The sequence below is a fragment of the Triturus cristatus genome, chromosome 3_1 (assembly GCF_964204655.1).
Source record: "Triturus cristatus chromosome 3_1, aTriCri1.1, whole genome shotgun sequence".
NCBI classification, from domain to species: Eukaryota; Metazoa; Chordata; class Amphibia; order Caudata; family Salamandridae; genus Triturus; species Triturus cristatus.
The window spans coordinates 416217063-416289151 of NC_140583.1; the positions used below are offsets into that span (position 1 = coordinate 416217063).

The 72089-nt window shown below is 43.5% G+C and overlaps 1 protein-coding gene across 1 annotated transcript; it reads left to right on the plus strand.

The window, feature by feature from the left end:
• Positions 1-25002: 25002 nt before the first annotated feature.
• On the plus strand, positions 25003-38256 carry LOC146860343 (endogenous retrovirus group 3 member 1 Env polyprotein-like). The gene is made up of 2 exons (XM_085646337.1): positions 25003-25138; positions 35118-38256. Exon 2 carries the CDS (start codon positions 36265-36267, stop codon positions 37180-37182), a length of 918 nt encoding a protein of 305 aa, XP_085502463.1. The 5' UTR covers positions 25003-25138; positions 35118-36264; the 3' UTR covers positions 37183-38256.
• The last annotated feature ends 33833 nt before the right edge of the window (positions 38257-72089 follow it).

The window sequence follows — 72089 nt, forward strand, 5'->3', positions numbered from 1 at the left end:
TTTTAATTGAGATACTGCACTGTTGCTAACATTTGCTTTTAAATTGCGATACTTGCACTGTTGCTTAAATCCGTTTTAACTGAGATACTTGCACTGTTTGCCACTTTGCACTTGCCTCTCCCCGGTCCACCACGGGTGTTGTCCCGATTGCGTGGAGGGAGGAAAAGGCACCTTCCGGGCCCGGGGGCTAGCGCTCTTGCCTTCACGCTTCCCCCTCCATTTAACCGGATGCTCTGGACTTCGCGCAGCGGACGCGCGCAGCGGACGCGCAGCGGGCGCGCCGGTGGCGCGCGTCCGTGCCCGATCGGGTCCAGGGGCCACAACCCCTGTTTGCCCTGGGGTCAGATTTATCACTTGCAGCCCTCATTCTCTCTATGCACTTCGAACAGCCATCACAGAAGCCTGCTATCACTCCATGAATGCACTAAATGAAGTCGTGCAATGCCCTCACTGTGACTTTGCCTTCACGCCTCCTATTAAGTTGTCCGATTGCCCTGATTCCCCTCTCTTGTTAAAAATGTTTCTACTGAATTGTAGATCCCTCCCTAAATACTCTACGGAACTGGCTATGCTACTAGACGCTGTTAAACCTGATATTCTTTTTTTAACTGAAACATGGCTCCATGATGAGTCTGACCCTGTTCTGGTACAAACCATCCCCCCTGACTATGCTATAAACCAGATTGATCGGAAAACTGGTAGAGGAAGGGGTATAGCCATCATAAAAATACCTTTCTATGCCGTACCACTGCAGACCCGTTATTAAACTGCGAGTGTCTGGCATTCTCCTTAGTGATTTCTCCTACTAGCACCTTTTCTGGTATTTTATTGTACCGCCCTCCTGGGAACGCTAGACAGTTTCTTGATGCACTACCATCTGCAGTAGCACTTAGCCCTGGGACCAGCTAATTTTACCATATTAGGTGATTTTAAGTACACTTAGATATTTTATCTGATAAAAGGCTATGGAGTTGATTGAGAGTCTGTCAGCCCTCCAGCTCACGGAGAAAGTATCGAACTCCACTCATTCCAAAGGTCATCTTCTGGACCCAGTCTTCAGTAATTGTAGGGAACTTACTAGTGGGCTTCCCATCCCTCTTCCCTGGACTGACCATTTCTTAATTCTGCTAAACTGGGAAATCCCCGGCCCTGCTCGCCCCCCCAATGTGATCCCGGTGTGTGAGCGAAACTGGTCTAAACTCCCTACTGACCAGTGGAGATCTGTCCTGGAAATCAACAGGCCATCCCTGGATGAAAATGTTAACCTGGAAAATGCAAATAAGAGATTTTATTCCTGGATACAAGGCTCCTTAGATACAGTTCTCCCCAAAAAGCCATCGCATATAATTAACAGGACAGAAACTGCGCCTTGGTTCACTCATAATCTGAGAGAACTTAAACAGCGCTGCAGACGGTTGGAAAGGAAGTGGAGGCTGGATTACTCTGATATTAGTAAAACGGAATACAGGGAATCCATTAGATGCTATAAATTGGAAATTAAAAATACTCAAGCAATTTTCTATGGACAGAAAATTGAATTAGCCGCTAACTCTCACAAATAAATTTTTTAAATTTCCAGAACCCTCACTAAACTGCCTTAAAATCAGCCTAGGCTACAGGATCCTTTGACACACTGTAACACTTTGGCAAAATTCTTCCATAAGAAAATCCAAAATATCTATCAGGCCTTTGTGCCCCCTCAGCCTACTATTCCCACTACCACCTCTGCTGAGCTGTCTGTAGGGCCCCTTTTCTCACTAGCACAATTTTCTCTCCTCAATTTTGCCATGCTGGGTTTAATCATGGCACATATAACATCAGGCTCCCCTGTGGACCCTGCCCCCACCCAGGTTCTCACCTTAGTTGCCGACACTGTTCGCCCTTTAATTTTGGATATGGTGAATTCTTCCAGCTCCTCAGGAACAGTCCCGGTAGCATGGAAATGTGCTATGGTCAAAGCCCTTTTAAAAAACAAACAATCTGGATCTGGATAATTTTTCCAATTATCGCCCCATTTCTCTCCTTCCTTGGGTGAGCAAGATTCTAGAGAAACACGTAAATAACACTATGGTAGCCTTCTTGGAAACCCATAACTTGCTCCACCCGTCTCAGACGGGGTTTCGTCCCAAATTGGGCACGGAAATCGCTCTCCTTGCTGTGATAGAAGAAACAAAAAGGATTTTGGATCAGGGTGGCACGGCGGCCATTATCCTTCTTGACCTCAGCGCCACCTTCGACACTGTTAACCATGCTACCCTGCTCCTCAGACTTAAGAATGTGGGAGTATCAGGTATGGCAATACAGTGGTTTCAATCATTCCTCAGTGACCTCTCTTTTAGGGTCTTTGAGGGAGATGTGGTCTCTAATGAGTTTCCCTTTAATTGTGGAGTCCCTCAGGGCTCGGCCCTTAGTCCCACGCTTTTCAATATATACTTGAGACCTCTGGCAGAGATCGTCCAACGGTTTGGCATAACAATTGTTTCCTACACGGATGACACCCAACTTGTGGTGGCACTTAACCACTGTAAAGGGCCTTCTGGCACTCTAAGCAGTTGTTTAGAGGAGGTCTCCAAATGGATGGAACATTCGTGCCTCAAACTTAACGGGGACAAAACAGAGTTGATGCTCCTGGGTAATTCTCCTGTTTTCAACCCGGCATCTCTCTGGCCGGACTGCCTAGGCCCTGCTCCGGCCCCCAAAGAGCAAATTAAGAGCCTAGGCATCTGGATTGACCACTCACTCACCTTTAGTCACCAGGCAGCGAAACTCTCTGCAACTTGCTTTGGGATACTAAGGATGCTTCATAAGATTCTGCCCCTTCTTCCCTTTAATGCCAGAAGGATCATGGTTCTAGCTCTGATACTTTCCCGCCTGGATTACGGGAATGTATTATACCTAGGAGCTCCGCAGTACACCATTGATAAGCTCCAAGTCATTCAGAACTCTGCCGCTCGTAAATTGCTTCAAATCCCCGTTGACACTCAGCCAAACTAGCACAAAAGACCTTGCATTGGCTGCCTATCAGGGAAAGGATCCAGTTCAAAGCTATGTGTCTGGTCCATAAAGTTTTCTGGAAGAATAGACCTACTATTCTTCAGCCCCTGATCACCCCCTATCACCCGAAAAGAGACCTCCGGTCGTCTGTATCCCTCCTTGCTTGTCAACCTAGAATAAGGAGGGCCAGATGTGGGAGCCGGTCCTTTGCGTATAACGGCGCCATTTGCTGGAATGCCCTCCCGCTCCATTTACGGAAGGTATCTAACCTTCTATCTTTCCGCAAGCTCCTAAAAACTTGGTTGTTCTAGCTCTTTCCTTTGCCTTGCTCTCTGCTGTTCTCTGTCCGCAGCGCTGGGAGGCCTTCGGGTAGCCATTGTGCTTTATAAATTCTACTTCATTCATTCATTCATTCATATTTTCTTTCACATTCCTTAATCTTATTTAATTTACAAAGTAGATGCAGGAAGGTTGGGATATCATTAGATCACCATCTTTGAAGGATCAATGACCGAGCTACCAGTACCAGGAATACATATATTTTCCAGCCTCGGTCGTGGAGTTTGCACCGCCACATATATATGGACTGTAGCAATATACTTGCATTTCGCAAAATACAGAGGAGACGAAGTTGTGCTTTAAATTTAAACCGTAATTCATTTCATACCTACTGGAGGTTTAATACTTTGGTTTTGTGGCAGGAACGTTCAATCCTACAAGTCCCAGGATACCTTCAGACTGAATACAGATCCAACCCACCTGGGGGCAGTCAACTACTGGTTAACAAGGGGCTTGCTGAGATGACGTTATCACTGCCACTGACCAGCCGGTCCGTGAACAAGAAGCAGGAGCTTTGAAACGCGTTGGACCTTTCTGAACATTGAACATTGAAATGAAATTCGGTTTGCGATGCAATAAAGGACCTTCTTGAAAGCTAAGGGGGCCCGCTTCTGTCTCTTGAGTGCATCTCCGAGCCAGTGGCAATCCTTTTTGAAAATATATATATATATATGTATATATATATATATATTACCTACTGGCGGTCGCCAGTAGGTAGTTATAGTTAGGACCCCGTTTCCATAGGAAAACCGCAACATTCTATTTTGGATAACTTCGGCGCCGGTCGACGAATCCTCGCGAAATTTTCAAAACTAATGGGGCGCTACGCTCCGCTACTACCCTAAAAGTCTCGGGGGGATTCGTCAAGCAGGGGCTGAGATAAAAGGGGGGTCCCAAAACGCGTTTTTCCCATGCATTTTTCCATAGGACCTTTAGACACAGCTACAGCCCGAACGGCTGAACAGAGTTCCTTGAAATTTGGCAGAGAGGTAGTCTACAGGTCAAGGAAGTGCCTTTTGTAGGTTTGGTGTAAATCTGTTCAGTAGATTCTGAGAAAATAGCCTTTAAATCAATATATATATCTGAGCCAACTTACGGTGCGCTTACGGTGCGCTTACCGTACGCGTACGGTGACGTGCGCGAGCGCGATTATGATTGGCCGTTAGATCCTAATAAACATTCTAATCGGTCGAAACCAGGAAGCGGCGGCCGCCATTTTCTCTCTCGCACTCTGACAGGAGGTTAGAAAAACAAAGGGCAAAAACATGTAAAGGGGCTGTTTAGACAGCTCCCAAGCACCTAGCCATATTGAGGGAGTCCCCAATGATCCCCCAAGGTAAAAAAGGCAATTTTAATTTTTTCGAAAATTTCGCCGATTACGCTTACCGTACGCGTACGGTAATAAATAATAAAAAAAATAAAAAATTATCCACACTCTCCCCACCCCATGTGCAAATGGTGCCCGAAGTGCACCATTTGTGCATGGCATATCAAATTAAAGAAAAACATATATTTTACCTGTCACAACGATGCTCATCATATGTCCTCCATGTGCGCACGGTGCGCGAAGCGCATCGTGCGTTCATGGCCCATCTAGCGTAATGTGGGCACGCGGTGCGCGAAGCGCACCGCGTGCTCACTGTGCGCGCACGGTGCGTGCACGGAACGAACTGCGTTAAGTGGGCGCGCACGCCACGAATGGCGTAAAGTAACTTAGCATTTAAAAAAACGTACAAATTCACTGAAAAAACCATAGGTTTCACACACGTTATAGTTAGGAATTAGCATTTAAAAAATCTTGCAAATTCACTGAAAAAACCATAGGTTTCACACATGTTATAGTTAGCTGGACATTTTATTGATAAAAAACCAATGAAATTCCCCCGTTATAGTTAGTGCAGGCAACTATAATTCACGCGACCGCAATCCTCTACTGATGACATATGTGTCTTTATGAAAAAAAAATATTTGTAATATATGTATAGCTAAAATTTAATGGACTAAGACATGGGCAAATAAGTGTCTAAATACAGTATTAGCATCAGCAGAGGATTGCGGTCGCGTGAGTTATAGTTGCCTGCACTAACTATAACGGGGGAATTTCATTGGTTTTTTATCAATAAAATGTCCAGCTAACTATAACATGTGTGAAACCTATGGTTTTTTCAGTGAATTTGCAAGGTTTTTTAAATGCTAATTCCTAACTATAACGTGTGTGAAACCTATGGTTTTTTCAGTGAATATATATATATATATATATATATATATGTATATATATATTCACTGAAAAAACCATAGGTTTCACACATGTTATAGTTAGCGGAAATTTTACTGATAAAAAACCAGTGAAATTGCCCCGTTATAGTTAGTGCTGGCAACTATAACTCACGCGACCGCAATCCTCTGCTGATGCTAATACTGTATTTAGACACTTATTTGCCCATGTCTTCTTCCATACATTTTTAGCTATACATATATTACAAATATTTTTTTTTCATAAAGACACATATGTCATCAGCAGAAGATTGCGGTCGCGTGAGTTATAGTTGCCAGCACTAACTATAACGGGGCAATTTCACTGGTTTTTTATCAGTAAAATTTCCGCTAACTATAACATGTGTGAAACCTATGGTTTTTTCAGTGAATTTGCAAGGTTTTTTAAATGCTAATTCCTAACTATAACGTGTGTGAAACCTATGGTTTTTTCAGTGAATTTGTACGTTTTTTAAAATGCTAAGTTACTTTACGCCATTCGAGGCGTGCGCGCCCACTTAACGCAGTTCGTTCCGTGCACGGTTTTTATCAACTTTAATAAGCCCTGTACATTTGGTGGCCTTCGGCCACCAAAAGCACAGGGGGTGGGGTCAATGTGGATAGTGTTTTTTTTATTTCGATTTTATAATTTCATGTTGCCAAAATTTAGTTTTTTGTACCTATTAATAAGCCCTGTACATTTGGTGGCCTCCGGCCACCAAAAGCACAGGGGGTGGGGTAAGTGTGGATAGTGTTTTTTTTATTTTATTTTTTTTACCGTACGCTTACGGTAAGCGTACGGTAAGCGTACTCGGCGAAATTGCCGAAAAAAAAATAAAACCGTTTTTGCTCTTGGGGGATGTTTGGGGACTCCCTCAACATGACTGTGTGGGAGGGAGTTGTCAAAAATGCCCCGTAACATGTTTTTGGGCATCAAGTTTGAGAAATAACTCTCAATGCGAGAGACAAAATGGCGGACGCCGCTTCCTGGTTTCGGCCGATTCGAATGTTTACTAAGATCTAAGAGCCAATCAAAATCGCGCTCGCGCACGCCACCGTACGCTTACGGTAAGCGTACGGTAAGCGTACCGTAAGCGGGCTCAGATATATATATTGATTTAAAGGCTATTTTCTCAGAATCTACTGAACAGATTTACACCAAACCTACAAAAGGCACTTCCTTGACCTAGGGACTACCTCTCTGCCAAATTTCTAGTAATTCTGTTCAGCCGTTCGGGCTGTAGCTCGTTCTAAAGGTCCTATGGAAAAATGCATGGGAAAAACGCGTTTTGGGACCCCCCTTTTATCTCAGCCCCCGCTTGACGAATCCCCCCGAGACTTTCAGGGTAGGAGCGGAGCGTAGCGCCCCACCTATTTTGAGAAATTCGCGAGGATTCATCGACCGGCGCCAAAGTTATTCAAAATAGAATGTTGAGGTTTTCCTATGGAAAAGGGGTCCTGACTATAACTACCTACTGGCGACCGCCAGTAGGTAATATATATATATATATATATATATATATATATATATATATATATATATATATATATATATATATATATATATATATTGTTTAATAATTGGCCAGGCAGCTGTAATTTGTATGATGATTTTACCCTTATGTAATTTTCAGTTTTTTTTTTTTAAAGAAGTGCAAGGCTTGTTTTCTATGTTTATTTGGGCAAATAAGGTTTCACGACTCACTATGGATGTGCTATATGGACCTGCTGAAGAAGGGAGTTTAGCCCTTACCTGATTTGAGAGAATACTACTTTGTGAATTTTGCACATACCATGCACAGAACAATGAAGATTTAAAATATTAATATACATGACGACTTCTTTTTAGTCCTAATCCACCAAGAATATGAAATCAAGGATTTTATGCGTCTAACAAAAATCCCCTCAAATGTTAGATATAAAACACTACAATGGAGTATTGAGAGGAAAAAAACTATTCTTTAGCCATTATGACATCGCCCAAAATTATAATGGAGAAACTTTGCTTTCTGATCTACATATAGGCCAAGATCCATTACTATATCCGGCTGGTATAGCCAAATAGAGAAGTCAGGGCTTTGGCTTTTTTAATGGGAATTGGAAAAGCCGGCCCGAAATAGAGCCATGTGTTGAACATAGTAAAATAGCTCTTCAATGGTCCTACAATGGTCCTTCACCTGACTCGTGCCACCGCCGCGTTTCATTTATTTCCTTCTTCATGGGCGTTTTAGAGTCAGAAAGGTGCATTGTGGTACTTTGCATTCCATAATATGGCAATATCATTTGCCCAAATGGGCTGCTTATACTTATTCGCACGTAGCCTCAGGAATCAAAGTTCATTATAAAGTACCACAAAGCACCTTTCTGACTCTAAAACGCCCATGAAGAAGGAAATAAACAAAACGCGGCGGCGGCGGCACGAGTCAGGTGCCTGTAATTGACCTTTGCTCTCATGTGCCCGTCCCAATAAAGGCTAATGGGGGAAAAGCAACTTGCTCTTGAGTGCAGCTCGTGTTTTGGACATTTCCCCACAGAGCGCGAGATATATATATACATATATATATATATATATATATATCACAAGAGGAGTTCCCAGACTCCAGTAGATAGCTGGAACAGGTACAGACCACAGCACGCTGAAAATTGTCGTAGAAAAGGTTTATTCCTTGGAGTCAGTAGGCATTATATATATATAAACGTTTCACCAAGTGTATAACATACACGGATGCACTCCTCCCCAAAGAAGACACAGCATTTCAGAATTCCATCACGAAGATTTAATGTGCTTTTAAGCCAAAGAATACCCAACGCGTTTCGACGAACATATCGTCTTGGTCACGGGTAAGTATCTGTTCAAATTCAACAGTTAAATACATTCAAAGAAAGGGGCACCGGAACCACGCACATGTTTTGCGGAAATAAACATAAAAAGAGGACAATAGTTTGCATGTACTCCTGGCCGGCGGCATGGCGGCCATCTTGAAACGGTAAAGGCATCATGTTATATTCAACAACAAAAAAGTACCTCAATAAAGTTTTACAATCAAAAGGACAGAGGTGACTACGTAAATAATGTTAATTCCTATTCCTGCATAAATTGCAATCTGCCAATAATGTTGGATGTATGCTGGTTTGCATACTATATATTTACTAATTAAATCGGTACTTTTTAAAATAATTGTATCTGCATATTAATCGAACATTTTTTTCGAACATTTTTTTAGCTATCCGTTTTTATATATATATTTTCAGATCTGTACTTCAGCCAAATGCCCCCAATTGCATAAAGAAATTATTGTAGGTATAGGTCCATAGAATTCACAGCATATCCACATCATACCCAAGTGGGTAAACGTTAACATGATTACTGAAAAGAGGAATATCCATATAATTTTAACATTGCATAGTATCTTATGCTTATGTATCATATATCATAAGGGTCAACTTAAATAATTCAACTTACTTTCCAGACAAGAGTATAAGGAATATGAAATAATTATACCGAAATTCAAAATTGTGAATTATGCAAAATATATGCAAAATATATATACACACATACACACATTTAGCCCAAGTGGGCCAGCAATTATTCTTATACTTCTTTTTCTGACTCTTATTCTTATACTTCTTTCTCTGACTCTTAATCTTGATAGTAGCCTCTTTCATCCTTTATTCTACTTCTTGGATCACCTAAACATGACAAAGTGGAGATAGCAAACAAAACAAAACTGTCAATCAAACTAGTGCTCTCATATCAAAATGTAGCACCGATGCTAAAAAACTAGAAAGGATCAATTCAGACTCAGAAAGGAGGAAAACATTAAAGCCAACTCACCATTACACATTTCTTAACTCCCATCATCTCCTAAAACATTGTAACGGCATAACAGAAAAGCAAAGAGAATCAGAATGGAGATGGGACAATGAGGTTCAGAACATTCACAGAGAAGCTAGGAAACTGGAGACCTAGTCTTTAAAGAAGCAAAGCGTAGTAATCTATATGTAAAAATTCTTACTGTAACTACTGAAATTGAGGGAGGATAGGGAATAATAAGGAGCAAGAAATCAACCTAAGCTCTAAGTTTTATCCCCCAAATGCCAAGATAATTCTTCCTCCGAATTTAAACCTACTGGAATCTTAGTATCGAGCTCCATAATGTACCTGGATTCAAGTTGGCGTAATTTACGAATTCTATCACCACCCCTCTTGGAGGGTAGAATTCTGTCTAAGACAAAAAATCTTAACAGGTTACGGTTGCTTTTATGGAACTCTTCAAAGTGCCTGGCAATAGGGGACAACTTATCTTTATTTTGAATTGCCCTCATATGTTCCAAGATACGTTTCTTGGCAGCAAACATAGTGCTGCCAACATACTTCTTAGAACAAGGACACATCAACACATAGACACAATAATCTGACAAACATGTTAGATGTTTCTCAATGCGTCTATTGGTGTCAGAGACTGGGAAATGTACTATTTTCACATTGGAGCTAGTTTTGCATGCCTTGCATGACATGCATGTGAAAAAGCCTTGTATATCCATGTTAGATCCTTTAGTGCCAGGTACTTCATTACTACATAATCTATCCTTTAGAGAATTCGCTTTTCTGTAGGTGATGTTAACAGCATCTCCTACTATATCCTCTAATGTAGATTCAGTCTTCAGGATCTCCCAATGTCTGTTTAGACATTTTCTAACTTCATAAGAGCTAGAGTTGAAAGTAGTAATAAATCTCACAACCTGATCATCCTTCTCCTGCACTATATCTTTTGGTTTCAACAATTCAGATTGTGTGAACTGCATTGCCTTTGAGAGTGCTTCTTGTATCACATTCAGTTTATAGCCTCTCTCTACAAATCTTTTCATCATGCGATCACTTTCATCTTTAAAATCAGCATCCGTACTGCAATTTCTCCGAGCCCGAAGAAATTCCCCATACGGAATGCTGCGAATCAGGGTTTTTGGATGACTGCTTTCTGCGTGTAACAAAGTGTTACCTGCAGTGATCTTACGGTAGAATCGAGAACATAGCCTTTTATCCACTGCTTCAATTTCCAAATCCAAAAACTGAATTTTCTGACTACTAATAGTTCCCTCAAATCTCAGATTCTTGGTATTCATATTCAAAATGGAGATGAAATTCTCAGCTAGTTCACGAGAACCATCCCAAATGATGAACAAATCATCGATATACCGCAGCCACACTTTCACATGGCTGCGGTATAACTCATCCGTTCTGGACACCTGCTGCTCCCAGCAGCCCATAAAAAGGTTGGCAAAGCTGGGAGCAAAACAGGTGCTCATGGCTGTACCTTGTTTTTGTCTGTAAAAGTTATCATTAAAGATAAAAAAATTATTCTCGAGACAAAATTTTATCATGTGTAAAACCATTTCATTATGTTCCAAAAATGAAACGGACCTGGTACCCAAAAATTGTTTGCACGCCTCTAGACCATCCACATGTAAGATAGATGTATATAGGCTGCAAACATCCAAGGAAATTAGCAGAAAACTATCCTGCCAGATGACATCTTTGATTTTGTTCAGAAAGTCTTTGCTGTCTTTTAGATAAGAAGGCATAGTCTGCACATATGGACGCAAGAAAAAATCAATATATTTGGAAGTATTCTCTGTTAGACAACCTATTGAAGAGACAATCGGTCTCCCGGGAGGGTAGATAGAATTTTTATGCAATTTGGGTAATAAATAGAGAATGGGTATTTTAGGATTACGATTCATGAGAAAAGAATATTCATCCCATTCTAAAATACCCCTAGAATGCCATTCTTTAAGCAAATTATGAAAGATGACATTTGACTCATCTATGGCACTGATAGATACTTGCTCATAGCAATCCTGATCATTCACCTGTCGTAACCCTTCTTGTATGTAATCCTGCACATTCAGAATAACAACATTCCCGCCTTTATCTGACTGACGGATCACAATACTCCTGTCTGATTGTAGAGACTTAATTGCCAGTCTATGTCCTTTGGTTAGATTGTCAACAAACCATTTTTTCTTTTTCGCCAGTTTTTTGAGGTCGTTGATTACCAATGTTTCAAAAATGTCAATGCCACAAGGTGGCAGTGTCGGATTAAAAATAGGTTTTGGTTTAAAATGGTTGGGACAGTTAAGATCAGTTTTGTAACCCAATGTTTGTGCATTGATCGATCCTAATTCCACATCGTCATAATCCAATTCCTTAAGAGCAATTAGAGTATTCACTTCATTAATGGTTTCACTCACCGGCAAACATGTGGAAAGTGTACTGGGGACCACAACATTTTTTACTTTCAATTTGTGCCATTTATGTAAACGCAATTTGCGTGTAAAGTAAAATAAATCAATTCTTTCTTGGGGGTAGGAAAAGTTAGAGGAAGGGCAGAAAGAAAGACCATATTGCAAAACCTCCAGTTCAGCAGAGCTTAGTGAACGTAGGGAAAGATTTACCACATTCCTGCAGTCACTCATTTTCCTCGTCTCTTTTGGCCCCGTGTTTCAACTCCCATTGGGGTTGCTGTTGCTTTTCCGCCATCCACCCCTCCTGGTTTGCTTGTGGATGGTAAAGTTTCTCTTGAGGTTTTGCCTCTTCCTCTGCCGCGTCCTGTGAAGCTTCGTCCACGTCCTCTTCCTCGGCCTCTGTCGATTTGCCAATTCTGTTGATTTGATGTCAGGTTCATTAGACGAAACTCCTCCCAAAAACTTGCCGGTTTGATTGGAATATTCGTTGGTTGTGGGGTGCCCTCATCCGAAACATCACTTTCAACGACGTCACTTTCAACTCCACCACCTGTTGGAATAGTGTCTATACTTCCTTGAAGTCCTTTGCGATTCATATGGTCATATTTATGACTAAACGTAAATACTCTGCCTGATTGATAATCAATCTTGTCCCGCAGAAATTTCCTTTCTTTCTTTGCGATGATCTCCTCCTCATGTTTGTCTGTTCTTTTATTTATCTCCTCCAACTTATTAGTAAAGTTCTCAATCGTATCTTCCTTCTGAATCTCTTCTTTCAGTTCTGAAATGGTTTTGAGCAAAATAGCTCTCTCCCTCCAAGCATACTTAATTAAAATAGACAGCATGCGATTAGAGCAATCCATAAGGTTTTCCGCCAATTCCTCAGCAAGTTCGGAATCCGGGTCTTCATATGATGGGGCAATCAGAATACGAAGTCCTCTTGGGACTCTTTTTTCTTCTTGATACTTTTCCAACGTGATTGCCTCCCACCATTTCGAGATTTCTTTTCTTATTAGTTTTTCAAGTTTTTGATATTTGTGCTGTAAGGACAAGGGCGCTGCCACCTGTTCACCGGCTTGTGATTGCTCAGCCGTTTTGACAAACATAGTCTTAGCTCTGAGTCTCCTCCGTGACTCTGTATCTTGATCCATATTAATCGTTATTGGCTTATACCACTACAAATGGCTGAGCTTTTTATTCCGCTACCATTATGTAGAACGCACTCATCTGAATGTTCTTCCAATGTTAGGAAAAGACAACCAGCCGGTCGTAAAATGCTGTTGAATGGGGAGCCCCACAGATCTCAATGTACAATGCGTGCAGAGATAAGGCAGGGAACGCAGCGGTACAAATCACTTTAAGCTGGAGGTGATATCCACACTGAATATCTTGAAACACAGACAGGCTGTAGCTGGGGGAGACCGAGAATCAAAATCTACATCGAAATCGAAAATCAAAGTCACTTACTGGGGGCTTGGGTGCAATATCCCAAGTCCAAGGCACCTCCGACAGTTGTAACGGGATCTCGCCCAGTAATCCACGAAGATCGTCGTGCTGGATTCACATTGATTGCGGTGTCCACCCAGCAGTCTGTTTCAAATTTCTCCTCACCATAAGTACCGCGGTCAACCGGATATCAAATTAACAAAATGTCAGGTGCCTGTAATTGACCTTTGCTCTCATGTGCCCGTCCCAATAAAGGCTAATGGGGGAAAAGCAACTTGCTCTTGAGTGCAGCTCGTGATTTGGACATTTCCCCACAGAGCGCGAGATATATATATATATATATATATATATATATATATATATATATATATATATATATATATATATTATCTACTGGCGGTCGCCAGTAGATAGTTATAGTTAGGACCGTGTTTCCATAGGAAATCCGCAACATTCTATTTTGAATAACTTTGGCGCTGATTGATGAATCTTCGCAAAATTTTCAAAATAGGTGGGGCGCTCCGCTCCGCTCCTACCCTGAAAGTCTCGGGGGGATTCGTCAAGCGGGGGCTGAGAAAAAGGGGGGGTCCCAAAACATGTTTTTCCCATGCATTTTTCCATAGGACCTTTAGTCCAAGCTACAGCCCGAACGGCTGAACAGAATTACTTGAAATTTGGCAGAGAGGTAGTCCTCAGGTCAGGGATGTGCCTTTTGCAGGTCTGGTGTAAATCTGGTCAGTATTTCCTGAGAAAATAGCATTTAAATCAATATATATATCTATAAGCGCGCTCCGAGCGCGTACGGTAAGCTTACCGTACGCGCACGCTGCCGTGCGCGAGCTTAATTCTGATTGGTGGTTACATGACTGTAAACATTCGAATCGGTCGAAATCAGGAAGTGTCGGCAGCCATTTTGTGTGTCTCACACTGATAAACAAAGGTGGAGAACGTGAAAAGGGGGCAACGAAGTTGCAGACCCCCTAGCGTTTGTCAGGGGGACCAAGAAGGTCCCAAAAGTATGAAAAATACATTTTAAATTTTTTTTTTTAAATCGCGGGGTGCGCGTACGGTAAGCTTACCGTACGCTTACGCCAGAAAAAAAAACAATAAAAAAAATAGAAGTAAAAATCAAATTTAAGTGTTTAGATATTAGGGGGCTCTAAAAAGAGCCGTTGTGTTTATGAAGTGTTTTTTTTTGTGGTACCTACAAGTAAGTACCGATGCAGAGTCTAAAGTTCAAGAGGAAGACTCTGTTGCCTTCATCAGTGAAATGTACACCGTCTCCTCTATAAATGCCTTGCATGTTGTAACGCAAGTTGTTGTGGTATATAGAACCCATACCATAGTCTCTGAGGAAAGCAGAAATAGATTTGTTGATGTGCTTTCTTGCTTTGTCAATCTTTGGACAAAATTGGTTGGACCAGTTCCACTTTTGCCTTTGGCATATATTAGAATAAACAAAGGCAGATTGAGGAAAAAGCTACATTAATTGCACAAAGGTGTCCTTAACAAGCATTTCCAGACCTACCCCAGTTAAAGTGCCTAGGTCATTTCCACCACAGTGCACAATAATAAGGTTAGGCTGTGGGAGATGTAGAAAGGTTTTCACCAAAGGCATTAATTGGTGCAACTTTAGCCCTCTCTGACCAATCCATTTAATGTCTACATTTGGCAAAGCAAGGTCTCTCACCATACCTCTTTTTTCTGCATACTTTTCACTCCAGAAGACATAGCTGTGACCTACAATCCACACTGTGAACATCTTTCAAGGAGATCTGGATGCACTCAGGAGGTGTCTTTCAGTAGAATGGCAATATGAAATGAAAGACAGTTGTAAAATGGAGGCATACATATTTTTTTTAATTAAAAGAACTCATTGGCTGATTCAAACCATTTTACAGTTAAAACTTGGCTGTATGTGTACATTTTTAGAAGCATGTTTTGTATTGGTTCAGAAAATTGTGTTCCCACTGAAGATTAATTTGGATTTGCAGTTAGGTTTGACAGGTGAAGCACTCTTGCTCTTTGGAATAGAAACATTGTGTGCTGAACTTCTGACCTCTCTGCTCACACCAGTGTTCCATGAGCTGTTGCTATGGTAGCAGGCAGAAGTCAAGTTGGGGGAAGGGTTCATTTGGAAAAGGGGTGAAGTTTTCAACCAATAGAAATGTGTGATTTCATTTGAAAAAATGTGGGAAGCACTGAGATTTGTAATTAACATGTATATGTGTGAAAAAAGAGAGGAAACATTGCCATTTACTGGTTCTGGTGAGAGGAGAGAGGTGTAGAGCTCTGAGATTCTGACTCTGATAATCTGCTGTTTGAGTGCCACATTTCTTTCTCAACTAACTAATTTTAAAGGTGAGATATGAGTTTGAGAGGGGATGTATGTGGTGATTTTTGATATAAATATTAGAATTATGATTCTTCTTTTGTACTCTAAAATGTATTATTAAATATTAATACTTTTTTCTTTTTTTTCAGATTGAGAAAGAAAATTTAGGAAAAAATAAACCTTTTTTCTAGCAATTTAAATAAACCATTTATTAATAAATAAGTAATTTTGTTGGTCAGGTAAAGTGTGAAATTTCTGTATTTAACACACATTCAGTTTCATGCTCCCTTTTTTTCACTTCTCCTCTCTCTGCTTTTCTCATTTCCGTTGTACTCCCTCAAGGACCTTGTAGGGTGAATACAACTTTTTTTTGTTTAAAAAAAAAAAAAAAAAATGCGCGCACGGTAAAAAAAAAAAAAATTACAAATTAATTAAAAAAATTTAAAAAAAGTTGTGAGGTAAGGTTGGCTCTTAAAAGAGCCATTGTGTTAATACAGGGACAGAGGAAAGAAAGAATAGGAATATTAACAAGGACCACAGATGTGCTGGTCTATCTTATTGTTTATTAGGGAAATACTGATCTCCTCATGAACAATTAGACCATAACATCTGGAGAACCTCATTTGTACCCTCTGAAATCGAGGGTTCGTTTCCAGAGGAGCAGAAGAGGGTGATGCTCCCACCGCAGAGGAAGTGCTCGGCTGAGCTGCCGAAGATGTACTCGGTTGAGCTTCTGCGGGTGTGCTCGGGTGACTTACTGAAGGGTTTGCTTCAGTATGTCGAGCAAAAGTCCTGGGATGTACATCCCTAATGTGTCTCACCATAGTGTGATTACCAAAGGAATACTTCTTCCTTGGATTACCTCTAGATAAGACACGCTCACAAAGTGAGCAGGTGACTAATGGAGCATTTACCTTTTTCTGCCCCTCTGGAAAAGTGAAATACTCCCAAACAAAAGAATTCTTTTGTTTCCTCCTTCTCTGTCTGATGATGCTGCTGCCCTGCTCACTCTCAGAAGAGGACTGCTGCTCTGCCATTGTATCCCAAAGACAATTCAGCTCCTTCTCCTAGGGAATCACAAGCAGTACTGAGGGGAATGGGTGTGGTGTAGGAAGATTCTAGAACTGAAAGTAGTTTAAACCAATCAAAAGTGTTGTTTTTTTGATCACATGACCAACCGTATGCGCACGTTAAGCTTACCGAGCGCGTACGGTAAAAGTACGCATGCGCGTACGAAAGACACGCGCACGCGCGCATGCGCATTACAGGCACGCTCGTACACTTCCGCGTAACGTGCGCGCGCGTGTGCGCGTATAAAGCATGCGCTTACGCGTCGCGTAAGAAGTATGGACATGTCCGCAAATTGCGTAAGCATGCGGACACGGAGTATAAATATTACGTACGCTCACTGTACATAAAGCGAAGCGTGCGCTTACGGTAAGCTTACGGTAAAAAAAAAAAAAAAAAAAAAAAAGATAAAGGTTTGTTGAAGATATTAACTATGTTATGCAACTATATATAACCATTTATTTAAAAACTGTGTGTCTTTCTATTTTGAAGAATGCATTAAAACAATGAATATATACATAGGTAGCATAGTGTTTAAAGGAAAAAAGAAAAAGAAAAAAATGATGTAAAAAACCAAGCAAGTCAATGAAAAAACCATAGGTTTCACACACATTATAGTTAGGAATTAGAATTCAAAAAACCATGCAAAAACACAGAAAAAAACGTAGGTTTCACACACGTTATATTTAGGAATTAGCTTTTAAAAAACCTTGCAAATTCACTGAAAAAACCATAGGTTTCACACACGTTATAGTTAGGAATTAGCATTTAAAAAACCTTGCAAATTCACTGACAAAACCATAGGTTTCACACACGTTATAGTTAGCTGGACATTTCTTTCGTAAAAAAACATTGAAATTCCCCCGTTATAGTTAGTTCAGCTAACTATAACTCGCGCACCCGCAATCCACTGCTGATGACGTCACATATTACATCACTCATGACATGGTCAGTGACATCAATCATGACGACATCACTGATGACATCTCCAATGACATCACTGATGACATCACTGATGACGTCATCAATGTGAAAAATTACCACATCTTCTCACACCCTTATAAAACCTTTGATATACCAACTCCAAATTACAGAGTTCCATTCTCATATCCATAAATAATGCAATACCAATAACTGCATACCCACATATTAACTTTTAGGTCTTCATACACCTCCACACACTCACCTGTAAAGTCACTCATAGTTACAGTCACTCCATAAAAAAGTATCATATGAATTTATACACACACCTATATAGACACTCACACACTACCAATCATCCATAGAGGTACTCTCACACCTAGTCATTCATACAAATAATCACACTGCCATTTACTCACCTATGCAGTTATACACACTCAAGTTCACTTGCTCACAAAAATAGTATCACATGTTTATGCTCTATTAGAATCATTGACAAAAGCACACACTCATCCATACAGTCACTGTCACAATCACACAATCTCACATCTAGCCAGTTATATACTCTTACACACATATATACTGCCTTTCACATATGTAGTTAGTCACAAATGTACCACTGAGATATACATTCAATCCCTAACACACTCATACATACACTCGCTCAACCATACAGTCCATCACAGATGCACTCTTAAAACCATGCACCCATAGAATCACCCACTCACATATCTATGCACAGAGTCACACACAGCCTACCCACACTAACACTCAGGCACCCATACAGAGACTCAAACAAGCAATCGATAACCCATATGGACACTCATATAGCTATTCACAAAACCATGCAGACACTTATACACCAACAGACAGAAACATACAGACATTCACACAGTTTAGTCACTAGTCTGCAGTAAGATACATTTAATGACTCACTTATAGAGTCAGTTACGCACCAAAGAAAAACATACATTTACACACTTGTACATCCACTCATTCTTCAACAGGCCTTTCCCTATATATATTAAACATATTAAAATTGTTCAGAAACACATACTCAATGGATGATGACATCAGTGATGTCATTCGAGATGTCATCAGTGATGTCATGAGTGATGTCACTGACCATGTCATGAGTGATGTAATATGTGACGTCATCAGCAGTGGATTGCGGGTGCGCGAGTTATAGTTAGCTGAACTAACTATAACGGGGGAATTTCAATGGTTTTTTACGAGAGAAATGTCCAGCTAACTATAACGTATGTGAAACCTATGGTTTTTTCAGTGAATATATATATATATATATATATATATATATATATATATATATGTCCACTCCGCTATGGGTTTTTCAGTATATATATATATATATATATATATATATATATATATATATGTCCACTCCGCTTTTCCCTAGTGCATCGTCGCACCGAACAGGAACACGGACGCTTCAATCTGCTGTTGCCAGAAATTTATTTAGTTTGGCATGATGTGTACAAACGGTGCTGCCTCAGACGCGTTTTGGACACTGGGCTGTGTCCTTGTTCACTTACGTATATATATATATATATATATATATATATATATATATATATATATATATATATATATATGTCCAAACAAAGCCCTAAAGCAGATTCTGAGGGCACACAACAGCTCGCCAGTCCTCTGACAATCCTCCTCACAACCTGCCCCCAACCCTCGTGTTAACAACTTGCCGACGCGTTTCGAAGCTGTGACGCTTCTTCTTCTGGGCAGGGAAAACATACAGCACTTCGCACTTCTAACTCTCAAGCACTGACTGATTCACTGACATACAGCAAGTCACTCACTCAGGGATAATTTGAACTTCGACACAATCACGCAATCCAGACTACTGGACTACGTTTCCCAGACTGCCATGGAATCAAGTGCTTCTGGGAGCCGCCCACTAGAGGACGACGTAGCAAATAAAGATGCTTGAGAGTTAGAAGTGCGAAGTGCTGTATGTTTTCCCTGCCCAGAAGAAGAAGCGTCACAGCTTCGAAACGCGTCGGCAAGTTGTTAACACGAGGGTTGGGGGCAGGTTGTGAGGAGGATTGTCGGAGGACTGGCGAGCTGTTGTGTGCCCTCAGAATCTGCTTTAGGGCTTTGTTTGGACATATATATATATATATATATATATATATATATATATATATATATATATAAAAAATAGGATTGAGGTACATTAGACGTACAAATTTTCATTTAAAAAACCTTTGAAATTCACTGGAAAAACCATAGGTTTCAGGCACGTTATAGTTAAAAATTAGCATTTAAAAAACCATAGAAATTCACTTAAAAAAACATAGATTTCAGGCACATTATAGTTAGAAATTAGCATTTAAAAAACCATAGAAATTAACTGAAAAAACCATAGGTTTCAGGAACGTTATAATTGATTGGACATTTCACTCGTAAAAAACCATAGAAATTCCGGCGTTATAGTTAGTTCCGCTAACTATAACTCGCACCCCCGCAATGCACTGCTGATGACGTCACATATTACATCATTCATGACATGGTCAGTGACATCACTGATGACATCACTGATGACATCTCAAATGACATCACTGATGACATCATTGATGACATCTTCCACGTGAAAATCTGATGCACTTCCTCACACCTGAATATAACCTTTGATACACCTACTCTAAAATACAGACTACCATTTTCGAAAAAATAGACGCATCAATACCAGTTACTAAATACGCACTGACTGATTGCTAGGTCTACACACACATCCACTCATTCTACCATACAGTCACTCATACATGCAGTCACTCATCAATACAACACTATCATATGCACTCATACACTTATACAGACACTCACACACTGCCACATATCCAGAGTTACTCACACACTTAGTCAGTCATGCAAAGAATCAATCATACTTCCATTTACTCACCTATGCAGTTATACAGACACAACCTCACTTATTCATACAGATACTAACACATAATTACTCTCTTATAGAATTACTGATACTAATACACACTCATCCATGCAGCCAATCTCACAATTACTGACTCTCACATATAGGTATTTATATACACCATCACTCACATATACTGCCTTTTGCATATGTAGTTACTTGCATATGTACGACTGAGACATCCATTCACTCACCAACACACCCATACACACACTCACCCACCCATACAGCTGTATCCACATGCACTCTTGAACCCATACACCCAGTGAATCAACCACTCACCCATCTATGCACAGAGTTACACACCTCCCACCCACCCACACACACACTCAGGCAGCCAAACAAATAATCAGGCAAGCAGTCAATAACCCATACAGACACTCATGCAGCTACTCACCAACCCATGCAGCAGCTTATACAACAGACAGACTGATACAGACTTTCACACAGTTTAGTCACTAACCCATGCATTCAGTAAGAAACATTTAATCACTCACTTATACAGTCAGTCACATACCTACTAAATCCTCCATACAGACACTTATACACCCACTCATTCCTCAATACAGCTTGGCATATATATATAAAACAAAATTAAACTTTACAGCAACACACAGTCACTGGAAGATGTCATCAGTGATGTCATTTGAGATGTCATCAGTGATGTCACTGACAATGTCATGAATGATGTAATATGCGACGTCATCAGCAGTGCATTGCGGGGGAGCGAGTTATAGTTAGCTGAACTAACTATAACGCCGGAATTTCTATGGTTTTGTACAAGTGAAATGTCCAACTAACTATAACGTTCCTGAAACCTATGGTTTTTTCAGTTATTTTCTTTGGTTTTTTAAATGCTAATTTCTAACTATAACATGCCTGAAACCTATGGTTTTTTCAGTGAATATATATATAGATAGATATATAAATATACTCTCTCTAGTTTTTCATCAGAAACCCTAAGCAAAAGGTCTGAATATGTGAAAGAATGGAGATGTCAGGAGATATCAAGGGATGATGATTGTATGAAATTTGGTTCTTGGTTGAGGGGAGTGACGATCCTTCTCAAGCAACTACCATAATCCCTGTAAGGCTAAACTGCAAAGAGTCACTAAATTAACCTGTTCTTAACCCTCTGGTAGCTTGGCACAAGAGCAGTCAGGTTTAACTTAGAGACAATGTATGAAGTATTGATGCGGCACACAAACAGTAATTACGTAAAAACACAACATATGACAAATCACAAACCAATGTGGAAAAATGTAGAACATCTTAAGAAATAGAATTATACCAAAAGGATAAAACTCTCATCAGCAGAACCAAAGATATGCAAATTCATATTTTTCGGTAAGTATTGCACCTCATGCACAAAGTGCTACTCGTGGCCATCTGCAGCAAGACAAGGGGCAAGTCTCAAGTTCAGGCCAGCCACAATGGAGCATGGGCCCAATACAGGAACCAAGTTTGTCCTGCTGAAAGAGTTACCTTTTCAAAGTCCTGTGTAAAGTGTTGTATTTGCAGTGGAGGAGGTTGAGAGGAGCGCATTGCAGTTGTGGCTCAAAGGGCAGTCCTGGTGTCACGGATGGTCCTCACTGTAGCATGAAGATCCAGTTGGGCATCCTGGACATTTGTTGCTAGAGTTTCACATTGGCAGTCACAATGGGCTGAAGTTGCTGTAGTATGAAGTACAGATCTGACGTTGCCAGTCTTAGCTGTAGTGTAAAGAGGTGGGTTTATTCCTTCTTCGTATTGAAGATCATCTCAGGCGGCAGTGTCTCTCGGTGTGAATGGGTCTATTCGCAGTCACGAAGTGCCTTAAAATCAGGATTTCTCTTTTCCTAAGAGTTGACTGTACTCTGATGCCAGTGAAGGGTCCAGGAGCTTGGTATTCACCTCTTGGGGATCAGAGACTTACTCTAGCAGAGGTCAGCAGAGCTCAGGCAGGTCCAGTTGTACCAGATCCGCTGGACAGTTGCAGGTATGCCTCTGGAGCTTGTTGTATTCCTGTAGCTCATAACAGGAGGTAAGCCAACTGACCCTTACAACTCTGGTAGTCCAGGGATCAAGCAACCAGGTAGCCCTCAAGCAGCAGGACAGTCCTCTGAGAGTACAAGGCAGGCCTTAAGCAGCAGAGCAGTCTTCTGATAGCAGCAGGGCAGTTCTCTGAAGTACAAAGCAATCTAAAGTAGCGGGGCAGTTCTCTGAAGTACAAGACAGTCCTTCTGGGGTTGTCCTCCACAGGTCCAGGAGTGAACTGAAGAATTGGTATGAGGGTTGAACTTTTATACCTGGTGCCAGCCTTTGAAGTGTAAGAAACTTCTAGGCTATCTCCCCATTAGGTTCTGGAAATGTACTACTTTCCCCTGCCCAGGCTCCAAGTGATCTAGGGTAGCAATAGACTGGTGTCCAGTTCCTTTCAGAGTGTGCTGGACACACCCTAAAGAATTGTGAGTGGGGCAGGGAACAGATCCACCCACCCCTCTTGGTAGGATTGGCTATCCTTCAAACATCTAGCCCCCCTTTGTCTCACTGTTTGGTAAAAATACACAAAGGCAAACTGCCTCATTTTTACAGTCATGTGACCCAGGACACAATCCTCACAGTAGTGAAAAACGAATTTGGGAGTTTTTCACTACCAGAACATATAAAAGTTAAAAGTACATGTCCAACTTTTGAAATATACTGCACCCTGCTCTATTGGCTGTTTAGAGCCTACCTTAGGGGTGACTTTTATGTATTAAAAAGGATGGTTTAGGTTGGCCAAAGGTTCATTTGGCCAAGTCAAATTGGTAGTGTAAGCTGCAAACAGGCTACAATGACAGGTCTCTGACATGTTTTAAAGAGCTACAAATGTGGTTAGGATAATAAGTGGTGCAGGCCCATTAGTAGCATTCAATTTACAGATCCTTGGGACATGTAGTACCACTTTACTAGAGACTTAGAAATGTGCTGAATGGGTGTAAGCTGATTTGACCATGTATAAAAGAGAGCACAAGCACTTTAGCACTTGTTAGCAGCCATAAAGTGCACACAGTCCGAAAGCCAACAAATATGAAATTTAGAAAACACGAGGGATGAAGGCAAAAAATGTGGGGGTGCCCCTGCGGAGAGGGCCAAGTCCAACAATGCGGGATATTGACCCAATGATAGACTGGAGTAGATGATGGCTAGCAACCTGATTTGAGATTGGTGGGGGTGTGGCAAACTGATTGTTGCCTTTGATGTGGGCAGATGGAAGAGATGTTTCGCATGGAATGTTTAGTATTGTACACTGTGTCTCACTGAACAGTGTTGGAAGGCTGCCAATTTCATAACGTGCAGGTGAAGATCTGCCAACCTGAGTTAATGGGGAGTGGTTTAGGGCCTTAATGTGAGTCTAAGGGTTGCCATGTGACAGCAGTAAACTAACACCATCAACAATGGGAGTCTTGGATTGTTGGTTGCAGGGGTGATGGACCACACATGTTGCCCTGAATGGTGGATTGAGGTGGTGGATTGCAGGGCTGCCTTGAGGGTGAGTGGAACTTAATGATAGCAGGGAAAAGGAACTCTCTGCATCACAGAAGTATCTGGTTAAATGTTACATGATACCAATATTACCTTCTGATTCTCCTGCAATTTAAATGATTATTCTACCGCCAGGTTGTACATTTGCTTGCTACACGAGATCACTGACAGGAAAAAATAATTTTCTTTTTGGCAAATTTTTCAGGACTGGCACTACATCAGTTTGAAGATGTCATCGGTTTAAGTGATGTTTCAAGGATGTGTTGGCTGGTTATGTATAAGTAGGGTAATTTTTCGATGTTATGCAGAAGACAATGTATCCACATAAGTAATCCTGCCTATCCACCACCATCTTTTAATAACAACAGCGAATTAATGTTGCATGCGTGTTTTTTTTCGAATAAATGCAGCATTTATTTCTATTCTGAAGTAAACGTGTAACATGCAGATTGAAGCTCCCTTATCAGTGAACTCATCTTGGCCGAAGGTCAGCTATGGTCAGCGCTAAACCGGGTACTGCAACAAAACATGTAACAATATACCCGTTTATACAGGGAATATTTTCATAAATGTGTTTTATGCAGAGCTCGATATCGGGCCTTTACTTACCAGCCTTACTCAAGTCAACATTCGAACGACGATACAGCAATAAATGTGCCCGCTTTCATCATAGACCGAATATAAACATATCCTGGCAGCATGCGTGGTTAATAAAAATGATAAACCTGCATTAATGCACACACAAACAAGTGCTGGTAGCAATACAGTGCAAAGTTCAAGTTTGTGTTGCGTTCTAATTAGTTCCCTAGTTAATGAGTGGTTAGCGACTACAGATATTAGTTGATCTTTCGGCTTAATGGGCCCAGGCATGTACAGTGAGCGATTAGCATAATAGGACCACTGATGCAGTTAATGCTCGAGCCTGGACCGTGACTTACTGCTTCCTGCAAAGTGGCAATTATCGCGCCGGCACTTCACCTCTCAGAGGCATCTACCGGAAGGGTGATTTACAAGAATCGCAGCAAGGAGATCCAGAGAGAATGACAGGCGTGCATGTTTAGCCTGAGGTATTTATATTTTCCTCCGTAATCAGAATTCGCATGACGATGAGGGTGTTGTAATGAGTTTCTGCATGACTCATAGTTCTGTTTTCACAAACGGAGGGTGACTTGGGTTCCATTCAGGATGATGAAGGGTCAAGCGCCCGAACGAACAGCGGGTTGAGGCACTGTGATTACCTTTTCAGCTAATTGGAAAGGGTGAGCGTTGCTCCCAATTGAATACGTGTTCTACCTGGTGGGATCGGATAAAAACAAGCAAATCCATAACGGCGACGTGTAATCAATGCTCAGCAGCGCAAAGAAGTATTGTTTGCAATGCTGCGATTCACGGACAAGTTAAACCGTTTTTTTCCTGAAATAAAAATGTCCACTCCCTCCCCAAAACCGAAAGAGAAGAAACCTTTGCTGTATAGATGTGTACGTGTATAAATGTAGCAGCCAAGAATATCATATTCTCCCTCATCACAGTGTGAAAATACGCACTGCATTAAGAAAATAGTAATTTTTTTTGCTTTATGTTAAATTTTGGCTTACCGAGGGGTTCAGTAAGAAAAGCATATATTTTAAATGCTCAGCTCCCTCAAAATTAGTTGCATAATTGTCATAGAATAAATGACGAAAAAAATCGAATTGGAAGTGTCTATTCATCTGGCCTCCGGCCAAATAGATAATAATTTATTTTATTTACCCGGTAGCCGCTCAAATATCTGAAAACGTAACCAGTTATTTTGCCTCTGGATAAATAGTATGAGGGAAGTCTTTATTTAGCAAGGCATAAACAAAGAAGGGACTTTGGGCAAAGGAACAATGATGTCCAACGTGTACTACCGTTCCTGGAAAGTGTAAAAAGCATTTGAATAATAAGTGGACATAGAAATGTACAAATGTATGCATCGAAGTAAGTACATGCTTCAAACTAGGTTTTTAAATATTAAGAAAAAAAATGTCAAATCAATTTGGTGTAGGTACATTTATGTTAGGGTTAGACCTGACGTCCTTGGTGTGGTATTCCCCAAACATTTTGGCATCACTCTTTGCCCTGAAAGTCTCATCCTCATGGCCTACTGCAACGCAAACAGAACGCTTCACGGCAGACTTGAAAAGGTAATTTTTCAGTGGGGCTGACCTGGTCCCTAAACCCGGCCTGCGTTCCAATGTGGTCTCCTGAACTTGTGACTTTCCCCTGGTGCAGTGCGACCAGATGATCGCAAGTGGTTCTGTGTGCTACTTTCACACAAGAAAATAAAATTCGATATCTCTGGAATTTTTCGTGTTGTGTTTTCACTTTCTTGCTGTTTGTGCGCTGCATAACTACTTTACACATTGCCTCTAAGTTTTGCCTGACTGCTTTTGTTTCAAGCAACAAGAGGGTTAAGCACAGGTTAATTTAGTAGCTTATGTGGTTCACCCTAACAAGGTTTGTGGTTGTTTCCTGAACAGAGCTTCTACCCACCTCAACCAATAATTCAATTTCTTTCAGTTAGTATAAACCTAAACTAAGAAATTCTGAAATAAAACTTCTGTTTCAGGAGCTTCAAATGATAGCCAATGGATATTTTGTGCTGCAATCAGGAATAATTTGGCTTGCTGCATAGCATCTCTAAATTTATGTCTGTAAATATAATGACAGAATGTTATATCACTGATGATGTTTGAGGGCTGGATGCACTTAGTGCTGCTTATGGAACTAAATGTGCTGGATTTGGGGTTCTTGTCAATGGGATTGTGCTTGCTTAGGCTTTTAGATCTGGCAAAATAGGAGCACCAGATAAGCTGAAGCCCACTGGGAGCACAGCAAGACAGGTTGTATCTGACTGATGCAGTACTTAGAAAAGGCAATCGCTAGAATAGGGCACACTGCTTTGGAAATTGGGTACGTACACAGTAAGTGACAGAAGAAGACAGTTAAGCAAAGTATCTAGGTAATTCCCGAGGGAAGTGTCTATTCACTCACCTTTAGCTGAATAGACGCACCTTTTCAAATTAATCTCCTGACTCAGTGGTTTCCAGGCATAGATTCTGAGTTGTCGTATTTCATGCGTGGTCACCGCAAACATTACTGGCTCCACTCTTGAGTCAGTTTTGACTGCAACATAGTGAGCAGCATGCTATGGGGAATGGGTCTATGCTTTCTGTCCTTGACAGCATTGTCTCAGCATAAAAACGTGGAAGTCAAAAAAATAATAAAAAAGTAACCTAAATAACAGATTGGAGGCTGTATTTGGCTAAAGTCAGAGTGGATGTGACCTCAGGAAGAAAGGAGGAGAACCAGTAGGAGGAGCTGAATGAGCATTAGGAGGAGAAGACCAAGGAGGCCCACTGTGAGGGCGAGGGATACTACAGCCAACACCAAGTGTACAGAGACATATCACTTTAACCAAGGTGACCAAAACCTGAGAATAGGAGGAGCAGGAACAGCACCAAGGAAAGCAGGATCAGAAGTACCAGGACCAGGGTGAGGAGAATCAGGAGACCCAGGACGATCTGTGACAAGGGGACCATTACTAGTAGGACCATGCATTAAGAGGCAGAAGGACCAGGGTCAAGAGGATCGGGAGGGCATGGACCATCAGAACAAGGATAACTAAGAGGGACTGGGAGGACTGACCAGGACTACGAGTAGCAGAAGGGCCAGGAAGACAAGAGTCAAGAATGACAAAGGCCAGTAGGACCAGACCAAGGTGGACCATACACAAAAGAACCAGAACCAGAAGAAAAAAGGACAGGAGGACGAAGAGCCCGGAGATAAAATTAAGTAGAACCAGGTGATGAGAAGCAGAAGGACACATATAGAGGATAAGAGGGTCGGTAAGGGTCATGGCTAAGAGGACAAGGAAGCCCTGGATGAGCTGGACCTGGAGAAATTGTAAGGATCGGCAGGTCCAGGTGAGGTTCTGTAGCGATCCGAACCCGTGAATTCGGTATCATAGTACTGACACGATTTCGGTACCAATGAACCGCAAATGATCCATTATATGCATGACAGTGTTTTCGCTACGCAACTAGCATGAATTCACTGAGAAATAGGGCATTCTGTTGTAAAGTCATGGCATCCATTTTAGTTACGGCATCCATTTTGTTTCTTGCCCTCACATAGTCAATGAACGGACGATGACCCCGGCAGAGTCACCTTGTTAAGGACACGTAAGCTCGAGCCCCGAGAAAGGCTGACGCTGCATGACTAGGCAGAATCAAGCTGCCTCCCTTGCCTGAAGCCAGTCCTGCTATACTGGTTCTCGTGTCCGTTGTCTTTACTGAAAGGCCGAAGACGGTAGCCATGCCCGTTTATGATCCATAAACACCTCTTATCCTACTTTTCAATCCTTTGCACCTGGCTCTGCTCCTCTCCTTCTGGGCTTTTACAATGGGGAGGTTACGATTTTTATGATGGGGAGGATCGGGCAAAGAATGGAAAACTGTCGAGGGGACCTGATCGAATACCGAAAACCTACGACAAATTATTGTTTGATGTCTATTTACTGTTTGTTTGGGATACCGGGTTGGGCATGAGAAATATTCGTGTAATGTTGCCTAAAGACATTTTGCGTGTATTTAAAGAACAACCCACTTAATGCAATTTGAACAGTCTCGTAGATTCTGCCTCTGTGTGGTTCCTATGACTTCTGTGACCCTGCAGTGAATAAATCTTGGTCTCTGACGCCACCATCGAGAAACCCGCGTCTCTGTTTATTTGTGCACCGAGACAGGAAGGAACTCAGGGGTCTTCGGGTGTTGTTTCCCTGACACCTCTGGACTCTTAAAAGTCCAGAACCTCAAATTGGCGCCCAACGTTGGGCGACGTCATCCGGTACCGGTCCAAAGCCTGAAAAGTTCGAGAAGTTTCGTGTGAAGATTCCGGAGGGAGGTACCCCGCTTCATCGATCCCTGCATGTCGTAAAAGTGGCCCGACGATCTCTTCCACGAGGGTTCCCGTTCCCAGACGGCTACAGAGGACCGCTGCCCTGACTGTCGCCCTGTCTTGGACCCGAGGTGCAGACCTTAGTACGGCAAGACGTAGACGGGTTCTCCTTGGTGACGTCTTCCACATTTCAGTTAAGTATTAAGTGGGTTACGCTCAGTTTAGTTGTTCTTTGTTGCTCTGGTTTAATTCGTAGATTATCATTGGTTGCTCTTGTTTAGATAATCTTTGTTTTGGTATTAGTTCATTTTGATAGGCCTAAGTTCTCTGCGCATTTTGGTTGGAATTTGTCTTTGTTTGTGTCATGACTACCAGTAGTAATTGTTTCCTGTCCTGGTTACGTTGCAACGGGGATTCCCGGTTGGAAGATTCGTGTTCGGTTCCTCCGATTGGAACTCCTACATATGAGCTCTATTGTAAACATGGTGTGGGTCCTATTACGTATAATGAAGTATGGGTCCGTTATACCAGGAAAGATGGTGTCCTTAGTTGGCCACCGCATGGTAGCTTCGAAACCGAAATACTAGACAATCTAGAAATGAAGTTGTTTAAGAGAAAAGCCCGGCCGGCAATGTTTGATTCTTTTCGCGTATGGCGCAAAGAAGCCAAACAGAGAGAAATTAGGAAGACGAAGAAAGAACAGAAAGAGAAAGGGTTGACTTTAATGGAGTCTGCTAGGCAGATGCATGTCAACGAGACTGAGAAAGCAATGGAGGTGGCGAATAGAAAATATAATTTGGCAATTGATAAATGTTACCCTGTTTTGCCATCTTGTCCTACTAAGCCGATGGAGGATCATGAAAAGGATCCTCTGTTGTCTTACCTGTTGAATTCACCTCCACCGTATGCATAGGGTATTACAGCACCACAGTTATTACCTGTTGTACAGCCAGCTGCTGGTCAGCCTGGAATAGTTGCTCCACTTCCTTTGATTCCAGCTCCTGTACTTCCCGTGGTTAATGTTCCTTCGGCACCCCCTCTACCTGGGTCGCCTGTTCCGCCTTTGCCTGTCGTTTCGCAAACTGCTTTACCTGCTACTCCCACCTTTACTATTTCATCTGCTTCAGCTGCCCTGCTCCCGAACCCTGTGAACATTCTGACTCCGCTTTCCGTTCGTCGGAAAATAACCGACTCTGTAACTAATATCTTAACTCCTCTCTACAGGTCTTTAATTGGGACCCCCGTTTCTGACTCTATACAGAGACGTAGCCAGCTTCCTGGTCCTCAGGAACGAGAAATGTTAGATTCGACATCTCTTAGGTGGATGTCGAAAGCTGTGAAGTATGATGCACGAAGAGTGTTAGATACCTTTATGCAATGGAATGAACCAACTCAACGTTATGTTTTTGACGTAATGTGTTCTCTTGTGCGTGAAGAATGGGAAGATGATGACTTAGATTCCGTCCCCTCTGATCTGATAAATATTCAGCAGAAATTCGCCGCAGGAATGGTGATAGGTTCAGAAGTAAGAGGAGCGATAGAACTGATTTTAGCTTATAGGGATGATTCCCCCCTTCGAGCGACAAGGGACCCTGATGGTTCACCGATTACTACTAGGAAAAGACGAGGTCAATATCCGATGAGGGAAGTTCCACCGATATGGCGTGATGCAGTTCAAGCTGATGGGGCTAATGGTATTGCAGCTGCCCCGGCACAATTCCAGAGAGTGTGGATACACATCCCTTGGAAGCGGGCCGAAATATTAGCAGTAAAACAGGCGTTGCCGGACCCGCGTAAAAATCCTGCTGGTTATTACAAAGAATTAACGCAGACAGTTCAAGCGTGTGTCATGAATTTGGCAGACATTGAAATGCTATTTGGCAATGTAGTGCCACAGCCTATATGGGTCAAGATTCGGCAAGAGAACCACCCAGTCGCCTTAGGAGGTGATTGGCCAGCTATTGTAGCAGCAGATGGGCAACAAGTTGACGGTGCTAAACCTGAACCTCTGATTGCTGCCTTACCTGGCAGAATAATGAATCTGATGAAAACGCTGATGCCAGCGCTACGAGTTAATTGGGATAAACTATCGGCATGCAAGCAAAAGAAGGACGAAAGCGTCTCTGACTTTTTCACTAGATTTGAAGAGACCTTCGTAGACCACAGTGGGCAAGATATGAGTACTGAGGGAGGCCAGAGGTTGTTTGTCGACAAGTTCGTGTTTAATTTATTACCTGAGCTTAGTAACAAGTTAAAGGATTCTGAAAGTGCATGGGCAGTGTCGACAACAGCACAGATACTTGCAACGGCTCAGTATTACGAGAAAAGAGAAAAAGAAGAGAAGGAAAAGTCAGAAAAGAAAACGAAAGATTTAAAGACTAAAGTTCTATTGCAACAGGCGTATCCGCCTCGTTCGAATCAGTCAGATTCACAGCAGCGACCCCAGTTTCAGCAACAGCCACAATTCCAGCAAGGGACGTCCCAAAGATTTAATTATGGTTTTTCCCGACAACAGTTAGCATGGAATCAGTGTGCCTATTGTAAAAAGGAGGGTCATTATAAGAATGAGTGTCCGGTACTGCACGCACAGACTAGTGGTGTCCCAGCTCAGAGAGGTAATGTTGGGTTTATGCAAACTCCTAGAGGTAGAGGACGTGGTACAATGACACCACAGGCTGACCGCCAATCAAAATATTTCGATCAGCGAAACGCACAATCTGCGCAACCAGGTAGATCTCCACAGTATCATGTTGAAGATTATTATGATCATAGTGAAGAGATTCAGAGAAGCGAGTACTAGGACAGCCACAGGCAAAGAGAGGGAGTAGTATCAGTTCCAGTTGATCAGAGTGGACCTTATGTCGCAGTAGTTACCTCAGGCGTGGTCGAACCGTTTCTGTTGGATACTGGTGCGGCGAAAAGTTCAATTATGCATGCGAAACTCCCTGGCGCACCTTTGTCTGGCTTAACGAACACTTCAGTAGGTTTCTCAGGCGCCCCTGTTCACAATCCTGTTTCTAGTCCTTTGTCAATATCTGTTGGGCCATGCGAACTAGAAGCACCCCTTATTCTAACAACCGGTTGTAATGAGAATCTGCTTGGTTTAGATCTGTTGAAACGCCCACATGCGACACTGTACTGTTCTCCTTCAGGAGTACAGCTCACATTGGGCAAGAGAGTCATCTCTCCAATGTATATGTCGATGAATAAGCTCCCACCGGAGCTGCGTTCTCTCCCTGATACTCTTTGGGCGACTGGTCCTAACGATGTAGGCCTCTTGGAAATTCCCCCTTATGTGGTAAGTCTGAAAGCAAATGTTAAATTCCCACGAATCCCACAGTATCGGATTTCGAATGAAGGTGAACGTGCACTCTAGCTGATTGTGAAAGACTTAATACAGAAAGATGTGATAGAGGAAACTAGAGGAAATGTCTGCAATAGTCCTGTTCTGCCGATTTTGAAACGCACTGACCCGTCCAAACCTCCAATCTACCGATTTGTGATTGACCTCAGAGAAGTTAACAAAATAGTGATTCCGCAGTTTCCTGTGGTACCAGATATCACTGCATTATTGACGTTGATTCCTGCCTCAGCTTCATGGTTCACAGTGATCGATTTGAAGAATGCCTTTATCAGCATTCCGATAGCCGAGGAAAGTAGAGACATTTTTGGTTTTCCTTAGGAGGTCGCAGTTTCAGATTCAAACGCGCTCCGCAAGGTTATTGTGAGAGCCCTTCAATTTACAGCCAAGCATTGAAGAGTCAATTAGATGCTCTTGTACTTCCTCCTGGTGTTGCTCTGATCCAATACGTAGATGATCTTTTACTGGCTGCTGATGACAAGGAAACTTGCAAAACAGCTACAATTTCTTTATTACGTCATTTGTCAGACTTACATCACAAGGTGTCACCTTCTAAACTGCAATATTGTTGCCAAGAAGTGACCTACTTAGGTCATCTTTTGTCAAAGGAGGGAAGAAGGTTGACCCCAGAGAGAATCAAAGCAATTTCGCAGATGACTGTACCAAGCACACAGAGAGAAGTGCATGCGTTTTTGGGTATTACGTCATACTGCAGGCAATGGATCCCAAATTTTTCTCTCATGGCGAAACCATTGGTGGCCCTGACTGGAAAAGGTGTTCCGAGCCCTTTGCCATGGTCTGATGAATGTCAACAGAGCTTCTCCGACTTACGGGATGCGCTGTGTTCAGCTCCTGTGTTGGGTACTCCTGACTACAGTAAGCCGTTTACTTTATATGTCCATGAAAGAGAAGGTTGTGCGTTGAGTGTATTAACGCAACAATTTGGTGACAAACAGCGGCCTTGTGCATATTTCTCATCCACATTAGATCTGGTAGCCAGAGCATTGCCAAGTTGTTTGAGAGCTACAGCAGCAGCTGCAGTGTCTATCCGACAGTCTGCTGGACTAGTCATGAACAACATGTTAGTAGTCATGGTTCCACATGCTGTGGAAACACTCATGAATCGAACGAAAACTCAGCACCTCACCAGTGCTAGACTATCAGGCTATGAGCTGACGCTTTTGGCAAGTCACATTCAGATCAAGCGATGCAACATCTTGAATCCAGCAACGCTGTTGCCGACTACTCAAGAGTCGAGTGATTCAGAGCCCCATGATTGTTGTTTCAAAACTGAGGAAGAGACAAAAGGTCGGATTGATTTAAAAGACACTCCGTTACTAGATCCAGACGGCACTTTATATGTCGATGGGTCGTGTTTCAAACTACAGAATGGTGATGTGACGGCCGCGTATGCAGTTACGACTTTGAGTACGATTGTTGAGACTGCAAGAGTAAGTCAGAATTCTGCCCAAGCTGCAGAATTAATTGCATTAACAAGAGCGTGTGTTTTAGCTGAGGGAAAGAGAGTGAATGTGTTTACTGATAGCCAATACGCCTTCGGCGTAGCACATAGCTTTGGACGTCTCTGGAAAGAAAGAGGTTTTCTCACGTCCCATGGGACTAAGATCCAACATGGACAGTTAGTCAGCGATCTATTGGAATCCCTGACCCTACCGAATGAAGTTGCGATTGTGAAGTGCAGTGCACATCGAAAGATTACGGATGATGTTGGCCGTGGGAATGCATTTGCTGATGAGGTCGCTAAAGAAACGGCCAAGAACATGATGAGCCGAATGTACGTTGCAACGTCTGCAAGATGGATTGCTGAATCAGGGATGTGTGAGAATACGATTGAAAGTGTGAAGGCAATCCAGAATGAAGCAACTGAAAATGAGAAGAATGAATGGAAGGAGAAAACGGGTAAAATGGATTCAAGTGTATGTTGGGTTGATTTGTCTGAGCAGCAACGTTGGATGTTACCTGATGCGTATGTACTTGCGGTAGTCACGATGGCGCATGGAGCGGCACACATTAGTTCGAAAGGGATCTGTAAAATGTTAGCTCCAGTATGGAAGAATGATGGAATTACTAAGTGTGCGGAAAGAGTGGTGAAAAACTGCATGATATGCCTGATGCATAATCCTGGCAAGGGAACCCCAACCCCAACTGGTCATTTTGCTCCCCCTTCTTGTCCCTTTGAAGTGATTCAGTTGGATTTTATCCACATGGACAGGTGTAACAATCTTAAATATGTCCTAGTGGTAGTCTGTGCCTTTTCAAGATGGATTGAGGCATATCCGTTAAAGGATAACACTGCTATGTCCACTGCCAAAATCCTCCTCAAAGAATACTTCCCCAGGTATGGTATGCCACGGATTGTTTGGTCGGACAATGGAAGTGAGTTTGTAGGGAAAGTTATGAAGAGTGTGTGTACGGGTCTGGGTATTACCCAAAAATTCCACAGTGCGAATCACCCACAGTCAGCGGGTTTGGTTGAAGGGTACAATGGCACCCTGAAGCTGAAACTTGCTAAAATTCAAGCTTCCACTGGTCTATCTTGGCCAGATGCACTGCCTTTAGCTCTATTGTCCACCAGAGCGACTGTACACTCTCGAGTAGGGCTTAGCCCATATGAGATTGTGTTCGGTCGTCCTGCTAATGTTTGGGGAGTCCCTAGGCCAAAGGAATTCAAACAGATCGAATACCCAATGTTGATTGATTATCTTTATGACCTGACTGCTAAACTAAGCCTTATTCGTCAACAGGTATTCGAATCCTTGCCTAAACTGCCAGAGAGTCCAGGCCACACGTTGAAACCAGGCGACCAAGTTGTGGTGCGGAATTTTGAACGAACTCGGAACCTCCAGCCAAGATTCGTGGGTCCGTTCCAGGTACTCCTAACAACGAGAACTGCTGTACGCCTAGCTGGAAGGAAGAATTGGGTGCACGCTAGCCATACGAAACGTGTCCCTCTCCCACTCCCCTATGACAACTGGGTTAGACAGGGATTTGGTGTATCCGAGACAGAACCTGTTCCTAGGCACATCCCTTTCAGTGATGCAGAGTACATAACGGACCACCCACGAACTGAAACACAGAACTTTGACACCTCAGCAGGAACCGCTCTTTTGAATCCTGGACCGAGTGTTGTACAAAGTGAACATTTGTCACCTGTGGAGTCGAACATTTCCGCACCTGTAGACCAGCTATTTCAAGATCAGACAAGACCCGGAAAGTACAGATATAATCTACGTTCTCATGTTATGAACTAATGACATTGTATAATTACCTTTCTGTTTGAAAACTGTTTTGATCTTATTGCATTCCATTCAGTCAGGAAGTTTGCTCTAAATTTTTATCTTTCGTTTTTGTTGTTTCTCTCACCTTGCCGTCTGGGTTACCGTAGGGTCGTAACGTGTGCCTTGTTTTAATTTGCAGGGAACCAGACACAAGGTCGGTTTCTTCTGTTTATTTTGGGAACTCCCAGGGTAAACAGAGGCAAGTTTTTAACAGGTACAAACCATCCGTTGCGAACGGTTGTAGAAGATGGAGCTTCCTGAACTACGACGGGTTAACGTCATAAATGTGCACAAGACAAAACTATATGACATATGATATAGCAAATGTTTTCTAATGCAATGTACTCTGACACTTCTAATTGTTTTGATAACTTTGGTAGGCGGAATTATTTTTGGTATTCAGTTGATCTTTACACCTGTTACATCTACAGTATCTCCCCATGTTCCTGTTTCTCCGACTGTTGTTTCTCTTCATTCTTTCCATCCTTTTCCTGCCCACGAGCAAGCTTGACGCTCTGAGTTTATAAATAACACTTTCATTCAGCTCTTGCATCAACATCAACTAGTGGTTAACACAACAAACTGCTGGGTGTGTGGCTTGGTACCACATACCATGGACAAGGGCATCCCTTATCTGGTTCTGCCCTTTAGTTATAATGGATCATTCTGGGCATTTCAGACCATGTTCGCTTATGCCCTAGAGACCTATCCTCCACGACCTCCGCGTTCCACTAGGTATAACTCTGCTAATAGAGCCTTGGTAAAAGGAATCACTGACATGGTTAGAGATGTCAATAACACTCCGTTCATTCCCAAGGATGAATTGCGAGTTTACATGGGTTGGAATGTTACGGAATATGGCATTACTCTGGGTGAGAACAAACGTAAAAGCTCGACTCCGATCTGGGTTGTACCCCACCAAGGTCAGGTCTGTTTGCAAGGAAATGGGAGGAATCCGAAAGCTCGACTAGGGAAAAGTGACTGTATCGAAACATATGTTTTCCCGTCACAGTCTTCCCCTGCATTCTTAGCTGCTAAAGGTACCTATTTTGTTTGCCAAGACAGAGCATACACATGGCTGCCTGCTGACTTCTCAGGCTCATGTTATATCGCTCAACTATTACCTCCGACATACACTGCTGCACCGGACTATCACAAAACTAGAGTTGTAAGAGGTGTTTTCAGTAAAGAAGATACTGCTGGCCAAGAGGCAGGAGACTTCTTCAAAGGTTTCCTTCCATTCTGGGGGCCTATGGCCAACAGTAGAAACTTACGTCAACTAACACGGGTAGTTGAATCCACTATCACCGAAACTGCGGGTGCCCTTAGTAACCTGACAGCTGAGCTTCAAGCGGATCGCCACATGACGTTACAGAACCGTATGGTCCTTGATGTGTTACTTACAGATCGAGGTGGAGTATGTAAGATGATCCAATCGAGCTGCTGTGTTTTTATCCCAGATAATGCGCCAACGGTATATAAGGCCATCTCTAAGTTACACAAAATCTCTGACTCTATTCATGTAGATTAAGGTGACTGGTCATTAATGGGATGGTTCTGGAGCCTGTTATCTGCGTGGGGATGGAAGGTTCTGATAGTCACTGGTGTTGCGTTAGTATTTTTATTTTCGTGCTGTCTCATTGTTCAGTGTGGTCCTGCCTTATGTAATCTCTGCGTTTCATCATGCGTAAGAAGACCACCTGTTTTTAGAGATACGCCACGGGATAGAGTAATGCTTCAACAACATATCAGTGACCTGATGAACATAGAAATGGACTCTGACATAGAGTAAGTTATTGCCTATGTAAGGGCAAAAGGACGGTCTGAGGTTCTGTAGCGATCCGAACCCGTGAATTCGGTATCGTAGTACTGACACGATTTCGGTACCAATGAACCGCAAATGATCCATTATATGCATGACAGTGTTTTCGCTACGCAACTAGCATGAATTCACTGAGAAATAGGGCATTCTGTTGTAAAGTCATGGCATCCATTTTAGTTACGGCATCCATTTTGTTTCTTGCCCTCACATAGTCAATGAACGGACGATGACCCCGGCAGAGTCACCTTGTTAAGGACACGTAAGCTCGAGCCCCGAGAAAGGCTGACGCTGCATGACTAGGCAGAATCAAGCTGCCTCCCTTGCCTGTGGCCAGTCCTGCTATACTGGTTCTCGTGTCCGTTGTCCTTACTGAAAGGCCGAAGACGGTAGCCATGCCCGTTTATGATCCATAAACACCTCTTATCCTACTTTTCAATCCTTTGCACCTGGCTCTGCTCCTCTCCTTCTGGGCTTTTACAATGGGGAGGTTACGATTTTTATGATGGGGAGGATCGGGCAAAGAATGGAAAACTGTCGAGGGGACCTGATCGAATACTGAAAACCTACGACAAATTATTGTTTGATGTCTATTTACTGTTTGTTTGGGATACCGGGTTGGGCATGAGAAATATTCGTGTAATGTTGCCTAAAGACATTTTGCGTGTATTTAAAGAACAACCCACTTAATGCAATTTGAACAGTCTCGTAGATTCTGCCTCTGTGTGGTTCCTATGACTTCTGTGTCCCTGCAGTGAATAAATCTTGGTCTCTGACGCCACCATCGAGAAACCCGCGTCTCTGTTTATTTGTGCACCGAGACAGGAAGGAACTCAGGGGTCTTCGGGTGTTGTTTCCCTGACACCTCTGGACTCTTAAAAGTCCAGAACCTCACAGGGATAGTCTGACCAGAGTCACTAGCCCAGGGGCTCAAGAACCAGTATGACTAGATAAAGAAAGCAAACTGCCAGGACGACCATGATCAGAAGGACAAGAACAAGGTGGACTAGGAACAAAGAGACCAGGTAGGGTATGAGATCTAGGATGGAACATGTGGGACTAGGAGTGTCAGGGAAACCAAGACCAGTGGGACCAGCACTAGTGAGAAACGCACAAGAAGACCAAGTCCAGGAGGAAGAGACATGTCAGTATCAGTACTATTATGACCAGATCCCATGAAGAAAGGGACCATGAGCAGAAGGAAGGTCAAAGAAGCAGGGGGACTAGGAGGACAAAGAATAGGATGATCATTAGGAGCACGATCAGGGTGATGAAGATTAAAATGATTAGAAGTCCTTGGTCCAAGACAACCAGGATCCAGAGGACAAGGGCAGGACTATGTAAGAATACTGCCAGAAGGACCAGGACTAGGATGAGGACAACCAGTATAGACTAAGGTCAGAATGAACATGAGTGTCAGAACCCAATTACAAACTCACCTATGGTCTTCGGGTCCTGGTGAGAGTGATGCATTGCCCTGAACACGGCCAATTCGCTGCAACAACCTCCAAGAAAAAACACACATTTTCACACCACTTAATGGGAGAGTTGAGATTAGGAAGAGAGAGACAGAAGGAAGACAAATCCAAACTTCTGCAACGCATCTGTCATTCCTGCCTTCGGGCCTCTTGCAACCTAAGCAAGCATAGTTCCATGCAAGGTCTGATACCTACTCTCTTTGTCCACATCTCTTCAGAAGAGATCCTTGGTGAGTCTGCCATGTAACTTGCTGGAGCAAGGTGAATTGATGAACGAAGAGCTGGAAACAAGGCCAAGTATGACAGCATTTTGTTTTCACTTAGGATCTAGTTCTGGATGCATGTTATCTCTTACTTTCACCTAGTATTTCCTACACCCTCTTGAGAACACTGTTCGCTTCACAGTGATGGAGTTTGTGGGGAATAATACTGCTGCAGGGAATGAAGATCACAAACCATCCAAATGTGTCTGAAAATCTGCTCAGAATAATTTTTGTAAACATGAAGTCCCATACAGAATGCATCTCTAATTCAAATACTTAAACTAGTATCTCCAATCACAGTAGCAAACGTATTGCAGTTAAAATCACAACATATTATATTTCCTAATGTCTCTCAATGTTGCACCCCTTCACTTGTTTTATTGCTTAGTAGCCATTAATAGCTGTTGTATTTTTGTGAACTCCTAGGATACAGTGACCCTGAATGGTAGATGACTTCCTAGTATCCATGAGTGAGTTCCGCTATGTTAATGAAAAAAGGATAGGGGTTGCACAACATGCTACCTTGTTATTTGTGACCACTTTATTCTTAGTCTTATATTGTTAGAAATTGAAAGGTATGCTCCATGTCCAAGCATTAAATGCAATCCTAGTCAGGGTAAGTCAAAACACACCCTAAATTATCCTGTGCTCACCCTCTGGTAACTTGGAACAGAGCAATCAGGCTAAACTTGAAGGCAATGTGTAAAGTATTTGTGAAACACTTCAAACAGTAACATAGTTAAAACACCACAATAAGACTTCATACCAGGGTAGAATGATAAAGAATAATTATATAAGATCCAAATGACAAAAATCCAACAAGTAGAAGTGCAGATATGAATTTTCAAGGAATAAACTGTCAAATTGCGCTTAGAAGCAATCAGCACTTAAATGGGCAATCTGGTCGCAGCGCATCGGGGCAAAGACAAAAGTTCAGGTTGACCACGATGGAGCATTGGCCACCTACAAGGACCCACTTAGGTCTGCTGAAGAACAGTACCTCATTCTGGGTTTACTTCGAATAAGAGAGATGCCGCTGAAGCAATGCCTCGGTGTCGAGCAACGCAGTGGGCGAGATGCGTTGAGAGTCTCCATGCAATAATGTTGATGCATCAGTTTCAAGAGTGTGGCGCAATGAGTCCTGCAGTTCCACCAGCAGCATTTAATTAAAAGGCCCTGGGTGCATGCAGTGAACTTTACTAGGGACTTATAAGTACATTAAATATGCCAACTAGGGTTAAGCCAATATTGCCATGTTTAGGGAAGAGAGCACAAGCACTTTAGCACTAGTCAGCAGTGGTAAAGTGTGCAAAGTCCCAAAGAAGCAAAAACTTGGTCAGAAAAATTGAAGGAGGCAGGCAAAAAGTTGTTGGAAGACCACCCAAAGGCTGTCAAGTCTAACATATATGTACTAATATCTTCAGGAATGCTGAGTATGAAGACAAGTATACGGCATGTTGGGAAGGCTGAAGATAAAGATATGTACCAGAAGCACCAGAAAGTGCAAGCCAGAACCACAGGAAAAGTGGATGAGGGCTTGTAATTCCTCTCTTGAAAGTGGCCAAGATATTGCTAGGCCTTTGAATGTGATTGCAGCTTATATGCAAAGCTGACCCTCATTACCATGTGATCCTGGTATACCTTGTGAAAGCGAGAACTGTCAGGAACCTTCCAGCCTTTCTCCCTTATACAACCATAATTGGGAAGAAGGAATATGAGAATAGCAGAGATGACGTGATTAGGGATTGGGACAGTTGAATGAGCAGGAGTATTGAATTGATTAGAGATGGAGACATGAGGAACAAGAGTGTGCTATGAAGCAGGGTTTTGAAAAGTATCTCCTAGACCAGGAAGGGCCAGGGGTATCTGGACCAGACTGATAAGTACCAGGAAGATGATTAGCAGGAGGGCTATCAGCAGTAGAACCTGGGAACATGAAAGAAAGTATAGTGTCCAAGTAGATTAGAAGTTTCAGAAGCAGGTAGCCCAAGAAAACAGCTCTGAGGGTCATAAGGACCAGAAGAAAGTAGACCATGAATCCGAGTAGCAAGTGTAGCAGGAGAACCAGGACTAGGGTGAGCACCATAATAAGGAACATGACAACCAGATTCAAGAGAAGAAAGAGGACCAGAGTAGGACGGCCAGGGGGCCCATGCCCAATATACCCAGGTACAAGATGCCACAAGTAAGGAGGACCAGTGAATACAGTACCAGGCAAACCATGACGATAAGGACATGGACGAGGAGATCCAGGATGAACAAACAAGAGGACAGGGACTAGAAGTGGGTGTTCGGTCAAAATATTGAATACGGTAACTATAACTTGTGACCCCCATGCACAGTCGTGTCATGATTTTTATGATTTCAAATGCTGCAGTGATGTTATCAGTGATATCATAGAACATGTCATGAGTGATTTAATATGTAGGATAATTAGCTGTCCATGGCTAGGGCATAAGTTATAGTTACTTTAGGACATAAGTTATAGTTACTAGTCATAACTATAACTGGTGAATTTCAGTGTTTATTTTTTTTACATTGCCATTGAAATGTTCACCTAACTAGAAAGTCACTTTAACATTAGTTTTTTCAGTGAATTTCAAGGGTTTTTCAATGTAAAGTAATGTTTTATTACCATATCTAAAGCTAACCCCCAGCCCCGCGTGGCCTCCAGCTTTGTGTGGCTGGAGGTTAGCAGCAGACCAGGCCCTGGTGCTATCCCATTGCAGGCAGGGAACCCTAGGCCATGCACAGCCTTTGGCTGTGCATGGCATGGGGTTGGCCACAGGGCAGCCAACCCCTTGCCATGCACAGCCTTCTGGCATGAGCAGCATGCAGTTAATCTCGAAAGTCATGGCCACACTCAGGCACACCCTATTCCCTGGGGCTGAATTGTCAATGAGAGGGAAGGGTACATGCGGTGTGCCCTCAGGCCCTGGGAAACCCATCCCCTGTAGCATTTCTACATGCATTAGTTGACTGCATGAATGTAAAATTCCAACTCTACTATGTAGTGCTTTATGACAAGGTTGGAGTATGGAACTTTGCTGTGTGGCAGTTTAATAGCCCTCAGTTGAGAGCAGATAGAGCGTGGACAGTTGTGATGGTTGCTGCCTGGCTGCATCCTCGGTGGCCTGCTGTATCCTGATATACAATAAAGTAAATCATGAGTTAACTCACCGTTTGTCTCTGCGTGAATTTCACCACATCCTTTTTTGGGGACGAGTGAGCGGGCTGCATAAACGGACGCTCCTGCTGATATCGACCAAGATCGCATGTGGACGACAGGTCGCGTATTCCAAAAGAAGATGGATACTGTCGGAAGTGAGCTTCAGGCATGATCAACTTCCAGACGTACTAGGAGCAGTTGCTATGTTTTCGGTTGGCTGAGGAAGTCATTTGGCAGTGGACCGGCTGAGTGAAATGCATTGTGAGTTTCGTTTCAGTGCTCCTGCTGACGTATGACTCATACGTTACATGGAGGCCATTTTGGTGAGTGCCAAAACTGCTTTTCGCATACATTGTGATCAACTTTTACGCACAATGAGATGCCACTGGAGCTGGCACTGTGGAACGCAAAAGATGTGGAATTAAAGGGGCATATTAGCAAGGCCTGGTGATATAATTATCGCCGCTTTAGCGTCCGTTTTTGGGCGAAAAGCGGCGATAATTATATAGCAATATCATCAAGGACACGCTAGCGCGTGTTTCCTTGATGTAGAGCCCGTTTTTTCACAGCCTCGCCTCGCATCGCTAATGAGATGCAAAAGAGGCGTGGCTGTGAAAACAACACATGTTAATATCGTGAAGGCAGCTTGGCAATATTAACAAGGAGGTGCAGCGATAAAAAATCGCGCTACCTCAGCCTTAACTCAGGAATTTAACACCTGTTAAATTCCTGACTAAGGCATACTTTTAATGGGATATGGATTATGCTGATAGGACCACAGGGTCCTATCAGCAATGTTATCACTGTTTTCAATGGAACATCGCTGGAAAACCAGCGATGTTCCATTGAAAACACCGCTATCGCTGAAATATTATCGCCATAGCGTTATGCGTTGTAAATATAGCGTTATCATGGCGATAATATTCAGCGATAGCTGGTGATAATTTTTCTATCACTATGAACGGCCAGCGATAATTATCGCTGGCCGTTGATAATATGCCCCCAAGTTTGCTATTTTAGAGCAATTAATGTTACCTTAGTGTGAAGAAATGTTTTCGGAATATGCCCTATCCTTAGCGATGCAGGTCATTACTCGTCTCATACTAATTTGTTTTCTTAGTCGTAATATTTTCTCTAATATTGAGGTGACTTGTACGACCAAACATATTTAAAGAAGTTACATTTTCATATATACTTTCCATACAATCCTTTTAAAATGCATATTTGTACGTTGTGTACTTCCAATGTGTTTGTGAATACAGAATTGATAACAATAAAATATAAATATTTTTGAAAGTGTTGGTTTCTACTTTTGTATATAATCTGTTAGTGAACTGACAATAACATAGGTGGATTGGTTTCATGTCCCATCATCTATTTTGAATTGTTTACAGTTCTCCCACAACTAGTGAAGTTCATAAAGACGGTATAATACTTGGAGAACAATCATTATTGTATTAATTTTCTTTTTCAGAAATCATTCAGTCTTTCATTACTTAATATTGACCGCTATAATAAGGAAAAGTATAAAGGGTGTTAGAGCACCTGAGTAAATTACTGTGAATTACCCAAGCAATGACATTGATATAGAAATAGGCTACATCCCCATCCATTCTTTGTACTTTGTGAAGTTAATGTAATTTCTATATGCTCTTCATATGGCTACAGTTAGACTCCATTTTTATTACATTTATTCAAACCTCCCACATATGTGGTGTTCTGTCTTTCTCATGAAACCTGTGGAAATGCAGTATTATGAGATTGTGGTCATTGTCTAGTAGGGCCCTAGGTGTCTGTTACACAAATGTGGGGAAATGTGTACTTTCAACTCAAAATTTGGCACATGTACAGCATTCTAAGTCAAGAACATGTGCTGGGATCCGTGAAAGCCACACCATCCTGTGTAACGTCCAAAAGAAGATGGCATGCCAAGGTAAGTTGAGTAAAGGGATTTATAACGACACCTCATCCACCGTCTTTTCCACACCAACTGCTGCCGCCTCACATCTGACTCTCCCAGATACTATGTTCTACATTCCATAGTTTCTATTAAATCAAAACCACCCAAGGCAAGATACCACATCCTGCACCCACCCAGATCGATATATTTTTGAAACTGTCATGGTTCAAAGGATTCCCTACCTGCCGGCAAACCCTGAGCTCAAGTCCTGAAGTGAACATTTGTGGCGAGTGCGAGAAAATTGTGTGTATTTAGACATAGTTTCAAAGTCAACAGGCATTCCGGGTCAGAGGACATGCTGGGATCCATGCAAGCTACTCCACCATGGATTTCCCGGGCTCTCAAACTTTCTGAAAGTCCCAGGGCTGGTAGGGTCGCCTGGCTTCTGGATGAGCCAGGGAAAAAATACTTCATTCTTCTCAGTGGCAAGTGAAAGGAAATTTAGTTTTTTTAAGGGAAGTTTAGAAATATGTGTTGATAAAGAAGAATCTTTTCACTAAAATCCTGAAGCTGTGGTCTTAAAAGGGAGGTTATCTGGGGGGAGTTCCACATGGCTTCTATTACCTTAATGCAAGGGAGTGACATTGACATTCTCTGCACTACAGACGTAGTGAAGAGGACCTGGGAATAACGTCCATTCCACTACATGGGTTGAACACATCGTAGAAGAGTACCACCTTCCCATAAGATTTTAGGGGAAGGTTTAGGAACATGTCTGGAGTTGGCCTATGGACATTTGCTTCGACATTTAAACAATCACAGATTTCATTGGTGGCCATTGGCATCTAGCCCCTTTTTGGCATGGATCAGAGTTGAATTGAGAGCACATCATTCCAATTACTGATATTTTTTGGGGTAGTTGTAAATCTAGAAGATATGAGTGATTACATTGTGCAATCCTATATTTCATATTTATTCCATGGGCAGAAAAAACACATACAGCCATTTGCTGGAAATATTGGGAAAGAGATCCCCAGCTGCCAATGAGGTCAGCAGAAGGTGAAGAAATCTGAATCTCTGGGAACTCCTCTTGGTACCTTGGGGCGGTCAGTGGATGCTAGGCAGCATCCAGTGCTGGTACCTCCATACCCCACTAGTGCCACCGGTCTAGAAGGTCATTTTACTTCAATTGGAAAATGAGGAAACTTCCTTTGGGTACTTGAATCTTTGGTGGTGAAGGAGGAATGTAGCCAGTTTGTACTCTAATATGTGGTAGGGTTACACACACAGATGCATATACCTTGATAACTCAATACGTGGTATAACTTTACGGCTGTATAGGGCTTCTATTTACTGAACACATTCTGATAAACACAGAAAGCAAGGGCTGTATAATGAGCATGTGCTCTTGTGTACTGCCGCACGTCTGTTTTCATGTGATTGCGCTGTCCAAGATCCATACATTTAAATCAGAATTTCTCTGATTTAGTGCATGAGATCCAAAGAGGACAGTTCACAAACAAGGAGAGGCAATAACTGCTTAGTGATTCTGAGCTCTGTTGCCTGTTGCTCATGCACTAACTCAGTTCAGAAATAAACGTATGCATTTCAGGAACTGCAGTTTTGTCAGCTGCATTTCAGCATGTTACTTACACCCACACTTTCCCTCATTTAGTACGTTAAACACTTAAATATTAGCTGTATGGTATTGGCAGTCTACATCTATTTGCAAGTATCTGAACATGTAACATGTAGGTTTGTTGTATATTAACGTACATGGCCATACCAGTACTGCGAATCACCAAAAACATATACCGGTACATACATATTGGCCATGAAATAGTGTGTGTGCACTAGTCTAGGGCCATCCAAGGCATATACCATTTACTGATGTAAAACCAACATTTGGTGCATCCACTGCCATTCTCATGTCATTGTTGGCCCATACAGAGATGTACCTAATGAAGTGTAACACTCCTCATTATGTGGGGTTGTTGTCTGTAGATATAAATAACACAAATGGGCACCTAAAAACTATTTTTTATACATGCAGGACAGCAAGTCAAATTGGTTTTGTGCATTGGGTCAAAGGGAAAGACAAACACAAACAAAAAATTCTCACTATTGTCTAATACTTGTAGCATAACAACTCTCTCCTTGCACTGGTTCACTGTGCAGCCTAGCACCAATACAGGCACAATGCACTCCTTCTAAAGTTACATGGAAAGAAGACATAATGAGGATTAATGAAGATATTTCTCGTTGTAAAACCTGGATCTGATCGAACTGCAATGCTTTGCAATTACCAGACGGACTACTTTCAAGTTTTTTGACAATGAGCCAAACATCATGGTTGTATGGTTGGAAATGGGCATGAACCACACTTGGAATGTGTCCCTGCCTGAAATGTTACATACCAGATTTTAAGCAGCTGTCCTGCTAAACATGTTGTTATGCCCATGCAAAATTATGATCATCCCAATATATGAAGGTTATGTGACAAATTCATAACTGTCATTCTTGGCGCTCCCATACCCAGCTGTCAAGAGTAGGAATACATATACGGAGGATACCTGAATCATGTTTGTAGGAGTCCAACTATCAGCTACACACACACATTTAGGTGTATGGAGCATCATTTGTTATTAGGTAGAGCATGTATTCCTACATTCACATACACGATACTGCTTTTACAGCTGCCACACTTGCGCCATGGACCAAAGCTAGTTGTGTAGTGGCTGTGCAGCACACATGGGTAACACTACAAGACAGAAGAAAAGGCACACTATTTGTCTTATTATGGCTTTTTCATGCATATGGGTATATACCTATATGTGTGAGCAACTTTATGTATAATGAGGCCAGCACTGTCAAGGTTGCATATAGGAATATTCGTTTCATAAAAATGTATGAGCCTACTGTCAGGAAGCCAAACATAATATGGAACTTTCCTTTTGACTTGTGAAATAATAATTTTTGTCAAAGCATGGGATTGCACATGCAGCCAGCCATACAAAAGATCATTATGTGCACTGCGAGTGTTTTTTCAGTTTGAATGAAAGTTAGACAAAATCAGCATCCACAGTGTACTGTGCTGACACAGAACGAGTGTGTGCTTTTGCTCCATATGATGTATTTGACATTGTACAGGTGAATACAGCAGACCAACTGTTAGAAATGGAGGTCTCGGGTAGCAGGTTTGTACCCTGTCCAAGTAGGGACCCTTCCGTCTAGTTAGGGTTAGGGGATTACACTTCTAATAAAACCCCTGCTCACCCGCTTGGTTACTTGGCATGTGCAGTCGTGCTTATCTCAAAGGCAATGTGTAAAGCATTTTTACATAACAAACAGTAATACAGTGAAACACTACAAAAAGACACCACATCAGTATTAGAACATTAGCCAATATTTATTTGTGTAAAACAAGATCAAAACTTTAAAAAAATCCAACATACAATATGAAAGATATGGATTTTGCAAGAATAAACTTGACAGACAGTTCTTTTAAGTTGATATCTCCATCCGGGGCTATCTCAGCATCTTGAACATACAAATCCAACAGTTATGCTGTCGGAAGACCCGCAAACAGTACCTTTGAAATGCAGGACATTGGGTACCTTGCAATGAGCTCCAAAGAGCCAGCGTCGGCAGGCATCGGTTCCGTGGGTCAGTGCAGAAGTCGTCAGGCCCTTGAAGTCAGACGCATTGCAGATCGAACTCCATGAGGTTGAAGTCAGGAACGCAGGTGTTGGTGCTGCGATGCGAAGCGGGATGATGGGATGTGTGATGCCCACAGGTCACGGTGCAGGCAGTGGCTTGGGAACAGCATCCTGCGGCGTCAGTGAGACCAGGGCATGAGGTGTGAAGCGGGCATTGCGATGTGCAGTGTCCACAGATCACGTGCAGGAAGTAGCGTCACTGTTCCTTAAGCGCTGTCGTCGGTAGACCCAAGGTTGCAATGCGAAGCAGGGCAATGCTTTTTGCGGTGCCCAGAGGTCATGGTGCAAGTAGCGGTGTCAGTTGACAATGCTGGAGTTGATGGCGCTGATGTCGGGGGGCCAGGGCTGCGGTGTGAAACGGGGCGATGCTTCGTGTACCGCACAAGTGGTGTCCACAAGCATCTGTGCAGGCAGCGGCTTCAATGTCAGCATGGAGCAGCATCGTCGGTGATACCAAGGTGGTAAAGTAAAGCGAGGTGACGAAGTGCAGTGCGCACCATCCATGGTTCAAGCAGTGGTCGATGTCGACATCAGATGGCAATGTTGGTGAGACCAGGGTTGCAGTGTGAAGCGGGGCAGGATGATGCTCTCTGTGGCGCCTTCAGGTCTCGGAGCCAGAAGTGGCATCAGTGACGGCGTCAAAGTAGTTTTTCTTCTGGTGCAGTACAAAACCATACACTTCCCAGTGCTGAAGGCAGAAGAACTTAAAGTCTTTTATGTTCCAGAGACTTCCAACAAGAGGCAAGTTCTACTTCAAGCCCATGGAGAAACTCAGGCAATAAGCTGCAGAAAGGTCAGTCCAGTCCTTTCACTACCCAAGATAGAAGCAGTAATTGCAGGCCAACCTAACAAAGCAACATACAGCAAAGGAGCAGTACTGCTCCTGACAGCTCTTTCAGCTCTTGGCAGTTCCCTTACTCCAAAAACGTTCTAAAGTTCTGAGGTCAAGTCTCCAATATTTATACTACTTTTCTTCTTTAAATTATTTGGCTCAATAAAAACTAGTTCTGTCCTCCCTGGTCTAGCATCACTATTGGAGGTGGAGACAGCATTGTGGAAAGCAGCCACAGCCTATTCAGGTGCTAGTGCCAACTCATCCTACCACTCTAGCCCAGGATGACTCATCAGCATATGGAGGGCAGACCTCAGCTCCCTTTGTGTGATGGTCTGGAGTAAATGCATAAACGAGACCCTTTCATCCTAAAATCAGATAGTAAATCCACAAACACGCAGAGGCACATAGAATGGGCAAGAAAGAAAATGCCCACTTTCTAAAAGTGGCATTTTCAAACACTCAATTTAAAAACCACCTTTACTAAAAGGTGTGGTATTAAATTCTGAGTTCAGAGAGCTTAAACTCCAAATCTCTAACTGTTCCCAATTGACAGTTACACTTGTTGAATGTTACAAGGCAGCTCCAATGTTGTCCTATTGGAGAGCTAGTCCCTACAATAGTGAAAAAATAAATGCACAGTATTTCACAATCAGGGCATATGAAACACACCACTACATGTCCTACCTTTCACATACACTGCACCTTGCCCATGGGGGTGCCTCAGGCCTACCTTAGGGGTGCCTTCCATGTAAGTAAAGGGAAGGTTGGGGCCTGTCAAATAGGTGCACTTGCCAGGTCAACAGGGCAGTTAAAACTGTGCACAGGCACTGCGGTGGCAGGTCCGAGACACCTTTGAAAGGCTACTTGTGTGGGTGGGTCAATCAGTGCTGCAGGCCTACTAGTAGCATTTGACTTATAGGCAACATGTACTTGAGGAAGTAATAACTTGCCTGCACCAAAAATGTTGGTAAAATAATCCTGGTTTCCTGTACATAAGCATACTTAGTAGCTATGTTTTTTAAGGTCACGGCCACAAACTCATGTAGTGAGATTGATATAGTAGTGGATTACTGAGACATACCTTCAGCGTGAGGGTTGGAAGAAATTGCTATACCAGCATCATTATATGGTTTGTGTCTATCTGAAATATATGATATGAGACAGTTGTTAGATTTTTTCACATGACACATTCAGCACAATTGCTAAGACTAAAGTTCATAAATAGGAATCACAACATGCCAGATGGGGGCTCATTGAAAATGCTCAGAGGGATGGAGCTTCTATCCTACATAACAAACCTTGTTGAAATGCCATCTGCCACTTGTAATTCCATGCACTGCTGGTGAGAGGGGCTGAAGCTTATAGTGCCACTTCCGGGTGTCAGAACTTGGCTGGAGAAATGTGGCCGGAGACAGCAACAATCGGAAATTGCTCGGCTTGTTCTCTACAGAAGGTGCTTGTGATACAGAGATTCTCAAGCAGGCATAGCGGAGACAAGTGGCCTTACTACCTCCCAGTAACACTGTTGACTCGCAGCACACCACCCAGGGGAGCCTAGAATCCTACTGCAGAATCCGCTGGTGCAAGTCACAGACCATAAGCAGGAGCTGATACGATACCAGCAGCCCCACTCTTCATGGGGTCCAGCGTGAGCAGCATACCCCGGCTTAACCAAATGTGCTGCTCTTGGTAAAGAAGGGCTGGGGTACATGAGAAACGGGACCAGAGCACATGAGAGGGTTCACCATAATTTAATAAAGGCAGGCAGATGACTCGAGGTGAGCTAAGCTCCCATTAAGGCTGCAATGAGGTTGCCACCCTTTCAAAATTTATGAAAAATAATCAGGGTCTTCTCCCTCTTGAAACTTTTGTAACACTGACCCCGGGACATTGGGATGCACTTTGGTGCTCATGATAGTGTCTGTGAGACGTAGGATCGCAGTGTCCTGCACCTGTTGATTGGTCGTGAGTAGGTTGGCCTGTTCCTTCAAAGCACCCTGCAGGGCATCCCTATCCCTTTGTGCGGTTTGGACCTGTTGTTCTAACACCAGCTGCTGGTGTCTTTGTCCTTCCGCTAGCTGAGTTATCATACTCACCACAGGCATGGGTTGTGTCATGGTTCGACACCTTGGGATGTAATCCCACTTCTGACACCACTTTGTAGGGGTGTGGGGTGCCCAGAGGGGGAAATGGAGGGACCACAGGACGCAATAGTGCGATAAACATGCTTTTATTATATCCTGGGGGCGCTAGGTGGCGCGCGACCGAGATGGCCGCACACCAGTAAGGCTGCTGCCAGCCGGGCAGAAAAAATATCCTCCACGCCCATCCTGAGATGTCATTACAGTTAAAATTTTATCGAAATCGCCGCTGGAACCTCTGAAGATCCTTCCAGTGGGGTCAGCCCAGTGTTGGTGCCGGGGAGCGAGTGACTGAGAGCCGTGCAGCTTCGCGCCTGATACCGCGATCGGGGCCTGGGACAGCGGAGCGGCAGCGAGAGGCAGGTGAGCCCACGTCTGCCACGAGACTGCACGCCCGGGGTTGGAGGCAGCTGAGGTGCGGGACGCTGCTGGCAGAGCGGCCGAGATCGGGAGGCCCGCAAAGGCACATCGCCACACCCCTGAGGTGAGCTACAATGGAGGGGGACAATAACGGTTGCATGCAGCCAGTACCAGCTTGTGAGAATGCCTCGGAGGGGCTGCTTAGTCGGGCTGGGACTCTTTATATCCAGAGGGCACTCCCTCGTGAGGCCCAGCAGCTTGCCGACGGCGAGTGTGGGAACGGAGTGCCACATACCACTATGGGGGAGGCTGCGGCACTGGAGGCCCGACGTACAGGGACGGAGCCCCACTGACCAGTGAACTAGGAGCACTCAGCCTTGCCTACTGCCGCGCCCAGTACAGCGCTGTGGCGGTAGCTCCATTTTCCCAAGTCCACAGGCCTGGTCATATACGGCGGATCTGGGCCTGGCAAGGAGAGCGACCACAGACCTTATACCTCAATCTTACACAGCCATACCCACGGGTTGTTGGGCATACTCTCTCGCTTAGGGGCAGATACTAAGAATAATCTCTGGGTCTTTCCTGAGCACCATGACGAGACCGCGCAGGAGAAGCCAGTGGCGGCCATTTTGCAAGCTCACCTCGGACGCTTCTGCACCCACAACAGCCGGTGGCACACCCTAACCCCGCTCAGCAGGACTCTACTTAGTATTAGCGGGCACAATGGGGAAAACTGATCTGAAACAGACAAAAATACCTTTCAAATCGCGCAGGGCGCCCAAAACTGGCTCCTCAGATCATGCAGACTCAGATGCAACGGACAGCCAGGAAGAAGACTGTAAGACTGTACTGTTAAGCATGAAGCACAGCCTGACATCCATAGATGTGAAAATAGACAACATTAGCGCGAGATTGGATTCTGTGGTGCATAAACTAGACCAATACGACCAACGGCTCAAGGAGACGGAAACCAGAATCTCAGACTTGGAGGACGGGGCCACGGCAAATAAGGAATAAGTCTCACACTTGGACAGGCTCCTCAAGATCATAGCAGACAAAAATGAGGACGTGGAGGCCTGGTCCAGAAGAAACTATGTCCGCATCCTATGCCTGGCTGAGACGACCAACATGGGCCGCATGGAGGACTTTATAGAGCGGCTCCTAACAGACCTGTTTCGGAGAGATGCCTTCTCTGCTCACCTGACAATAGAGAGAGCGCATAGAACCCTGACTGCGCGCCCACCTCCAGGTGCACCACCACGTCCTGTGATAGCTCGATTTCTCAACTATCGGGATCGGGATACTGTCCTACGCCTCGTCCGAGAAAAGAAGCAAGTCCAATACAAAAACACTACTCTTGCCTTTTCCCCGGACTTTACTCAAAATGTACAAGAGGCAAGACGCAAGTATGCAGCTGTCAAGAAAAAGCTACAAGCTCAAGACATCCCATATGCGATGATGTACCCAGCGAAACTACACATCACGCACCGAGGAAAACAACACTTCTTCCAAAATCCACAGCAAGTAGAAGATTTCCTCACACATTGCTGCCGGATGTCCCCCACGGAGTCAGCTGCCTGCTTACGTTCCAGGTCCCACTCACCTACATTGGCTCGGGACTGATAACGTGCTTATCACTTGCATTATAATGTCTTGCTCCAACCGGCCCTCTACTGCCATTTGATGAGAATCAGTGACCTTTTGCATCAGAAATAACTTCGATCAATGGTTCGTCTGGCCACTCACCTCCATCCCATGCATGCTGCTAGTCTGACAACGACTCAGTGGCTAAAGGGTGAAATAGAGGAGGAGAGAGGGCAGGTCGCGGGCCCCTAGTGTTTATCCCTGTGAGAGCGATCCCCCAGATTCCTTGTTCTAAGCCTTATAGTTAGTTTTGTTTTTTGTTTAGGTCTGGGTAGGGAGGGTAATGATGCCTGACGAGTTGGGGATGTCGGTGTGGGAGGGGGGAGGCAATCCTAGCCCTGAAATGCTATATTTTGCTCGGTACACCAGCCTTTGCAACACAAGAATCGCATTAACCTATTTGAGGGGGAGAGATGACGGACGCTGTAAATACCAATAACAAAATGCACATATTATCATAAATGTTCGAGGTTTGAACAACCCAAGGAAGAGTCAGGTTATAGGGTATTTGGAGAGACACGACATTAACATAGCCGGATTAAAGGAAATTCACCTGGACCCTGGGACCAAGCCCCAGTTTGCTACATGCTGGGATTCACAGTATTGCTTCTTGTCATACTCTACTTATTCCAGAGGGGTCGCTATCCTCATTAGACTTGGTGTGGCGTTTGTGATGGGGGGTCTGAGATTGACTCACAGGGGAGATATTGTTTGGTCTGCGGGCATTTGGCCTTGCACGATGTTACGATTGCTAATTATTATGGCTCAAATATCGATGATTCACACGTCCTAAGTATGTTGTGGAGCAAAATCCAGTCTCTTAGTTCCACTTACACAATCTGGGGAGGGCACTTTAATACGACTGTGAACCCACAGATGGACAGGTCCCGGGCCACTCCATTACACTACACGGCTACATAGAGACTATTAACTGACCTGGTGGGCACTAATTGTCTCCTTGACACATGGCGCTACAAGCACCCTACACAGAAAGAGGGCACACATTACTCAGCAATCCACTCAACATGGTCCAAGCTGGACTACCTGTTCGTCTCTGTGGGTATGGCACATTGGATGGAAGTAGTGACACACCTGGCCCGTACGTACTCGGACCACTCTCCCGTTTAATTAGTACTGCGGCCCCCGGTGGACCAATTCCCCTATGCTAGTTGGCGACTCAACCCCATGCACCTCCTTGACATGGTTTTTAAGACTGAGCTTGAGCAAGAAATTCAAGATTTCTTTGCAAGTAATGCAGAGTCTGTGCCTAGCCTAACCACAGTATGGAAGGGTTTCAAGGTCACAGTAAGGGGATGGTGTATTTCTAAAGGAGGGGGAATATTCCCAGACATTCGGGGGGAACTACACCGGCTGGAAAATGATATCAAAATGCTTGGGGGGAGGTAGAGGAGACCCGCGCCAAATTACGTGACAAGTTAACAGAGTATACAGATACTGCGTAACGAGAATGTACATTTTGGGGAAAGTATCATATAGCCAGAGTATATGGGGAGGGAGACCACCCGAGGAAGGTCCTGGATAACTCGGTGCGTCCACCCAAGTTCTTTAATTATTTAGCCGAGGTCCATGACTCAAATGGCGAGACTCATAGAAACCTTCCAGCGCAATTGCAGACATTTGTGGAATACTATAAAACACTATACACCTCCCAGAGGGGCCAACCACTCGACCTTCCACAGTACTTTGAAGACACAGCTCTGGCCTGGCTTGGGAACACTCAGCGAGAATTATTGAGTGCTGAGTTAGGGGTAGACGAGCTCACTGAGGCTATAATGCAGATGAAAACCGGGCGTACGCCAGGGTCGGACGGACTCCTATAGAATTTTACAAGACTTATGTGCAGCAATTGGCCCCCATATTGAAAGAGATTTTTTACGAAGCGAGAGAAGAAGGTTATCTCCCAAGAACCATGAGAGAGTCACAGATAGTCTCCCTACTAAAAACTGACAAGTCCCCATTCCACTGCGAGTCTTACCGGCCCCTCTCACTGTTAAACTGCGACACAAAGATTTTAGCCAAGGTACTATCTAATCGTCTCAAACTCCTGATGGAGCAACTGGTTCTGCCGGATCAGGCTGGGTTAATCCCAAACCGTGCAACATTGCACAACCTTAGAACACTATTAGCAGTCCTGCAGGACATAGACCCTAACTGCTCGGCAGTGGCGGTTTTCCTTGATGCCACCAATGCATTTGACTCGGTTGAGTGGGACTATCTGCTTGGCACTTTAGGGTACATTGGAATGCCCTGGCTGGGTGGAGCTGTTATACCGGCAGCCGCTCGCCTCTGTGCTGTTAAATGGAGCCAGATCCAACAATTTCGTCATCTTCAGAGGTACGAGACAGGGCTGCCCCCATCTCCTATTTTGTTTGCCTTAGCGATAGAGCCCTTAGCCTCAAAGATCTGGCAGCATCACAAAGAACGGGAATTAGTATACCCCTCTCAACAGCTGTTAATCTCGCTCTTTGCCGACGATATTACATTATACATTAAGAAACGCCAAGAAAATCTTAACCCTATTTTTTGAGAAATAACAAAATTTGGTGCCATTTCTGGGACAATGCTCAACTGGGCCAAGTCTGCGATCTTTCCCTTAACGGATTTGACTACACCACACCAACTAGATTACCCTTGGTCTGGAAGAGCGATGAAGTTAAATATCTGGGAATACGCATAAACAGGGATAAAGACGCTCTCATGCGCAACAATTATGAGACTACGATAGACAAAGTAACGGACACCATTACTCGGTGGCTGAATCTGCCCCTCTCAATGGTGGGGAGGATCTAGCTGGTTAAGATTGTCCATTTACCAAAATTTCTATACCTATTTATTAATATTCCATATAATCATGGGAGGTTTTTCTTTAAAACACTAAAAACACAAATCACCCGACTTATTTGGGGAGGGAGACAGGCACGTCTAAGTCTTACTACATTGATGTTACCCTATAGCCAGGGGGGGTTGATGTCCCCAATTTTGAATTTTATTACTGTTGCGCCCAAGCGCACTTTGCTGTCTACTGGTTTCACCCGCCTCCATTTATGCCACACTTGGCTGTGGAAGATGTCCCACACTCGGGTTACCTCAACAAAGCAGGAGGTGATCGTGAGCGTGATCCGTCCACGGTCGACTGCACTCATATAGATTGGCAAAAGATTGCTGCTCAACTAGAAGCCCCAATGATGTATTCCCCTAGAATCCCCTTGATACGTCATCCCTTATTACAGCTCACTTACGAAGGGAATTGTCAGCGAATGCTAGACAGTCTCCAATAGACTACTTGGGGAGACCTTTATATAGAAGGCAACTTCCGTTCAAGGGAGCAATTCTTTGGCACGCACAACCCCAACACCATGGATCTATTCATGTATACACGACTCCAGCAGAGTGTGAAGGCTGTCACTCCATCATTCCCTTCGGAGCCGCCTAGCTTACTACCGTTACATGCGCTCTTGTAACCCAGACCTGCCAAACACGTCATCTCACTGCTGTACAAATATACGCAAAATGCTACACCTCCTCACACTCCACTCGTTCGGACGGAATGGGACAGGGATCTAGTGGTACCCCTCACAGATGAGCATTGGGAATTCAGTTGCAAACAGACAAAAACACTTACGGCTAGCAGTCGGCTGCGACTTATTCATTATAAATTCCTACACAGGCTATACTATACTCTCGCTAAACTCCACAAATTCAAATTATGGGAGTATGATCGATGTACAAGATGTGGGAGTGAGGGAGCAGACTTTTTTCATTTAGCATGGCAGTGCCCACCAATATTGGGCTATTGGTCACAGGTGTTCAAAGGTATGTCACACATGTTAGGAATACAGCTGCGGTTGACCCCATTGGTGGCACTGATGGGTTGCACCCAGGATATAGTCACTGTGCATAAAAAGTACCTAGCACTAGGCTTCCTTATAGTAAAGCATTGAATAGTCTGTAAATGGGGACGCGGCCACGCTCCTAAGTTCAAGGACTGGATACAAGACTTGACCACTTGGCAGGAAAAGTAGCTATGTTACGCTGAGCTTCTTCCTCTGACGTCGAGGCCAAAGGACATATGAGGCCCTCTGACTGCATATCTCCTATCACAGAAGGCCGACGCGTTTGCGGAACAGGAGGAGGAAGTGGATGGGGAGCAGGCTACGGGGCTAACCATCACGTCCTTACTCCCCTCTCCGCCTGGTAATGGAGGCTCTGGACCCTGAATGTTGATAGAGATGGAGTGGTGAGGGACACAGATTGGGTGACGAGGAGTAGCATCTGTACACATGGGGATAATGCTCACCTGGTTACTTCATGAATGTGTTTACTACTTTATTAACACTTGAAGTCATACTTCTTGGACCTCGACTCTGAGCCATGAGGCTGTCCACGTTTCTCCATTCTCTTGATTCTGCTTTAGTTGCAACTGAGTAAGTGTTTTGGGCTGGGCGAGGGGGGGTATTTTTTAATATTTTTTTTTGTATTGTACTTGTAATTTCTCCAGAAAGTACAGTTTGATGCAACTTGAGACTATAATGACTGCAACACCATAAATATATGATGTACAATGTGGAATTACAATATAGGTTTTTTGAAACTTAAAAAAAAAAAATACCAACATGAGCTGGGACGCATAGTCCTACATCAATTACAATGTATGAGCACTATATGTTTCACAATGCACAAACTGTCAGTGACCCGTGACCAAGGTGCGGCTGCACCGAAACTCGCCAGGTGTTTGTTTGCCATTTGTTCAGAAAATAAATCAAACTTTATGGAAACGTGCTTTTATTATATCCTGACTTCAGGTCTTCTCTATGGGAGACTACTAGACTTCACAACCGTCCCAGCGTTAAGTGCTTAAAGACAGATCAAAACTAGGGGTGGGCGGAATTTGCGGAATTAACCTTCGCAAATTATCGCGAGAATGTTTAAAATTATCGCAAACAAGCAGAAATATCGCGAAGATGCGGAAGTTTTTTTCCGGCATGTTCGCGAGATTTTCTGCATGGTTGCGGGTCGCCAACTTACCCATGTGGTTGCTTGCGGGCGCGGCCATCTTGTTTTGAGTTGTTCTCGCGGTGCATGATCGCGAGAAGAAAGACGTGATCGCGCGACGCATGACGTCACTGCGGGCGCGAACTGTCGCGAGACAGCGCAAATGGCTAAAAACAATACAACATCTCATGGAGAACGCGACCGGATCAAGAAAACTTGTCGGCGAACGCAGGGATTCAGGTAAGGCGATCGCGCGCGCGCGAGAATGTATTATTTTACAGCGCGAGCAAGAAACAAATTATCGCCAAGCTGCGGAAACCGGAATTTTTGACATTTTCGCGCTCTCCGCGGAACGCAAAAATGTCAAATTATCGCAATTTCCGCGAACGGAACGAAATTTTTGCCCAGGCCTAATCAAAACCAAAAAAAACTAAATAAAGATGGCGATGATCCCCCCTTTTTCTTCCTCAGGGGTCTTCTCCCGCTTCTCAGAGTCATGTGGTGTTTCCCGGGCTCTGGGCCTCTCGCACTGTTGGGCAGGGGTGCGGAAAGGGAGAGAAAACAGGTCGAGGTTAAAACCGAACTCTCTGTTTAGGTCTCGCTGAGCCCAGCGCATGCGCTGGCTCGGAGAGACATTTTCTATGTGAGTTTTCAAAGTGCTGCTGGCTAGCCTAGCGCTTGCGTTCACGCGATCGTGCACACGCGCAGCCAGCCGCCTGCAGCACTTTGAAAACTGTGCTTTAGCGCGTCATCGTGATCACTTTCGCTTTCAGAGAGATCGCGATGACTTTCGCTTTTATGGCCGCACTGCGTTAATTTTACTGCCGCGCGGCCAATGCTTGTTTAAATTTTCACATGGAAAGCAAATTTCCCTGTGAAGAAATACTTCCTCGAACCCATAATTCGCAGCTACATCTGTTTTCTATCTCGCTGTGCTGTTTAATTAACATCAATCTTGCACATTTACACGGGTCCTTTCCAGAGAAATAATGCTTTTCAGGAAGTGGTTTTTTGTTGAAATTATATGAAAAAGTCAGGGTAACATGAGCCTGATGATCGTTATTCTAGATTTTATTTCATTTTGGTGCATGTCAGCGTCTACTACCTTCATCAAGACACTTGAGGAAGACAAAGGCTTTGCCAGGTGTTGCTTCGTTCAAGCACCCCGCCGCCGCCGCCACGCTTCTGTGAAACCAAAATGGAAGAAATGTTTAGTTGACGAAGTTGCGCCGCGACAATGAAGAAGTTTGGCGCTGTTTACCTCACTGCATGAATTGCAGGCCCTCTGGCCGAAGAAAGAGTCGCTAATTCCTGTTCTTGTACAATGTCCCTTGCCCTAATGGCTTGAAGACAGAGCCCCGGTCACCTTCAATCCTAAATTAAACATGCAAGTACTTAAATAATTGATTGAACCTTGCGGTTGCTTTTGGTCGTCCTTGACATTTTTCCAGACAAGACTATCGATCTTGTGACACCTGGAGATGAAGCTTTAGTTCTCCCGAGAAGGGGCCAAAAGATTTGTTCTCACTGGAAGAGAACTTGTGCTTTTTTAAATTTTTGCATCTGTGGACACAAGCGCCCGAGCGATGTCCAGCAGAGGCCGCAGAGCCAAATTTAGGGCAGGATTTCCAAAAGTCACTGCAAAGAGTCTGATGCAGGAAAGTATTTTAGAGTAACTAGTATGAAGACTAAGGTAGGAATAACTTGTCTTTGCGCCTCATTCAAAAAACGCATTGTACATCGATGCGCAGCCTGCCCTTGGCTAGGGTCATAATGTACAAAGGTCACATACATTTGCATACAGCCATGCACACACATACAAGTCAAAGCGACACAAGTGAATAGAAATGGCTAAACGTAGTTTACAAAATTAGGATTTTTTTCCCTCATAAACTGACTTAATTTAGGGAAAAAATCTGCTTCTTAGGGCAGATTTCCCTTCGATGTCGGTTAAAGATAGAAGCAGCAAAAAATAGGTATTGGTAAATGTAGCATATACCGTTCCCTTGCTTTTTGAGCATACTTACTGTAGTCAGTTATCACATTGTTTGGTCAGTTTTGGGCTACTGCACATCCTTATGTGCTTTATTGGACAAAACAAAGGTGTATTATAGGATTTGTGGCTTTGCATTTTCACATCTCTGCTGAAGATCCTTCCCCCATCGCTCATATTTTTGTTGTTTATATGCATCTTGAGAGGGTGGCGGCAAGGACACACTGGGAAGAAGCCAGTGATTGGCCAACCATGTACCATTTTTATCTTAGTCCCAGATCCACTCTCAAATCAAATGTTAAATTAAGTACAAACAAAAAAATAGTGTCCCGTTCTTATCAAAAACAATTAAATTACTTGCCAATATACTGACAAGTGGGGTAGGCTTAAAGATGTGTTGAAAATGCACAAAGCTGTAGCTACATTTTCACCCCCCTTCTGGAAGTTGTAAGTGGCCCAATAAGCATAAGAAAGTGTTACATTCATCCTTGAATTTTTAAGCCAAGCCTGGGTAGCGCGTGCACTGCTCTGCGAGGCCAGCTGTATTCGAGTATGGACCTGAGGCCCCGCCCACTCTCCGCCCATATTTTTCATTTGCTTGTTTCATTTCCCTTTGTGAATGCTGGCTTCTGATTCATAAATAGCCATGTTAGTCCCTCCTTAGTACCGCCTTGTCTCCATTTCTGACCTCCCATGAGGAGTGGCCCTTTTACTTCTAATCTTAAAGGTAATGTCTTCTTTAGCCTGTAAGCACTATTTTCGTTAATGAGTTTCTTCTACTACAGGCACAACGTGCTTTCCTGCAACCTTTCCAAGCATTCTAGGACAAGGGCAGCTTCTTCTTTGAAATGAAAAGGCCTCACGTTTACAAGAGTTTGAGCTATTGCCATTGTAAATGACAATGCCTTTTATTTATGTGTTAGTTATCAACACCGATAAATAAAAGGCATTGTCATTTACAATGCCAATAGCTCAAACTCTTGCAAATGCAAGACCTATTGCATTGTAAATGCTTGTTTCTCCTTCTGTCCCCTTCGTTGCCCCCGTGATTCTGTGCCTTTTTTCTCCTGTCTCCTTCACTGCCCCGTGATTCTGTGCCTTTTTCTCTTTCTGTCCCCTTTGCTGCCCCCGTGATTTTGTGCCTCTCTCCTTCTGTCCCCTTCGCTGCCCCGTGACACAACAATACACACAAACACACAACCACACACAACCACAACCACACACACACACCCACACACAACCACACAAAAACAACCACAACCACACACACACAACCACACACACAAAACCACACACACAACCACAACACCCACAACCACACCCACAACCACACACACAACCACACACACACAACCGCACACACAACCACACACAACAACCACACACACACACAACCACACACAAAACCACACACACGACCACACATACAACCACACATACAACCACACACACAACCACACTGTCAGTGCACACATTCACCAGGCACAGACACCATCAGTCGTCAGTGCACGCTTTCACCGGGCACAAACACCACCAGCCGTCAGTGCACACTTTCACCAGGCACAAACACCACCAGCCGTCAGTGCACGCTTCCACCAGGCACACACCACCAGACATCAGTGCACACTTTTTTTAATCTAATTCATTTTTCTTATGATCCCTTTGGCACGGATGGGGAAGCAATCTTGTATTAGCTGGTTAAACCTACAGAAACTGCATCCCTAGGGGGTGTATCGCTTCAAATTTTGAACTTTATCATCCGGTGGCATAGGCTCTCTTTGCACATTTTTTTTATATGAAATGTAGACCTGAGAGCAAACTGGTGGACCCCCTTTCTTTGCAGTCTGTGATGTTCAGGACCCTCAGATGTCCTGACCAGGAGATTAACGCATTTGGATGTGCGGAATGGGCCCTGGTGAGACTGGTGGAATTGGAATGTAACCGGGACAGATGTACACCCCACACATTAAAACACAGCTCTATTCCCAATGCTGCAGAGCAAGGGGCTCTGCTTATTGGGAGATTTGTTTCCAAACAACAAATTCATAATCCCAACTACCAGCCTCCTTAACTAATAGACTAGGTTGCCACAATCTGAAACCTACATTACAATGATTACTCTTATCATTCCCCTGGTTTTCACCAGACTGGGAATTGTTATGATTCTTACTACTGACCTAATCATCAACACATATGATTATCCGGATGTATAACATTGTCCTGGTTGCCATCTCTGAATCAGAGCAGAGGGCCTGACTGCAGTGGTTATTGCATCTGGGCATAGAAATTACAGACAAAAAGTGAACATTTGGCTGTGCACACACCAAAGAGATCTCCTCCAATGGGAAACTTAGGTTACTAAATCACAAATATCTTCACCAGGCATTCCACTCCCCTAAAAACATGGTCAAGAACGGATTATCTGCTGATCCCACTTGCTGCCGATGCACTGTTCTATGAGTGGATTTCTTTCATATGGGGCTACCCAGCAATCACTGAATTCTGGTCTCAGGTGATACAGGCCATTGGATACCATGTTAGATGCAGCGGTAATTGTCACTCGCAGTGGCACGGCTGTGTTACATGAAAGAGGCCTCTAAACATTATACAAACCTCCTAGTGATGGTTTTTCTGCTAAATTGTTGCAGGGTGGCAATGATATTTGTAAGTTGGGGGATGCCCCAATTCAAGCTTTGACTGAAAGACATGATCATGTGTCAGTATTTTGATGAGCTATATGCAGAGACTATCACAGCCATCGAGACCAATGGACTCATGTATCCTATTTAGAGTCCAGCGACAATTCTGACCAATTATCAGAATCAATGGGCTGAACATGATCTACCGAAGGAGAACCTAGTCCAGGTACAATAACTGTTTCAAGGCAGATTTCACAATCAATCAATCAAATCAATCAAATGACACGCAATAAAGAGTGCAGCTGCTACAACTGAAGTTTCCAGGACTCCAGCAGACAATGTAGGGTGGGCCAAAGTGAATAGGAGGCTAAACGGAGTCAAATAGCCAGGTTTAGATTTGCCTTTTAAAAGCTGTGGAAATATGGATTTTTCTGGTCAGTTATGTCCCCTATCTTGGACCCCAACGGTCTCATGTATAAATCACGAGTACATGTATGTTCCCTCCAGTTCCAGTTATGAAGACGCAAACACATGTGCGTCCACCGCCAACATGTCCTCTTTCAGATTCGCCATGAATGGGCCGGATATTCCATTCCTAAGTATGAAAGGCCACCGGCTTTATATGGTTCACTTATGCCATTTTACAGTCCAGGCAAGTAGGCCCTGATTCTGCCATCAAGCTTTTCCTGCCTTCTGCCTCTGAAAACTTCAGTCTGAGCTCGCATCTGTATCCATGAACTTTGTCCTCATTCTCTGCGCAGCTAACGGTGCCTGACATCAGCCTGTTGCCTGCCAAAAACTGTATTTCACCTTCGAAATTATCTGCTCCGCTCCCTACCCAATGCATTCCTGTCTAGTAGTTTAAGTAAACATTCTTCCAGCTACCGAGCAAAAGGCCCGGCTTCTCTGTCATTATGCAAGTAATTCATAGCCCTGTTACTATGGAAGATTCCTGCCCTCGCATCTAGTGTAGACACTTAGACGCTTGTACACGCACTAACAGTCAGTATAGTCAGTATAGAATAAGATTCTACTCCAAGAAGGCCTCTCTTTTGGATAACATAGTTCTTTAAACATAGGATGTTAGATATGATTTGGGATTAGGTTGACTTGACCCTCCAGACTTCTGTCGCCACATGTAGAGCTAAATGTCAAGTCCCCTTCACCCCCTAGTTGCACGTCAATCACACGTCATGCTGCTGCGCGCGCATTTCTGCCAAGTATTTCTGCTGACATTGCGAAATTCTTTCATGGAACCACTCTATTATGACATCATACCTGATGACGTTCTTTAGTTACGCCCAGTTACACCCACTTTTGCTACGCATGTATGTTTTATCTTTACTATCAATTGTTACGCCTCCTCCATTTGTTTCACTGTAATGCCTATTGTATAAAAATGATTACCTATCAATAAAGTACGGTCTTCACTTCCTGAACCTTCGTGGTGATGGAATCTGGAGCTCATCGATTTAAATTGATTATGGAATAAAGCCCGTTCCGAACCTCTAATACCACGGATTCTGCCTCTTATTTTACTGAGCTATTGTTATAGATTTTCCGCATCAAATTAAGTCCCGGTAATTAAATTATTTACCACATGAATGGCGCCCGAACAGGGACACTTTCTCATCTCACGCGCCGGCGGTGCGTTGCAGGCCCGGTCTCCTGTCACAGCTGGACGGACAACAACGCGTACCCACAGGATTTCCTGTATCTCCCTCCTGCCGAGCGGGGGTAACTGAGGCTGCGATCAACACCCAGACGAGGCGGTGAGAAGTGCGAAGTATCCCGACCAGAGCCTAGCTGAGAGAGCAAGATCCGAGGTATACAGAGGCCCACCAGTTTCCGAAGTTTCCGAAGTTTCGAGTCGAGTCCAGTCCGGTTCAAGTTCAGTTCAGTTCCGAGGCCTTCCGTTCCGAGCTACCCAGTGAGTACCATTATCGGGGAGGCGTTCTGACGTGCACATAGGTTGTGCCGGTCAAGACGGGTTTGGGTACACAAATCTGGTCTGCACTGTTTCAGCAGTGTATCTGTACTGTTTAGCAGTATATCAAGTATGTCTAGTATATAATTCAGAATTTATCTAGTTAGTATCGAGTATTATGCTTAGTGACTAGTTCCCTAAATGACCATCATTGTTTGTTCATTAAATGTTAAATGTTAAAATGTTTTAAATACGTTCTGTATATTGTGGTGTGAATGACTGTTCATTATTGTGTTTTATGGTATTAAACGTGTTCAAAATTAGGTATCAGATCAGTTCTCAATATGCCGCTCTTTTCGAAATTAAGACAGATCACAACTAGAAAAGGGGTACTCGAAGAAGCTGTTCCCATTCCTCCTAGGGACACTCCAGGGTACTTCATGTATCATAAACATGGCCTAGACGCCATATTATTTCTTGATCTATGGGTAGACTACACCAAGGAATTACCAGAAAGTCAGAGGTGGCCCGCAGCTGGGACCTGGGATGCAGATTGCATCGTGAAAGTAGAGGAAGAATTATGGAAAAGGAAAGCTAGACAGTCACAGAAAGATGCCATTGAATTATGGCGTAAAGAATCGTATAGACGTACAGAAAAAGCACGTAGACAGGAAGAGAAAAGTAAGGAGAATTCAAATAAAGTTCGAGAAAGTGTATTAATTGAAGAAGGTACTCGAGTAAAGTCAGAACAAACCGAGGACGAGGAAGAATTAGAACTGCCCACAGGACTGTGGAAATATGGATTTTTCTGGTCAGTTATGTCCCCTATCTTGGACCCCAACGGTTCTATGTGCATGTTACAAGTACATGTATGCTCCCTCCAGTTCCAGTTATGAAGACGCAAATACATGTGCGTCCACCGTTAACATGTCCTCTGTTGATCCGCCATGAATGGGCCGGATATTCCATTCCTAAGTACGAAAGGCCACCGCCTTTATATGGTTCACTTATGCCATTTTACAGTCCAGGCAAGTAGGCCCTGATTCTGTCATCAAACTCTTCTTGCCTTCTGCCTCTGAAAACTCCAGTCTGAGCCTGCATCTGTGACCATGAACTTTGTCTCATTCTCTGCGCGGCTCACGAAGCCTGACATCAGCCTATTCTCTGCCAAGAACTGTATTTCACCTTCGAGTTATCTGCTTCCCCCTCAGCCAATGCATTCCTGCCTAGTAGTTTAAGTAAACATTCTTCCAGCTACCGAGCAAAGGGCTCGGCTTCTCTGTCTTTATGCAAGTAATTCATAGTCCTGTTACCATGGAATATTCCTACCCCCTCGCATCTAGTGTAGACACTTAGACGCTTGTACACCCACGCACAGTCAGTATAGAATAGATTCTGTCCAAGAGTCCTTCTTTTGTGGATAACATAGTTCTTTAAACATAGGATGTTAGATATGATTTGGGATTAGGTTGACTTGACCCCCCAGACTTCTTGTCTCCACATGTAGAGCTAAATGTCAAGTCCCCCTCACCCCCTAGTTACACGTCAATCACACGTCATGCTGCTGCGCGCGCATCTATGCCAAGTATTATCTTATAGATCCACCTATATATGACATCATAACCAATTATGTTCCTTTTTACTCCTTATTACACCCATTTTCGGTTACGCATATGAATCGTCATTTTCCTTATCAATTGTTACGCCTACTGTATTCGCTTCATTGTAATGTATGTGCTATAAAAGTCATTTCTTGTCAATAATGTATGTACTTCACTTCCTGAACCTCCGTGGTGATGGAACTTGGAGCAACCGATTATAATCGTTCATTGGAATAAAGCCCATTCCGAACCTCTAATACCACGGATTCTGCCTCTCATTTTACTGAGCTGTTTTATTATGTTTCCGTATCAAATTAAGTCCAGGTAATGAAAATTATTTACCACATGAATGGCGCCCGAACAGGGACACTTTCTCATCTCACGCGCCGGCGGTGAGTTGCAGGCCCGGTCTCCTGCCACAGCTGGACGGACAATAACGCGTACCAGCAGGATTTCCTGTGTCTCCCTCCGGTCAAGCGGGGGCGACTGAGGCTGCGATCAACACCCAGACGAGGTGGTGAGAAGTGCGAAGTATCCCGACCAGAGCCTAGCTGAGAGAGCAAGATCCGAGGTATACAGAGGCCCACCAGTTTCCGAAGTCCCAAGTCGAGTCCAGGGTCCAACAAGTCGAGTCGAGTCCAGTCCGGTCCAAGTTCAGTCTCCGAGGCCTTCCGTTTCCGAAGCTACCCGGTGAGTACCATTGCTGGGGAGGCATTTCTGACGTGCACATAGGTTGTGCCGGTCAAGACGGGTTTGGGTACACAAATCCGGTCTGCACTGTTTTAGCAGTGTATATGTACTGTTTAGCAGTATATCAAGTATTCCGAAGTATCTAGTTATTGTCAAAGAATTATGCTTGGTGATTAGTTATGCAGACGATCATCATTGTTGGTTATTTTAAAGGTTAAAAATGTTTAATGTTTAATGTTTAATGTGTTAAACGTCCTGCATATTGTGGTATGAATGGTTGTTCATTATTGTGCTTTTGTACTAAGTGTGTTCAAGATTAAGTATCGGATCAGTTCTCAATATGCCGCTCTTTTCGAAACTAAGACAGATCACTACAAGAAAAGGGGTACTCGAAGAAGCCGTTCCTATTCCTCCTAGGGACACTCCAGGGTACTTCATGTATCATAAACATGGCTTAGATGCTATATTATTTCTTGATCTATGGGTAGACTACACCAAGGAATTACCCGAAAGTCAGAGGTGGCCCGCAGCGGGGACCTGGGATGCAGAGTGCATCGTGAAAGTAGAGGAAGAATTATGGAAAAAGAAAGCTAGACAATCACAGAAAGATGCCATTGAATTATGGCGTAAAGAATCACATAGACGAACAGAAAAAGCACGTAGACAGGAAGAGAAGAGTAAAGAGAATTCCAATAAAGTTCAAGAAAATCTATTAATTGAGGAAGGTATCCGAGTGAAATCAGAACAAGTAGACAGACAAAGAAATGCCCTTATGAATGGTATGTATCCCCTTCTGGCCGAAGGATTACCTAAGGCTACTCCAGAGATACCGAAAGACTTGCCACCCCCATTATTCCCAATAAAGGTACATCCTAAGGGACATCCTAGAACCGCAGAAGATGTTTTTCTTTCCTCATATTTAGATGACGCAGCTCCCGAGTATGCTAATTCCGCCCCACATAGACCACCTATCAGGGAGGTTCAACGCCAAGATCCGGTACCCGTATCTCTACAGCAACGAGTTCCGGCAAGCACATCTGTTTCTACATCTGTTCCCACAGCTGCTTCTATAGCTGTGTCCACACCTATAGTTGCTGTGTCACGTTCGACGAATCCTTTCACGCCCGACACCCCAGATGGGGCTACGGGAGGTGCTAGCAACATTTTTTCTACGCCACCCAGAATAAATAAACTTACTTTTCAAGAGTCAGCACATTCACGTACACCCAAACTCATAAATGCCCGTACGCTTAAGGAACTACTGATAGATTGTAGATATGACCCTGTGCCCGGAAAAGAGGACGAAATGACCCTAGCATCATTACGTATCAGACGAGCCGCAGTGTATTTAGGGAAGTTACCAGGAATGACTGCGCATCTAGATAAAATATACCATTTTGTCCAAACAGGGCGAGATCCAGAATGTATTAACAGAGCTATGGAATATCAGAAAGTGGAGATACAGGGGGAACTGTTGCGTTTCCTTATAAATTGTGTGATCAGAAATGAAGACCGACCGGGGGTAGACCCGGAAGCAATGCAAATTCTTACCAGATGGAGCCAGAATATATCAGAAGGAAGACATGATAAGCAGAATTGTATAATAGCCATGTGCCGAAAGATCCGTAAAGAAATAGAACGCCTACACGAAGAAAGATTAGCGGTAGACGAGTGCGAACAAAACGAGGAAGAAGGATCAGGACTGCCCACAGGACAGTCAGAAACTATAGCCTATGTAGGTAGAGGAAGATCTTGTAATAATAATAGATGTCTTATTGACCCGATACGTCCGATGTGTCCAGACAATAACAGGGGTTTCCCAACACCCATAGTCCATATAAGGTCTAACGAGCATTCGTTCCAAACCGCCGACAAACTACTCCGAGAACGAAGGGGTTATCATTTTCTCGATTCTATGGATGAACAAGAATTAGCCAGGTCAGCTGTCCATTGGGTTGACAGTCCCGGAAAATATAGTGATGATACAGTAGCACGCGCATTTTTGAATCTCACCCCAGATGAACAGCGTTTAGCTGGGATTTATATGATTCAACAACTCATTATACTATATCAGAGTCAACATTCAGATCCTGGTCCCTTACCTGATATATTGACTGAATTACTCATGAATAGATGGAGAGGTTCGGGTACTAAATTAATTAAAGAAATTCTAGAATCAAGAAAGCAGTATATTCTTTTTGTATGTTCAGACCGTGTCTCATTGCCCATCAAGGAAAGAACCACGTATTACATGGATAGACAGAATCCCTTACGAGAAGTGCACCCAATAAAGGGCGAGGACAACGAGTTTAAGCGCGTATTTGTATACACGCCCATATCAAAAATAGAATTGTTAGAAATGAAGAAAGTGGTACCCAGTCATGACAAAGATCCAGCGGGTTTTCACCGAGAAATTAAAGACATGCTACTCATGGGAGAGTATACCTATCCCGACATTATGACAATATTAAAGGTATTGATGCCTGCTGGCATTTATGAGAAACTCAGAGAAAAAGAGTGGGAGGTAGGAGACCAAAAGATAGAATGGTCAGTATTAGAAGCAGAAGAAAAGGCCCGAACTGCAGGAGCAGGACTCGGGGATAAAACTAAAGCACTACCAGGTTTATTAGTACAGGTACTGCCACGTTTATTAACTACGAAAAAGGAAGATTGGGGTACAATTTCAGCCTGTAAACAGAAGCAAGATGAAGACACTAGTGATTACTATGCCCGATTTGAAAAATGTTTTGGTATAAATAGTGGCATAAAAGCAAGTAGCGAATCATACCCACATCTGTTTGTAACAAAATTAGTGGAAAATGCCCTGCCCCAAGTAAAGAATAGAGTATTAAAATTCGAGAGTACCTGGCAAGGTAACACTCCATCACAAATGTTACAAATGTTACAATACCTTCACAATAGAATTAGAGAGGAACAAGAACATGAACACAGACGCATGAAAGACACAAAAATGAAAATGTTAGTTTCTCAGACAGTTCCAGCTGAAGGACATAAAAAGGGTATGACACATTCCGGTGATTCAGCCGGACCTGGAAAAGGGACATGCAATTATTGTAAAAAGCCAGGTCATTACGTACACGATTGTCCAGTTTTGAAACATAATATCGCCATAGGTAAAACACAAGAAAGACCACGGCCACCTAGACAGGACCAGAATGAACAAGGAGCTCCGCAGCATGTACAGTCCATGCCAGCTCCACCCCAGTCTATACAGTTTGTGCCAGCTGCACCAGCGCTGCCTGTTGCTGCCACACAAACCACGACACGACAACTGTACCAGACCGCACAGTACGACTATCCTGATTATCAACGATACGCATGAACCAGCCTAGAGAGGGAAGTTGACTTACCCCTTATCGAGATCCCTGTAGATCAAGAAGGACCTTATGTACATAGTGAATTATTAGGCCAAGACAGAAAATTTTTACTCGATACAGGGGCAAGTCGAACAACCATAAAACGTAGTGAAGTTCCAGGGGCACCCCTCTCAGGCTCACAGAATATTTCCCTTGGTTTTTCAGGAAAACCTATTGTTAATGAAGTATCACAGACTCTTCCACTTACGATAGGACCTTTGACCCGAACTACAGATTTATTGCTTACTAAATCATGTCCAGAAAACCTGTTAGGAATAAAAACATTGAAAGCTCTAGGAGCTATAATATGTTGTTCTCCGGAAGGAGTAAGATTGTTTTTACGTGATTTTAAAGGTCACTATGTATCTAGAGACATGGATCCCCGACTACAGACTTTACCTACACATCTATGGGCACAAGGCCCTACTGATGTTGGTTGCATGAATATTACACCATATCGAGTCACATTAAAGGCAGGAGTGGTACTACCACGAATGCGACAATACAAGTTACCACCAGATGCTGTAGTGGCTTTACTACAAATCATTGACGAGCTCATTGCCCAAGGAGTAGTTGTAGAAACAGACTCCAATGTATGTAATTCACCGATAATTCCGATTCTTAAACGAACAGATCCAAAGGCCCCGCCAGTATATCGATTGGTTATTGATCTGCGCGAATTAAACAAATGCATCGTGCCACAATTCCCTGTGGTCCCCGATATCTCATCATTATTGACAGCTATTGATTCCGAAGCGACATTCTTTACTGTAATCGATCTCAAGAATGCCTTTTTCAGCGTCCCAATAGATCCGGAAAGCCAATATTTGTTCGGATTTAGTTTAAATGGACGTAGCTTTAAATTCTCACGCGCACCTCAAGGATTTACAGAAAGCCCCAGCATCTATAGCCAAGCACTGAAACGAGAACTCGACAGTATCCACATGCCAGTTAACACTGCCTTGCTTCAATATGTCGATGATCTGCTGATCACCGCCCGAAGCGAACCCGAATGTGAAAAAGCATCACTGACAGTTTTACAATTTCTAGCCGAAAAAGGGCACAAGGTGTCCCCTTCTAAGCTGCAATTCTGTGTCCAGCGAGTTATTTACCTTGGTCACTCGCTGTCCAAGGAGGGAAGGCAGCTTACACCAGACCGCATTCAGTTAATAGCTAACATGCCAATACCCAAGACACAAAAGGAGGTGCGGGCTTTCATAGGCCTCACTTCATACTGTAGACAGTGGATCCCTCAGTATGCATTTCTAGCAAAATCACTCATTCAGTTGACAACCCAGGAGGCAGCCACATCGACTGTTCTCCCTTGGACTCAGGAACATACACAAGCTTTTGAAAGCCTAAAGAAAGCTTTATGTCAAGCACCTGTTTTAGCAACGCCATGTTACAGAAAACATTTTACACTCTTTGTTACAGAACGCGAAGGTACTGCCCTGTCAGTACTCACACAGGAACAAGCAGGAGCACACAAACCATGTGCTTATTTTTCTAGCACATTAGATCCAGTAGCTCAGGCTCTGCCTGCGTGCCTGAAATCAGTGGCAGCGACAGCATTAGCAATCAGACAAAGCGATGCCATAGTGTTAGGACATCCATTGACAGTTCAAGTACCACATGCAGTAGAGGTTCTTGTAAATAGAACGCAAACACAACACTTGACTATAGCGCGACTTACAGGGTACGAACTTACATTGTTTCAGCCACATATAGAAATCAGACGCTGTAACACATTGAATCCGGCCACACTTTTGCCAGTAACCGGAACAGACCCACTAGCCCATGACTGTATTGAAGTTATCACTATCACGACGAAACCCAGACAAGACTTGACAGATGTCCCATTGTCAGACCC

Excerpts from the sequence above, each read along its gene's own strand:
- LOC146860343 (XM_085646337.1), top strand. The coding sequence starts at position 36,265 with ATGGACAAGGGCATCCCTTATCTGGTTCTGCCCTTTAGTTATAATGGA.